The 71,899-nt window shown below is 45.0% G+C and overlaps 11 non-coding genes and 4 pseudogenes across 11 annotated transcripts; all 15 read right to left on the bottom strand.

Moving 5' to 3' along the window:
* Positions 1-40,849: 40,849 nt before the first annotated feature.
* Positions 40,850-41,013, bottom strand: LOC135043742 (U1 spliceosomal RNA). Its single transcript, XR_010236556.1, has one exon. It is a non-coding gene; the product is annotated as a U1 spliceosomal RNA (small nuclear RNA).
* A 643-nt stretch (positions 41,014-41,656) lies between these two features.
* LOC135043737 (U1 spliceosomal RNA) lies at positions 41,657-41,819 on the bottom strand. Its single transcript, XR_010236554.1, has one exon. It is a non-coding gene; the product is annotated as a U1 spliceosomal RNA (small nuclear RNA).
* Positions 41,820-41,971: 152 nt separating this feature from the next.
* Positions 41,972-42,135, bottom strand: LOC135043730 (U1 spliceosomal RNA). The gene has a single exon (XR_010236548.1). It is a non-coding gene; the product is annotated as a U1 spliceosomal RNA (small nuclear RNA).
* Positions 42,136-42,827: 692 nt separating this feature from the next.
* On the bottom strand, positions 42,828-42,969 carry LOC135043740 (U1 spliceosomal RNA; annotated as a pseudogene).
* Positions 42,970-43,121: 152 nt separating this feature from the next.
* LOC135043731 (U1 spliceosomal RNA) lies at positions 43,122-43,285 on the bottom strand. Its single transcript, XR_010236549.1, has one exon. It is a non-coding gene; the product is annotated as a U1 spliceosomal RNA (small nuclear RNA).
* A 671-nt stretch (positions 43,286-43,956) lies between these two features.
* LOC135043736 (U1 spliceosomal RNA) lies at positions 43,957-44,113 on the bottom strand. The gene has a single exon (XR_010236553.1). It is a non-coding gene; the product is annotated as a U1 spliceosomal RNA (small nuclear RNA).
* A 12,588-nt stretch (positions 44,114-56,701) lies between these two features.
* On the bottom strand, positions 56,702-56,865 carry LOC135043732 (U1 spliceosomal RNA). Its single transcript, XR_010236550.1, has one exon. It is a non-coding gene; the product is annotated as a U1 spliceosomal RNA (small nuclear RNA).
* Positions 56,866-57,536: 671 nt separating this feature from the next.
* LOC135043734 (U1 spliceosomal RNA) lies at positions 57,537-57,699 on the bottom strand. Its single transcript, XR_010236552.1, has one exon. It is a non-coding gene; the product is annotated as a U1 spliceosomal RNA (small nuclear RNA).
* A 152-nt stretch (positions 57,700-57,851) lies between these two features.
* On the bottom strand, positions 57,852-58,015 carry LOC135043729 (U1 spliceosomal RNA). The gene has a single exon (XR_010236547.1). It is a non-coding gene; the product is annotated as a U1 spliceosomal RNA (small nuclear RNA).
* A 655-nt stretch (positions 58,016-58,670) lies between these two features.
* Positions 58,671-58,824, bottom strand: LOC135043738 (U1 spliceosomal RNA; annotated as a pseudogene).
* Positions 58,825-58,976: 152 nt separating this feature from the next.
* Positions 58,977-59,140, bottom strand: LOC135043741 (U1 spliceosomal RNA). Its single transcript, XR_010236555.1, has one exon. It is a non-coding gene; the product is annotated as a U1 spliceosomal RNA (small nuclear RNA).
* Positions 59,141-59,838: 698 nt separating this feature from the next.
* On the bottom strand, positions 59,839-59,974 carry LOC135043735 (U1 spliceosomal RNA; annotated as a pseudogene).
* A 152-nt stretch (positions 59,975-60,126) lies between these two features.
* On the bottom strand, positions 60,127-60,290 carry LOC135043728 (U1 spliceosomal RNA). The gene has a single exon (XR_010236546.1). It is a non-coding gene; the product is annotated as a U1 spliceosomal RNA (small nuclear RNA).
* A 692-nt stretch (positions 60,291-60,982) lies between these two features.
* LOC135043739 (U1 spliceosomal RNA) lies at positions 60,983-61,124 on the bottom strand (annotated as a pseudogene).
* Positions 61,125-61,276: 152 nt separating this feature from the next.
* On the bottom strand, positions 61,277-61,439 carry LOC135043733 (U1 spliceosomal RNA). The gene has a single exon (XR_010236551.1). It is a non-coding gene; the product is annotated as a U1 spliceosomal RNA (small nuclear RNA).
* Positions 61,440-71,899: the final 10,460 nt, after the last annotated feature.

Genomic DNA, 71,899 nt, shown 5'->3' with positions numbered 1-71,899 from the left:
TACTCCTTACGTTGGATCATATCAAGGACACTGCAGCATACTTACGACTGCAAGGGATATAGGACTCTTGAGTTCACGGGCCAATTTCATGGCAGTCTCGGATAGGAGGGCATTGTGGATTCACCAAGGGAATGCTGATGCTGACTCCAAGAAGAAAGGGAGTCTCTTCCCTATGAAGGTGAAGCCTTGTTTGGCAACGGCCTAGTTAATTTGATCTCGGCAGCTCCCGCAGGTAAATCAACCTTCTTGCCCTATGTTCCCTCTCAACGGATGAAGACGCATCATTGTCTAACGCAGTCATTTTGTCCCAATAGATATGCAAGAAGTTAAGATTCCCCTTTCTTTGCAGGTAGAGGAAGGAGAAGAGGGAAGAGGTCTGTAGCCTCTTCAAGATCGCATTAGCAGAGATCGTCCTCTGCTTCTGCCAAATCCACTGCATGACGCTGGGGCTCTCTTGCAGGAGCCCACACCAGTGGGGGCACGTCTAAAACACTTCAGTCAGTCCTGGATTAATTTGGACCTGGACTCGTGGGTTTTACAAATAGTGTCACAAGGGTACAAACTGGGGTTTCAAGACGTTCCCCCTCACCGATTGTTCAAATCGGCCTTAGTCAGCAGGGAGAAGGTTTTTATTCAAGCCTCTTCGTGCTCCCGAAGCCGGACGGCTCAGTCAGACCAATCTTAAATCTGAAATCCCTCAATTTCTACCTAAAGAAATTCAATTTCAAGATGGAATCTCTCAGGGTAGGGATCTCCAGTCCGGAGGAAGGAGATTTCATGGTTTTGGTAGACATAAGGATGCCTAATTACATGTTCCCGTTTAGCCACTGCATCAAGCTACCTGAGGTTTGCAATTCAGGATTGTCATTACCAATTTCAGACGTTGCCGTTTGGTCTGTCCACGGCTCCGAGGATTTTCACCAGGGTGATGGTGGAAATGATGGTTCTCCTTTGCAAGCAAGGAGTCACAATTATGCCGTACTTGGATGATCTCCTGATAAAGGCGAGATCCAGGGACCAGTTGGTGCAAAACATCTACTCTCCCTGACAGTTCTTCAACAACATGGTTGGCTCCTAAACTTGCCAAAATTGCAGTTGGTCCCAATGACGCGGTTGTTGTTTCTGGGAGTCATACTGGACACAGAAGAGGCTTTCTTCCAGTGGAAAGGCTATGGAGTTCCAGAGTCTGGTCAAACAAATTCTGAAACCAGCAAGAGTGTTAATCCATCAATGCATTCTGTTGCTGGGGAAGATGGTTGCGGCCTACGAGGCCATTCAGTTTGGCAGGTTCCATGCCAGAGTGTTCCAGTGGGACCTGTTGGACAAGTGGTCCGGATCCCACCTACACATGCACCGGAGGATAATCCTGTCTTCCAAGACCAGAATCTTACTCCATTGGTGGCTGCACAGTTCTCACCTCCTAGAGGGGCGATGGTTCGGGATCCAGGACTGGATCCTAGGGACCATGGATGCAACCCTCCGAGGCTGGGGAGCAGTCACACAGGGGGAAAACATCCAAGGAAGATGGTCAAGTCAGGAAAGTTTTCTCCACATAAATGTTCTGGAGTTAAGGGCCATTTAATAACTGCAGACACAGTACACACTGGGACGGGTGCCCAGCATCCTCTACGGACTAAGAGAAAAGGATTTACCGGTAGGTATTAAAATCCTATTTTCTCTAACGTCCTAGAGGATGCTGGGGACTCCGTAAGGACCATGGGGATAGATAGGCTCCGCAGGAGACATGGGTACTTTAAGAAAGACTTTAGTTCTGGGTGTGCACTGGCTCCTCCCTCTATGCCCCTCCTCCAGACCTCAGTTTGATACTGTGCCCAGTGGAGACTGGGTGCTTTTCAGGAGCTCTCCTGAGCTTTCTGACAGAAAGTATTTTGTTAGGTTTTTAATTTTCAGGGAGCACTGCTGGCAACAGACTCCCTCATCGAGGGACTGAGGGGAGAGAAGCAGCCCTACTCTCTGAGTTGCAAGGTCCAGCTTCTTAGGCTACTGGACACCATTAGCTCCAGAGGGATTGGTACGCAGGATCTCACCCTCGCCGTCCGTCCCAGAGCCGCGCCTCCGTCCCCCTTGCAGAGCCGGAAGATAGAAGCCGGGTGAGTATGAGAAGAAAAGAAGACTTCAGAGGCGGCAGAAGACTTCATGATCTTCACTGAAGTAACGCACAGCACTGCAGCTGTGCGCCATTGCTCCCATACACCTCTCACACTCCGGTCACTGTAAGGGTGCAGGGCGCAGGGGGGGCACCCTGGGCAGCAATATAAACCTCTTTTTGGCAAAAATATAACACATATACAGCGGGGCACTGTATATATGTATGAGCCCCCGCCAATTTTACAGTTTAAGCGGGACAGAAGCCTGCCGCCGAGGGTGCGGGGCTTCTCCCTCAGCACTCACCAGCGCCATTTTTTCTTCACAGCACCGCTGAGAGGAAGCTCCCCGGACTCTCCCCTGCTTATACCACGGTAGACAAGAGAGTTGAAAAGAGGGGGGGGGGCACATAATTTGGCGCAAATTACATACAGCAGTACTACTGGGCAAACATTAAGTTACTGTGTATTCCTGGGTTATATAGCGCTGGGGTGTGTGCTGGCATACTCTCTCTCTGTCTCTCCAAAGGGCCTTGTGGGGAAACTGTCTTCAGAAAAAGCATTCCCTGTGTGTGTGGTGTGTCGGTACACGTGTGTCGACATGTCTGAGGAAGAAGGCTATATTAGAGAGGAGCAGGAGCAAATGAATGTGGTGTCTCCGCCGACAGCTGATTGGATGGATATGTGGAATGTTTTAAATGCTAGTGTAAACTCATTGCACAAAAGATTAGACAAGGCTGAAGCTTTGGGACAGTCAGGGTCTCAACCCATGCCTGATCCTATGTTGCAGGGACTGTCAGGGTCTCCTAAGCGCCCACTATCCCAGATTGTTGACACAGTTACAGACACGGATTCTGACTCCAGTGTCGATTACGATGATGCAAAGTTACAGCCAAAATTGGCAAAATCCATTCGATATATGATTATGGCAATAAAAGATGTTTTGCACATCAGAGAGGAACCCCCTGTCCCTGACAAGAGGGTACATATGTACAAGGTGAAAAAGCCTGAGGTAACCTTTGAGGGGGTCACACGAGCTGAACGAGTTATGTGAAAAAGCTTGGGAATCTCCAGATAAAAGACTGCAGATTTCCAAAAGGATTCTTATGGCGTATCCTTTCCCATCAATGGATAGGTTACGATGGGAATCCTCCCCTAGGGTGGACAAAGCATTAACACGCTTATCCAAGAAGGTAGCCCTCCCGTCCCAGTATACGGCTACCCTCAAAGAGTCTGCTGACCGCAAACAGGAGATTACCCTGAAGTCCATTTATACACATTCAGGTACCTTACTCAGACCGGCAATTGCGTCGGCCTGGGTGTGTAGTGCTGTAGAAGCATGGACGGATACCTTATCTGAGGGGATGGATACCCTAGATAAGGATACTATTTTATTGACCCTGGGGCATATAAGAGATGCTGTCCTATATATGTGTGTATGCAAACTACAGGTGGTGCTGCAGGGCTCACACCCTTTTACTTGTCTTGTAGAGCAACTCTGGAGCTGTTTCTGGGTCCAGCTGCTGCAAGAAATCAGCTTGAATGCTTCAGGGGCTGGGGCATGGCCAACATGAGCCCACACTGATGGGGGGTGGGGGTGTATAAAGCGATTTAGGGGTCATCCAAGCGCAACCCCACAAAGGCCGCCATGCCCTGCGTGACCCTTTTCTCTTTTCATATGCAGACGAGGGTTGCAGCCAACTATGCCCACTGCTTGGATGACATCACTATATGCAAATCCATCTGCTGCAGGCCTTCCCCCAGGAATGCTTGCAGTAGTTGTTGCATTTGGTTTGTTGTTTGGGGGTGCTTCAGTATTAGGCAGCCTTCTGCCCTCCCACATTCGTCTGAAAATGTGTTCTCCCTGCAGTTGTTGTTCCCAGATGAGAGTTCCCTTGTGCTTCCTCAGTTGAATCTCCTTAACTTGACAGGGGTGTGCCCGAGCAGCCGCCCTCCACAGCCCTATCCCAACACATACTTATCTTGCATATGAGATCTCTTGATCATGAAGATAGTTCTCACAGGGTGAGGTTCATCCATTACATTTTAAAGTAGGAAGGTACAAATTACATATTCAAATTACATATATGTGCTGGATTCAAATGTTTTCCCCCCTTCCTTTCTCAATTGTGCCCATCAGCAGCTATTCTAATGTTGCTGCCAATGGGTGTGACGCATTCATTTCTTCTGTGGGGTACACTGGACTCCACAAGGATTCACATTGTATATGTACACCAGAGTAGGATCTTGATCTGAGGCACCAACAGGCTCAAAGCTTTTGACTGTTCCCAAGATGCTCAGCGCCCCCTCCTCTATAACCTCGCTTCCATGAACAGGGAGCTCTGTTTGTAGTTGGTGCCTTCAGTAGCAGGCCACTTAACAGGGGGCTGCCTCAGGCAGCCTATTCTTAGCTATTAATTTTGGCAAGAAAAGAAGAACTTTTTTTATAAGAATCTACAAGGGCTGCAGCAGGCTAGGTCTAATAGACCTCTTTACTGCAGCTCCATCACTCCCAGTGGCGCAGTATACTCCCGTGCCCCGGTTGCTGGGTCACTGCAGCGGAGGCTCCGGTTTCTTCCTAAGGTCAGTCACACACACACCGCCCTCCGGGATCACGAGGCCGCTGATGGGGGCGGGCCGTGTGCGCACTGGCGTGGACACTGATTACTGGGCAGCCGCTCCACTAGCCACCAGGGACAGTTAAGGAGCACAGCTCTGGGGGGTTTTCTCCTATATTAACCCCATTTTGTACTACCCGCAGTGCATTGTGATAGGTAATGGGGCCTGATTCAGGTTGGATCGCAATCCAACTGCAAAAACTGCTAAGAGCATACGCCTGCATTTTCTGCGGCACCCCGCAGATAATGCGATCACCTCTTCCTGTGAATCGGTGAAGGGGGGGGGGGGGAGGGGGGTCAACAACACTCCATTTCCAAGTCGGAGATGGAGCGGTGCGGGGGCACGGTTTCAAAATGGGGTCGGCAACGGAGAAACAGGAGGCGTGGTCAGAGCAGCTGCATGACATCACAACATGGGCCGGACTCTGCAAGTGGAGCCCCAGCGTCATGAGGTAGATTTTGTAGAGGCCGGGGAGGACTTCTGTTCCTGGGAACTAGCTGTGTTGTGCAGCTTTATTCCTCTGCCCCTACCTCTGGCAAGAAAGTACGCACCTCGCACTTTCTTGTTTCTTTGTGACCGAAAGGACTGCATTTGATAATGCGGAGCTTTCTTATGCTGTGAGGGAACATAAGGTAAAAAATTTGATTTTCCAACTGTAGCTGTGCGTGTTAATGCTTTGTCCATCCTACGGGAGGATTTCCATCGTAACCTATCCGTTGATGGAAAAGGATACGCCATAAGAATCCTTTTGGAAATCTGCAGTCTTTTATCTGGAGATTCCCAAGCTTTTTCACATAACTCGTTCAGCTCGTGTGACCCCCTCAAAGGTTACCTCAGGCTTCTTTCCCTTGTACATATGTACCCTCTTGTCAGGGACAGGGGGTTCCTCTGTGATGTGCAAAACATCTTTTATTGCCATAATCATATATCGAATGGATTTTGCCAATTTTGGCTGTAACTTTGCATCATCGTAATCGACACTGGAGTCAGAATCCGTGTCGGTATCTGTGTCAACAATCTGGGATAGTGGGCGCTTATGAGACCCTGACAGTCCCTGCAACATAGGATCAGGCATGGGTTGAGTACCTGACTGTCCCAAAGCTTCAGCCTTGTCTAATCTTTTGTACAATGAGTTTACACTAGCATTTAAAACATTCCACATATCCATCCAATCAGGTGTCAGCGGAGACACCACATTCATTTGCTCCCGCTCCTCTCTAATATAGCCTTCTTCCTCAGACATGTCGACACACGTGTACCGACACACCACACACACAGGGAATACTTTTTCTGAAGACAGTTTCCCCACAAGGCCCTTTGGAGAGACAGAGAGAGAGTATGCCAGCACACTCCCCAGCGCTATATAACCCAGGAATAACACAGTAACTTAATGTTTGTCCAGTAGCGCTGCTGTATGTAATTTGCGCCGAATTATGTGTCCCCCCTCTCTTTTCAACCCTCTTCTCTACCGTGGTATAAGCAGGGGAGAGTCCGGGGAGCTTCCTCTCAGCGGTGCTGTGGAGAAAAAATGGCGCTGGTGAGTGCTGAGGGAGAAGCCCCGCCCCCTCGGCGGCGGGCTTCTGTCCCGCTTAAACTGTAAAATTGGTGGGGGCTCATACATATATACAGTGCCCAGCTGTATATATGTTATATTTTTGCCAAAAAGAGGTTTATATTGCTGCCCAGGGCGCCTCCCCTGCGCCCTGCACCCTTACAGTGACCGGAGTATGTGAGGTGTATGGGAGCAATGGCGCAGAGCTGCAGTGCTGTACGCTACCTCAGTGAAGATCATGAACTCTGTGGAGCCCGTCTATCCCCATGGTCCTTACGGAGTCCCCAGCATCCTCTAGGACGTTAGAGAAACTAGGATTTTAATACCTACCGGTAAATCCTTTTCTCTTAGTCTGTTGAGGATGCTGGGCACCCGTCCCAGTGTGTACTGTGTCTGCAGTTATTAAATGGCCCTTAACTCCAGAACATTTATGTGGAGACAACTTTCCTGACTTGACCATCTTCCTTGGACGTTTTTTTACCCCTGTGTGACTGCTCCTCAGCCTCGGAGGGTTGCATCTGTGGTCCCTAGGATCCAGTCCTGGATCCCGAACCATCGCCCCTCTAGGAGGTGAGAACTGTGCAGCCACCAATGGAGTGAGATTCTGGTCTTGGAAGACAGGATTATCCTCCGGTGCATGTGTAGGTGGGATCCGGACCAATTGTCCAACAGGTTCCACTGGAACACTCTGGCATGGAACCTGCCAAACTGAATGGCCTCGTAGGCCACAACCATCTTCCCCAGCAACTGAATGCATTGATGGATTAACACTCTTGCTGGTTTCAGAATTTGTTTGACCAGACTCTGGATCTCCATAGCCTTTCCACTGGAAGAAAACCTCTTCTGTGTCCAGTATGTGTTATGATTCCAGCACTCTGGTCAGAGAAGATCTTATGGCAAGGACCGGAGCACTGGAACGGAATGCTGGGGAAGGGAGCAGGACAGGAAAATAGCCCCTGGCGCCCTAACTCTGTTGTCTCACCCGTGTTGTCAGAAATCCCCTGCGAGACTATGGTTTCTTGAGCCCTTGGCAGCCGCGTCTGAAGGGCGGATTATGTCTGCCCAACTTCGATGCCCCCCGGTCTTAATGAGAGACAAAGGGAAACCCGAGACAGGGTGATAACAAGAGGCCCTCTAACTAAACAACCAGGCCAGGGGATAAGCAAACTCAAAACTATAATATGTGCGGAGAAACCGCCAGGAAAAAGGACAACCAAAATATCCACTTGTCCAATTCTCCTACCCGGCACCGCCGAGTACCAGAGAGGACTTGTGGAAGCGGAACCCTCCGCAAATGCTCCAAACACAAAATATAAAAGGTAAAGCGGCTGAGCCGCAACACACGGCAGAGCCGCAACTCACGAACACCACTGGATATAAAACGGTGATCAGTCAGGACTCCAGGGAACCAAACGACCTCTTGGGATGAGATGACAACTCCCGAATACCGGACTTCTGCGGACTGGAATGACCGGATACAGCAGGACTGGAAACAGACTCTCAGCAAACAAAGGCAGCATGCAGGAAGCTATTACCGGCATCTGTGAGAAGCCCTGGGAGTGTATTTAACAAGGAGTCCTCCAATCAGCTGCTAATGGCTGATTAGAATAAATGCCGTGCAGCTGCCTTGCTGCACGGCCAGAGAGCAGGTGAATATCTTAATTTCCTAAAGCCTAGCAACGGGGAACGCGGTCCGCCAGTGGCGTCCCCGTTGCTAGGGTCCGTGCGGCTCAGCGCGCCCGGCGTCTAGCGTTGCTAGGGAGCCGGCGGCTGTACGTGCACGGCATCTCTAGTTGCTAGGCGCCGGGCCGCGCAGACCATCAAGCGGACCCTGGCGCCTAACAGTACCCCCCCCTTGAGGAGGGGTCAAGGAACCCCTAAAGCCAGGTTTCTGAGGAAATTCCCGAAAAAATGCCCTCTTGAGCCTCGGGGCATGAAGATCCTTATCCAGGACCCAAGACCTTTCCTCCGGACCATAGCCTTTCCAGTGAACCAGAAAATACAGCCGATCCCAGGACAATTTGGAATCGAGAACCTTCTCTACCAAGAACTCCTGTTGTCCCTGTACATCCACTGGAGATCTACCCTGAGAGATCTTCCGAGGAAATCTACTGGAAGAAACGTATTGTTTCAACAGGGAACAATGAAACGTATTTCCAATCCTGAGAGATCTTGGTAAACGTAACCGAAAGGCAACTGGGTTGACTCTTTTAATAATAAGAAATGGCCCAATAAATTTGGGTCCCAGTCTAGCTGAGGATTGTCGAAGTCTGATGTTGCGAGTCGACAACCACACCCTATCTCCCGCCTTAAAAGTGCAAGGACGTCGGAGCCTGTCAGAAAATTTCTTCTCTCGAAAGGCCGCTTTTCTGAGAGCAAGGTGCACCTTTTTCCAAATGGCTCTGAGATGGGAGGTTAAGGTAAGCGAGGAGACTGAGGAATGATGAAAAAAAGAATTAGCTCTGGGGTGAAAACCAAAAACTGAAAAGAATGGAGACTCTTTAGTGGAGGAATGACAAGAATTATTGTAAGCAAATTCAGCCAACGGAAGAAACTCGGACCAATCATTCTGGAGTTTGGCTGAATACAAGCGCAAATATTGTTTCAATGATTGATTAACTCGTTCGGTTTGCCTGTTGGATTGTGGGTGGTAACCGGATGTTAACGACAATTTCATCTTCAATGAGGCACAAAAACATTTCCAGAATTGTGCGATGAATTGTGGACCCCGATCAGAAACAATATCAGTAGGCAACCCATGAAGCCTGAATACATGGCGGAGAAACAAAACTGCCAACCCTTGGGCAGAAGGCAATCGGGGAAGAGCAATAAAATGAGCCATTTTACTAAAACGGTCCACTACCACCCATATGACTCGGAATCCGGCTGAAAGGGGAAGGTCAACCACAAAATCCATGGAAATATGAGACCACGGCCTGAGAGGAACATTTAAGGGCATAAGTTGCCCGATGAACCTTATGCTGTGCACAAACCTGACATTAATAAACAAATTCCTTGACGTCTTTAGAAAGACCAGGCCACCATACTGAGCGAGAGACTAACTCCAATGTCTTAGAGACTCCTGGATGCCCTGAAACTTTGTTATCATGGAATTCCGTTAAAACAGTAACTCTCAAAAACTCAGGGACGTAAAGACGACCAGCAGGAGTAATTCTAGGAGCTTGGTGTTGAAGCTGTTTTAACTGGGTAAATAAATCTTGTGTGAGGCCCGCCCAGATGACCGAAGATGGAAGTATGGGGGTAACAGGATTGTTATTGTGAACCGGAAGAAAGCTATGTGACAGGGCATCAGCCTTAGTATTCTTGGAACCAGGCCTGAAAGTGATTATAAATTTGAAACGCGTAAAAAATAATGCCCAACGTGCCTGCCGGGCATTAAGCCGCTTAGCCGATTCAATGTATTGCAGGTTCTTATGGTCAGTCAATACCGAAATAGTATGTTTTGCTCCCTCCAGCCAATGCCTCCACTCCTCGAAAGCCCATTTTACCGCCAGTAACTCCCGATTACCAACGTCATAGTTGGATTCAGCGGAGGAGAATTTCCTGGACATAAAGGCACAAGGATGTAACTCCAGAGACTCCGGATCCTTTTGAGAAAGGATAGCCCCCACTCCAACCTCCGAGGCATCAACCTCCACCACAAAGGGCAATTCCGGATTAGGATGTCTGAGGACTGGAGCCGAGACAAAGGCTTGTTTCAAGGCCCGGAAGGACAACTCAGCTTCACGCGACCAGTTGGTAGGATCCGCTCCTTTCTTTGTCAGAGCTACAATGGGAGCAACCAGGTCAGAAAAAGAATGAATGAACCTCCTATAATAATTCGCAAACCCTAAAAAACGCTTAATTGCTTTTAATTGGTGGGTTGCGCCCAACTAAGGATGGCCTGGAGTTTCTTTGGTTCCATGGAAAATCCCTGAGGGGAAATTATGTACCCTAAAAAAGATACTTCCGTGACATGAAACTCACACTTCTCCAGCTTGGCATATAAATGATTCACACATAACTTTTGAAGAACCAGACGCACCTGGGTAACATGTTGTTCCATTGATTTAGAAAAAATCAGGATGTCGTCTAAGTAAACGACCACGAATTTCCCTAGGAAGTCACGGAGCACATCGTTAATGAGGTCTTGAAAAACTGCCGGAGCATTGGACAGGCCGAACGGCATCACCAGGTATTCGTAGTGACCCGACTGAGTACTGAAGGCCGTTTTCCACTCATCTCCAGATTTAATTCGGATGAGGTTGTACGCTCCTCTAAGGTCAATTTTAGAAAAAATCACAGCAGAACGTAACTGATCAAAGAGTACAGAAATCAACGGCAAAGGATAGGTGTTTTTAACTGAGATCTTATTCAGGGCTCTAAAATCAATGCAAGGTCTAAGCGAGCCATCCTTTTTCTCCACAAAGAAGAAGCCTGCACTTAAAGGAGATTTTGATGGTCTAATAAATCCTTTCTCAAGGCTCTCCTTTACATAATCATTCATAGCCGCAGTTTCTGGCCCGGATAATGCATATAATCTTCCCTTTGGCAATGCGGCACCAGGAATTAACTCAATAGCACAATCATAAGGCCGATGGGGAGGCAGAATGTCCGCATTGCCTTTGGAGAAAACATCAGCAAACTCCTGGTATTCCACCGGAATGAGTTCTGGAATGATAGCTGCTGCTCTGACTGGAAACGTGATACATTCCTTATCACAAAAAGTACCCCAATGTGAACACTCCCCCGACCGCCAATCAATGGTGGGATTATGAAAGGCCAGCCAAGGGTGACCCAGAACAACTGGAACTGCTGGGCAATGTGTAAGAAAGAACTCGATTTTCTCGGAATGTAGAGCTCCTACTGTAAGTAGTACAGGGGGTGTACGGAGAGAAATAATCCCATTAGACAGCGGACTCCCATCTAAGCCATGCATGGTGACACACCTACCCAAAGGTAACTGAGGAATGCCTAAGGCCTTAGCCCAAGTTAAATCCATAAAGTTTCCTGCAGCTCCACTGTCAACAAAAGCCGACACCGAAGAACTGAGGCTGCCAAAGGAAACTTTAACTGGGACTAAAAGGGAGTTATTCGAGGAGATAAGCTGCAGACCTAGGTGAACCCCCTCACAATTCACCTGGTCAAAGCGTTTCCCGACTTGTTCGGACAATTACGAGCAAAATGTCCCTTACCCCCACAGTACAGACAAAGACCAGAATTTTGCCTTCTGGCTCTTTCTTCAGGAGACAGCCGGGAGAGACCCATCTGCATGGTCTCCTCTACGTCTTCAGGAATGGAATATACACACGGACTTGACCTTACAGGTGCTCCTTTTTCAGCCCTCCGCTCTCTGAGACGACGATCAATCTTAATAGAAAGCTCCATGAGTTTATCGAGAGTCTCAGGAGCGGGGTACTGAAGGAGACTGTCTTTTATAGACTCTGATAAGCCGAGGCGAAACTGACTGCGCAGGGCTGGGTCATTCCAGCCACAGTCGTTCGACCAACGGCGAAACTCCGTACAATAAACCTCTGCAGGATTTCTACCCTGTCTGAGAGCGCGCAACTGACTTTCAGCGGACGCCTCTCTATCAGGGTCATCATACAAGAGCCCTAAAGACTCAAAAAAAGCGTCAACTGACAACAATGCCGGATCCTCTGCTCTTAAACCAAATGCCCAGGTCTGAGGATCCCCCTGGAGCAAAGAAATAATAAACCCTACCCGCTGAGATTCAGTACCCGAGGAAGTCGGTCTTAAATGAAAATAAAGTTTACAGGATTCTTTAAAATTAAAAAACTCTTTTCTATCACCAGAAAAACGGTCAGGCAAATGCATCTTTGGTTCAGGGACTACCCTTGGGGAAGCTCGCAAAAGATCTTCCTGCGACTTCACCCGAAGAGAAAGATCCTGAACCATCTGAGTAAGTTCTTGAATCTGGCTGACTAAGAGCTGACCAGGATTTGGCCCTAAACCTGTTGGATTCATGAGGCCGATAAACTCTCACAAAACTGAATGAGAAAAAATTAAACCCCGTTTAATTTTAAGTTTTGGTATGGCCGGTAATAATGTTATGATTCCAGCACTCTGGTCAGAGAAGATCTTATGGCAAGGACTGGAGCACTGGAACTGAATGCTGGGGAAGGGAGCAGGACAGGAAAATAGCCCCTGGCACCCTTACTCTTTTGTCTCACCCGTGTTGTCAGAAATCCCCTGCGAGACTATGGTTTCTTGAGCCCTTGGCAGCCGCTTTTGAAGGGCGGATTATGTCTGCCCAACTTCGATGCCCCCCGGTCTTAATGAGAGACAAAGGGAAACCCGAGACAGGGTGATAACAAGAGGCCCTCTAACTAAACAACCAGGCCAGGGGCTAAGCAAACTCAAAACTATAATATGTGCGGAGAAACCGCCAGGAAAAAGGACAACCAAAATATCCACTTGTCCAATTCTCCTACCCGGCACCGCCAAGTACCAGAGAGGACTTGTGGAAGCGGAACCCTCCGCAAATGCTCCAAACACAAAATATAAAAGGTAAAGCGGCTGAGCCGCAACACACGGCAGAGCCGCAACTCACGAACACCACTGGATATAAAACGGTGATCAGTCAGGACTCCAGGGAACCAAACGACCTCTTGGGATGAGATGACAACTCCCGAATACCGGACTTCTGCGGACTGGAATGACCGGATACAGCAGGACTGGAAACAGACTCTCGGCAAACAAAGGCAGCATGCAGGAAGCTATTACCGGCGTCTGTGAGAAGCCCTGGGAGTGTATTTAACAAGGAGTCCTCCAATCAGCTGCTAATGGCTGATTAGAATAAATGCCGTGCAGCTGCCTTGCTGCACGGCCAGAGAGCAGGTGAATATCTTAATTTCCTAAAGCCTAGCAACGGGGAACGCGGTCCGCCAGTGGCGTCCCCGTTGCTAGGGTCCGTGCGGCTCAGCGCGCCCGGCGTCTAGCGTTGCTAGGGAGCCGGCGGCTGTACGTGCACGGCATCTCTAGTTGCTAGGCGCCGGGCCGCGCAGACCATCAAGCGGACCCTGGCGCCTAACAGTACCCCCCCCTTGAGGAGGGGTCAAGGAACCCCTAAAGCCAGGTTTCTGAGGAAATTCCCGAAAAAATGCCCTCTTGAGCCTCGGGGCATGAAGATCCTTATCCAGGACCCAAGACCTTTCCTCCGGACCATAGCCTTTCCAGTGAACCAGAAAATACAGCCGATCCCAGGACAATTTGGAATCGAGAACCTTCTCTACCAAGAACTCCTGTTGTCCCTGTACATCCACTGGAGATCTACCCTGAGAGATCTTCCGAGGAAATCTACTGGAAGAAACGTATTGTTTCAACAGGGAACAATGAAACGTATTTCCAATCCTGAGAGATCTTGGTAAACGTAACCGAAAGGCAACTGGGTTGACTCTTTTAATAATAAGAAATGGCCCAATAAATTTGGGTCCCAGTCTAGCTGAGGATTGTCGAAGTCTGATGTTGCGAGTCGACAACCACACCCTATCTCCCGCCTTAAAAGTGCAAGGACGTCGGAGCCTGTCAGAAAATTTCTTCTCTCGAAAGGCCGCTTTTCTGAGAGCAAGGTGCACCTTTTTCCAAATGGCTCTGAGATGGGAGGTTAAGGTAAGCGAGGAGACTGAGGAATGATGAAAAAAAGAATTAGCTCTGGGGTGAAAACCAAAAACTGAAAAGAATGGAGACTCTTTAGTGGAGGAATGACAAGAATTATTGTAAGCAAATTCAGCCAACGGAAGAAACTCGGACCAATCATTCTGGAGTTTGGCTGAATACAAGCGCAAATATTGTTTCAATGATTGATTAACTCGTTCGGTTTGCCCGTTGGATTGTGGGTGGTAACCGGATGTTAACGACAATTTCATCTTCAATGAGGCACAAAAACATTTCCAGAATTGTGCGATGAATTGTGGACCCCGATCAGAAACAATATCAGTAGGCAACCCATGAAGCCTGAATACATGGCGGAGAAACAAAACTGCCAACCCTTGGGCAGAAGGCAATCGGGGAAGAGCAATAAAATGAGCCATTTTACTAAAACGGTCCACTACCACCCATATGACTCGGAATCCGGCTGAAAGGGGAAGGTCAACCACAAAATCCATGGAAATATGAGACCACGGCCTGAGAGGAACATTTAAGGGCATAAGTTGCCCGATGAACCTTATGCTGTGCACAAACCTGACATTAATAAACAAATTCCTTGACGTCTTTAGAAAGACCAGGCCACCATACTGAGCGAGAGACTAACTCCAATGTCTTAGAGACTCCTGGATGCCCTGAAACTTTGTTATCATGGAATTCCGTTAAAACAGTAACTCTCAAAAACTCAGGGACGTAAAGACGACCAGCAGGAGTAATTCTAGGAGCTTGGTGTTGAAGCTGTTTTAACTGGGTAAATAAATCTTGTGTGAGGCCCGCCCAGATGACCGAAGATGGAAGTATGGGGGTAACAGGATTGTTATTGTGAACCGGAAGAAAGCTATGTGACAGGGCATCAGCCTTAGTATTCTTGGAACCAGGCCTGAAAGTGATTATAAATTTGAAACGCGTAAAAAATAATGCCCAACGTGCCTGCCGGGCATTAAGCCGCTTAGCCGATTCAATGTATTGCAGGTTCTTATGGTCAGTCAATACCGAAATAGTATGTTTTGCTCCCTCCAGCCAATGCCTCCACTCCTCGAAAGCCCATTTTACCGCCAGTAACTCCCGATTACCAACGTCATAGTTGGATTCAGCGGAGGAGAATTTCCTGGACATAAAGGCACAAGGATGTAACTCCAGAGACTCCGGATCCTTTTGAGAAAGGATAGCCCCCACTCCAACCTCCGAGGCATCAACCTCCACCACAAAGGGCAATTCCGGATTAGGATGTCTGAGGACTGGAGCCGAGACAAAGGCTTGTTTCAAGGCCCGGAAGGACAACTCAGCTTCACGCGACCAGTTGGTAGGATCCGCTCCTTTCTTTGTCAGAGCTACAATGGGAGCAACCAGGTCAGAAAAAGAATGAATGAACCTCCTATAATAATTCGCAAACCCTAAAAAACGCTTAATTGCTTTTAATTGGTGGGTTGCGCCCAACTAAGGATGGCCTGGAGTTTCTTTGGTTCCATGGAAAATCCCTGAGGGGAAATTATGTACCCTAAAAAAGATACTTCCGTGACATGAAACTCACACTTCTCCAGCTTGGCATATAAATGATTCACACATAACTTTTGAAGAACCAGACGCACCTGGGTAACATGTTGTTCCATTGATTTAGAAAAAATCAGGATGTCGTCTAAGTAAACGACCACGAATTTCCCTAGGAAGTCACGGAGCACATCGTTAATGAGGTCTTGAAAAACTGCCGGAGCATTGGACAGGCCGAACGGCATCACCAGGTATTCGTAGTGACCCGACTGAGTACTGAAGGCCGTTTTCCACTCATCTCCAGATTTAATTCGGATGAGGTTGTACGCTCCTCTAAGGTCAATTTTAGAAAAAATCACAGCAGAACGTAACTGATCAAAGAGTACAGAAATCAACGGCAAAGGATAGGTGTTTTTAACTGAGATCTTATTCAGGGCTCTAAAATCAATGCAAGGTCTAAGCGAGCCATCCTTTTTCTCCACAAAGAAGAAGCCTGCACTTAAAGGAGATTTTGATGGTCTAATAAATCCTTTCTCAAGGCTCTCCTTTACATAATCATTCATAGCCGCAGTTTCTGGCCCGGATAATGCATATAATCTTCCCTTTGGCAATGCGGCACCAGGAATTAACTCAATAGCACAATCATAAGGCCGATGGGGAGGCAGAATGTCCGCATTGCCTTTGGAGAAAACATCAGCAAACTCCTGGTATTCCACCGGAATGAGTTCTGGAATGATAGCTGCTGCTCTGACTGGAAACGTGATACATTCCTTATCACAAAAAGTACCCCAATGTGAACACTCCCCCGACCGCCAATCAATGGTGGGATTATGAAAGGCCAGCCAAGGGTGACCCAGAACAACTGGAACTGCTGGGCAATGTGTAAGAAAGAACTCGATTTTCTCGGAATGTAGAGCTCCTACTGTAAGTAGTACAGGGGGTGTACGGAGAGAAATAATCCCATTAGACAGCGGACTCCCATCTAAGCCATGCATGGTGACACACCTACCCAAAGGTAACTGAGGAATGCCTAAGGCCTTAGCCCAAGTTAAATCCATAAAGTTTCCTGCAGCTCCACTGTCAACAAAAGCCGACACCGAAGAACTGAGGCTGCCAAAGGAAACTTTAACTGGGACTAAAAGGGAGTTATTCGAGGAGATAAGCTGCAGACCTAGGTGAACCCCCTCACAATTCACCTGGTCAAAGCGTTTCCCGACTTGTTCGGACAATTACGAGCAAAATGTCCCTTACCCCCACAGTACAGACAAAGACCAGAATTTTGCCTTCTGGCTCTTTCTTCAGGAGACAGCCGGGAGAGACCCATCTGCATGGTCTCCTCTACGTCTTCAGGAATGGAATATACACACGGACTTGACCTTACAGGTGCTCCTTTTTCAGCCCTCCGCTCTCTGAGACGACGATCAATCTTAATAGAAAGCTCCATGAGTTTATCGAGAGTCTCAGGAGCGGGGTACTGAAGGAGACTGTCTTTTATAGACTCTGATAAGCCGAGGCGAAACTGACTGCGCAGGGCTGGGTCATTCCAGCCACAGTCGTTCGACCAACGGCGAAACTCCGTACAATAAACCTCTGCAGGATTTCTACCCTGTCTGAGAGCGCGCAACTGACTTTCAGCGGACGCCTCTCTATCAGGGTCATCATACAAGAGCCCTAAAGACTCAAAAAAAGCGTCAACTGACAACAATGCCGGATCCTCTGCTCTTAAACCAAATGCCCAGGTCTGAGGATCCCCCTGGAGCAAAGAAATAATAAACCCTACCCGCTGAGATTCAGTACCCGAGGAAGTCGGTCTTAAATGAAAATAAAGTTTACAGGATTCTTTAAAATTAAAAAACTCTTTTCTATCACCAGAAAAACGGTCAGGCAAATGCATCTTTGGTTCAGGGACTACCCTTGGGGAAGCTCGCAAAAGATCTTCCTGCGACTTCACCCGAAGAGAAAGATCCTGAACCATCTGAGTAAGTTCTTGAATCTGGCTGACTAAGAGCTGACCAGGATTTGGCCCTAAACCTGTTGGATTCATGAGGCCGATAAACTCTCACAAAACTGAATGAGAAAAAATTAAACCCCGTTTAATTTTAAGTTTTGGTATGGCCGGTAATAATGTTATGATTCCAGCACTCTGGTCAGAGAAGATCTTATGGCAAGGACTGGAGCACTGGAACTGAATGCTGGGGAAGGGAGCAGGACAGGAAAATAGCCCCTGGCACCCTTACTCTTTTGTCTCACCCGTGTTGTCAGAAATCCCCTGCGAGACTATGGTTTCTTGAGCCCTTGGCAGCCGCTTTTGAAGGGCGGATTATGTCTGCCCAACTTCGATGCCCCCCGGTCTTAATGAGAGACAAAGGGAAACCCGAGACAGGGTGATAACAAGAGGCCCTCTAACTAAACAACCAGGCCAGGGGCTAAGCAAACTCAAAACTATAATATGTGCGGAGAAACCGCCAGGAAAAAGGACAACCAAAATATCCACTTGTCCAATTCTCCTACCCGGCACCGCCAAGTACCAGAGAGGACTTGTGGAAGCGGAACCCTCCGCAAATGCTCCAAACACAAAATATAAAAGGTAAAGCGGCTGAGCCGCAACACACGGCAGAGCCGCAACTCACGAACACCACTGGATATAAAACGGTGATCAGTCAGGACTCCAGGGAACCAAACGACCTCTTGGGATGAGATGACAACTCCCGAATACCGGACTTCTGCGGACTGGAATGACCGGATACAGCAGGACTGGAAACAGACTCTCGGCAAACAAAGGCAGCATGCAGGAAGCTATTACCGGCGTCTGTGAGAAGCCCTGGGAGTGTATTTAACAAGGAGTCCTCCAATCAGCTGCTAATGGCTGATTAGAATAAATGCCGTGCAGCTGCCTTGCTGCACGGCCAGAGAGCAGGTGAATATCTTAATTTCCTAAAGCCTAGCAACGGGGAACGCAGTCCGCCAGTGGCGTCCCCGTTGCTAGGGTCCGTGCGGCTCAGCGCGCCCGGCGTCTAGCGTTGCTAGGGAGCCGGCGGCTGTACGTGCACGGCGTCTCTAGTTGCTAGGCGCCGGGCCGCGCAGACCATCAAGCGGACCCCGGCGCCTAACAGTATGACTCCCAAAAACAACAACCGCGTCATTGGGACCAACTGCGATTTTGGCAAGTTTAGGAGCCAACCATGTTGTTGAAGAACTGTCAGGGAGAGTGCAATGTTTTGCACCAACTGGTCCCTGGATCTCGCCTTTATCAGGAGATCATCCAAGTACGGGATAATTGTGACTCCTTGCTTGCGAAGGAGAACCATAATTTCCGCCATCACCCTGGTGAAAATCCTCGGAGCCGTGGACAGACCAAACGGCAATGTCTGAAATTGGTAATGACAATCCTGAATTGCAAACCTTAGGTAGCTTGAGGCAGTGGCTAAATGGGAACATGTAAGCAGGCATCCTTTATGTCTACCAAAACCTAGAGATGAGCGCCTGAAATTTTTCGGGTTTTGTGTTTTGGTTTTGGGTTCGGTTCCGCGGCCGTGTTTTGGGTTCGAACGCGTTTTGGCAAAACCTCACCGAATTATTTTTGTCGGATTCGGGTGTGTTTTGGATTCGGGTGTTTTTTTCCAAAAACCCTAAAAAACAGCTTAAATCATAGAATTTGGGGGTCATTTTGATCCCAAAGTATTATTAACCTCAAAAACCATAATTTACACTCATTTTCAGTCTATTCTGAATACCTCACACCTCACAATATTATTTTTAGTCCTAAAATTTGCACCGAGGTCGCTGTGTGAGTAAGATAAGCGACCCTAGTGGCCGACACAAACACCGGGCCCATCTAGGAGTGGCACTGCAGTGTCACGCAGGATGTCCCTTCCAAAAAACCCTCCCCAAACAGCACATGACGCAAAGAAAAAAAGAGGCGCAATGAGGTAGCTGTGTGAGTAAGATTAGCGACCCTAGTGGCCGACACAAACACCGGGCCCATCTAGGAGTGGCACTGCAGTGTCACGCAGGATGGCCCTTCCAAAAAACCCTCCCCAAACAGCACATGACGCAAAGAAAAAAAGAGGCGCAATGAGGTAGCTGACTGTGTGAGTAAGATTAGCGACCCTAGTGGCCGACACAAACACCGGGCACATCTAGGAGTGGCACTGCAGTGTCACGCAGGATGTCCCTTCCAAAAAACCCTCCCCAAACAGCACATGACGCAAAGAAAAAAAGAGGCGCAATGAGGTAGCTGTGTGAGTAAGATTAGCGACCCTAGTGGCCGACACAAACACCGGGCACATCTAGGAGTGGCACTGCAGTGTCACGCAGGATGTCCCTTCCAAAAAACCCTCCCCAAACAGCACATGACGCAAAGAAAAAAAGAGGCGCAATGAGGTAGCTGTGTGAGTAAGATTAGCGACCCTAGTGGCCGACACAAACACCGGGCCCATCTAGGAGTGGCACTGCAGTGTCACGCAGGATGTCCCTTCCAAAAAACCCTCCCCAATCAGCACATGATGCAAAGAAAAAGAAAAGAAAAAAGAGGTGCAAGATGGAATTATCCTTGGGCCCTCCCACCCACCCTTATGTTGTATAAACAAAACAGGACATGCACACTTTAACCAACCCATCATTTCAGTGACAGGGTCTGCCACACGACTGTGACTGATATGACGGGTTGGTTTGGACCCCCCCCAAAAAAGAAGCAATTAATCTCTCCTTGCACAAACTGGCTCTACAGAGGCAAGATGTCCACCTCATCTTCACCCTCCGATATATCACCGTGTACATCCCCCTCCTCACAGATTATCAATTCGTCCCCACTGGAATCCACCATCTCAGCTCCCTGTGTACTTTGTGGAGGCAATTGCTGCTGGTCAATGTCTCCGCGGAGGAATTGATTATAATTCATTTTAATGAACATCATCTTCTCCACATTTTCTGGATGTAACCTCGTACGCCGATTGCTGACAAGGTGAGCGGCGGCACTAAACACTCTTTCGGAGTACACACTTGTGGGAGGGCAACTTAGGTAGAATAAAGCCAGTTTGTGCAAGGGCCTCCAAATTGCCTCTTTTTCCTGCCAGTATAAGTACGGACTGTGTGACGTGCCTACTTGGATGCGGTCACTCATATAATCCTCCACCATTCTATCAATGTTGAGAGAATCATATGCAGTGACAGTAGACGACATGTCCGTAATCGTTGTCAGGTCCTTCAGTCCGGACCAGATGTCAGCATCAGCAGTCGCTCCAGACTGCCCTGCATCACCGCCAGCGGGTGGGCTTGGAATTCTGAGCCTTTTCCTCGCACCCCTAGTTGCGGGAGAATGTGAAGGAGGAGATGTTGACAGGTCGCGTTCCGCTTGACTTGACAATTTTGTCACCAGCAGGTCTTTCAACCCCAGCAGACCTGTGTCTGCCGGAAAGAGAGATCCAAGGTAGGCTTTAAATCTAGGATCGAGCACGGTGGCCAAAATGTAGTGCTCTGATTTCAACAGATTGACCACCCGTGAATCCTTGTTAAGCGAATTAAGGGCTGCATCCACAAGTCCCACATGCCTAGCGGAATCGCTCCGTGTTAGCTCCTTCGTCAATGCCTCCAGCTTCTTCTGCAAAAGCCTGATGAGGGGAATGACCTGACTCAGGCTGGCAGTGTCTGAACTGACTTCACGTGTGGCAAGTTCAAAGGGCATCAGAACCTTGCACAACGTTGAAATCATTCTCCACTGCACTTGAGACAGGTGCATTCCATCTCCTATATCGTGCTCAATTGTATAGGCTTGAATGGCCTTTTGCTGCTCCTCCAACCTCTGAAGCATATAGAGGGTTGAATTCCACCTCGTTACCACTTCTTGCTTCAGATGATGGCAGGGCAGGTTCAGTAGTTTTTGGTGGTGCTCCAGTCTTCTGTACGTGGTGCCTGTACGCCGAAAGTGTCCCGCAATTTTTCTGGCCACCGACAGCATCTCTTGCACGCCCCTGTCGTTTTTTAAAAAATTCTGCACCACCAAATTCAAGGTATGTGCAAAACATGGGACGTGCTGGAATTTGCCCATATTTAATGCACACACAATATTGCTGGCGTTGTCCGATGCCACAAATCCACAGGAGAGTCCAATTGGGGTAAGCCATTCCGCGATGATCTTCCTCAGTTGCCGTAAGAGGTTTTCAGCTGTGTGCGTATTCTGGAAAGCGGTGATACAAAGCGTAGCCTGCCTAGGAAAGAGTTGGCGTTTGCGAGATGCTGCTACTGGTGCCGCCGCTGCTGTTCTTGCGGCGGGAGTCCATACATCTACCCAGTGGGCTGTCACAGTCATATAGTCCTGACCCTGCCCTGCTCCACTTGTCCACATGTCCGTGGTTAAGTGGACATTGGGTACAACTGCATTTTTTAGGACACTGGTGAGTCTTTTTCTGACGTCCGTGTACATTCTCGGTATCGCCTGCCTAGAGAAGTGGAACCTAGATGGTATTTGGTAACGGGGGCACACTGCCTCAATAAATTGTCTAGTTCCCTGTGAACTAACGGCGGATACCGGACGCACGTCTAACACCAACATAGTTGTCAAGGACTCAGTTATCCGCTTTGCAGTAGGATGACTGCTGTGATATTTCATCTTCCTCGCAAAGGACTGTTGAACAGTCAATTGCTTACTGGAAGTAGTACAAGTGGGCTTACGACTTCCCCTCTGGGATGACCATCGACTCCCAGCGGCAACAACAGCAGCGCCAGCAGCAGTAGGCGTTACACGCAAGGATGCATCGGAGGAATCCCAGGCAGGAGAGGACTCGTCAGACTTGCCAGTGACATGGCCTGCAGGACTATTGGCATTCCTGGGGAAGGAGGAAATTGACACTGAGGGAGTTGGTGGGGTGGTTTGCGTGAGCTTGGTTACAAGAGGAAGGGATTTACTGGTCAGTGGACTGCTTCCGCTGTCACCCAAAGTTTTTGAACTTGTCACTGACTTATTATGAATGCGCTGCAGGTGACGTATAAGGGAGGATGTTCCGAGGTGGTTAACGTCCTTACCCCTACTTATTACAGCTTGACAAAGGGAACACACGGCTTGACACCTGTTGTCCGCATTTCTGGTGAAATACCTCCACACCGAAGAGCTGATTTTTTTGGTATTTTCACCTGGCATGTCAACGGCCATATTCCTCCCACGGACAACAGGTGTCTCCCCGGGTGCCTGACTTAAACAAACCACCTCATCATCAGAATCCTCCTGGTCAATTTCCTCCCCAGCGCCAGCAACACCCATATCCTCCTCATCCTGGTGTACTTCAACACTGACATCTTCAATCTGACTATCAGGAACTGGACTGCGGGTGCTCCTTCCAGCACTTGCAGGGGGCGTGCAAATGGTGGAAGGCGCATGCTCTTCACGTCCAGTGTTGGGAAGGTCAGGCATCGCAACCGACACAATTGGACTCTCCTTGTGGATTTGGGATTTCAAAGAACGCACAGTTCTTTGCGGTGCTTTTGCCAGCTTGAGTCTTTTCAGTTTTCTAGCGAGAGGCTGAGTGCTTCCATCCTCATGTGAAGCTGAACCACTAGCCATGAACATAGGCCAGGGCCTCAGCCGTTCCTTGCCACTCCGTGTGGTAAATGGCATATTGGCAAGTTTACGCTTCTCCTCCGACAATTTTATTTTAGGTTTTGGAGTCCTTTTTTTTCTGATATTTGGTGTTTTGGATTTGACATGCTCTGTACTATGACATTGGGCATCGGCCTTGGCAGACGACGTTGCTGGCATTTCATCGTCTCGGCCATGACTAGTGGCAGCAGCTTCAGCACGAGGTGGAAGTGGATCTTGATCTTTCCCTAATTTTGGAACCTCAACTTTTTTGTTCTCCATATTTTATAGGCAGAACTAAAAGGCACCTCAGGTAAACAATGGAGATGGATGGATTGGATACTAGTATACAATTATGGACGGACTGCCACGGTTAGGTGGTATAAAAAAACCACGGTTAGGTGGTATATAATACAATTATGGATGGACGGACTGCCTGCCGAGTGCCGACACAGAGGTAGCCACAGCCGTGAACTACCGCACTGTACACTGGTTGATAAAGAGATAGTAGTATACTCGTAACAACTAGTATGACGACGGTATAAAGAATGAAAAAAAAACCACGGTTAGGTGGTATATATTATAATACAATTATGGTTGGACGGACTGCCTGCCGAGTGCCGACACAGAGGTAGCCACAGCCGTGAACTACCGCACTGTACACTGGTTGATAAAGAGATAGTAGTATACTCGTAACAACTAGTATGACGACGGTATAAAGAATGAAAAAAAAACCACGGTTAGGTGGTATATATTATAATACAATTATGGTTGGACGGACTGCCTGCCGAGTGCCGACACAGAGGTAGCCACAGCCGTGAACTACCGCACTGTACACTGGTTGATAAAGAGATAGTAGTATACTCGTAACAACTAGTATGACGACGGTATAAAGAATGAAAAAAAACCACGGTTAGGTGGTATATATTATAATACAATTATGGATGGACGGACTGCCTGCCGAGTGCCGACACAGAGGTAGCCACAGCCGTGAACTACCGCACTGTACACTGGTTGATAAAGAGATAGTAGTATACTCGTAACAACTAGTATGACGACGGTATAAAGAATGAAAAAAAAACCACGGTTAGGTGGTATATATTATAATACAATTATGGTTGGACGGACTGCCTGCCGAGTGCCGACACAGAGGTAGCCACAGCCGTGAACTACCGCACTGTACACTGGTTGATAAAGAGATAGTAGTATACTCGTAACAACTAGTATGACGACGGTATAAAGAATGAAAAAAAAACCACGGTTAGGTGGTATATAATACAATTATGGTTGGACGGACTGCCTGCCGAGTGCCGACACAGAGGTAGCCACAGCCGTGAACTACTGCACTGTACACTGGTTGATAAAGAGATAGTAGTATACTCGTAACAACTAGTATGACGACGGTATAAAGAATGAAAAAAAAACCACGGTTAGGTGGTATATATTATAATACAATTATGGTTGGACGGACTGCCTGCCGAGTGCCGACACAGAGGTAGCCACAGCCGTGAACTACCGCACTGTACACTGGTTGATAAAGAGATAGTAGTATACTCGTAACAACTAGTATGACGACGGTATAAAGAATGAAAAAAAAACCACGGTTAGGTGGTATATATTATAATACAATTATGGATGGACGGACTGCCTGCCGAGTGCCGACACAGAGGTAGCCACAGCCGTGAACTACCGCACTGTACACTGGTTGATAAAGAGATAGTAGTATACTCGTAACAACTAGTATGACGACGGTATAAAGAATGAAAAAAAAACCACGGTTAGGTGGTATATATTATAATACAATTATGGTTGGACGGACTGCCTGCCGAGTGCCGACACAGAGGTAGCCACAGCCGTGAACTACCGCACTGTACACTGGTTGATAAAGAGATAGTATACTCGTAACAACTAGTATGACGACGGTATAAAGAATGAAAAAAAAAACACGGTTAGGTGGTATATATTATAATACAATTATGGATGGACGGACTGCCTGCCGAGTGCCGACACAGCCGTGAACTACCGCACTGTACTGTGTCTGCTGCTAATATAGACTGGTTGATAAAGAGATAGTATACAATACTACTAATATACTGGTGGTCAGGCACTGGTCACCACTAGTCACACTGGCAGTGGCACTCCTGCAGCAAAAGTGTGCACTGTTTAATTTTAATATAATATTATTTATCATGTACTCCTGGCTCCTGCTATAACAACCTGCAGTGCTCCCCAGTCTCCCCCACAATTATAAGCTTTATATACAATACATTGATGTGCAGCACACTGGGCTGAGCAGTGCACACAGACTGAGTCACTGTGTGACTGTGTATCGTTTTTTTCAGGCAGAGAACGGATATATTAAATAAAACAAACAACTGCACTGTCTCTGGTGGTCACTGGTCACTGTGGTCGTCAGTCACTAAACTCTGTCTGCACTCTCTTCTAATCTACAGTATCACAGCAATCTCTCTCTCTCTCTCTCTTCTAAATCTAATCTAAATGGAGAGGACGCCAGCCACGTCCTCTCCCTATCAATCTCAATGCACGTGTGAAAATAGCGGCGACGCGCGGCTCCTTATATAGAATCCGAGTCTCGCGATAGAATCCGAGCCTCGCGAGAATCCGACAGCGTCATGATGACGTTCGGGCGCGCTCGGGTTAACCGAGCAAGGCGGGAAGATCCGAGTCGCTCGGACCCGTGAAAAAAAAAGTGAAGTTCGTGCGGGTTCGGATTCAAAGAAACCGAACCCGCTCATCTCTACCAAAACCATGAAATCTCCGTCCTCCGGACTGGAGATCACTGCCCTGAGAAATTCCATCTTGAAATTGAATTTCTTTAGGAAGAAATTGAGGGATTTCAGATTTAAGATTGGTCTGACTGAGCCGTCCGGCTTCGGGACCACGAAGAGGCTTGAATAAAAACCTTCTGTCACGATCCGGGTATCTGGACACCATTTCTTACCCATCAGATGCCTCCTAAGGCTGGCTCAGCGCTCCAGGACCGGATCCCATCTGTTATCCTAATGTTCACATTCCTGCATCCTCTCCTGTCTCTCTGAGACGCTGTCACAGTAACGCCTTATTACATCTGGCATGGCGTCTCCCGCGGCCTCCGCCGCCGTCCCTGAGCTTCTGCATGCAGAGTGTCAGAGTGGCGATTACGTCAGCCGCGGTCTCCGCTGTGTCCGCGTGGTTGGATGTGCACTTGTCAGCCGGGCGTCTCCTGTCTCCAGTGGCCGGCGCCGCCATTACTGTTTTCATTACCACATGGATTACAAACCAAACTTCCCTCCAAGTGTCTGCATGGGCGCAGCCATCTTGGACTCTGTCAGCTGATCATTTCCTCCAATCTGTTGTCAGTATTGTTAATCTGCATAATTGCCTAGCCAATCCCTTCCTTGCTGCAGGTATAAATACACTGTGCCTGAGCAAGGAAGGCGTCAGTGCTTTGGTTGTCAAACCTAGTTCCTGTTTGTCTCTCTCCTGTGATTGTCTTCCAGGTTCCAGCTCCTGTCTCAAGACTTCCACCATAGAGACCCGCACCAGCATTCCACCTGCGGTGTAGCCTGACTCTCTGATCCATTGTGGATTCATCTGTTTCCAGCTTCAACATTACCTGCTTCCAGCTCAGCTTCCAGCAGAGTACAGCTTCTCTTAAAGGGCCGGTGTCCTTTCTACACTTTACCACTCTCCACCGGTATTATTATTTCTCCGCTCTCAAACTCTACATTTTACTCATATTGCATCGCTCTCAAGCTTCATTTATTATTTAACTGGTTCCAGCCAGTATCCACTCCGTGTTAACAACAGTCTGGTTCCAGCCAGTATCCACAGCAGCTGTTTTATCTTCAGCAACCCAGCTTTTCCTGGAACACCAGCTGGTACTATCCTGGGTTATCTCCATTGCTACAGTCGGGCCTGGTAAGGACTTTCCATCTAGAAGATTATAAGAACTATCTCACACTACCAGTGCCCTGTGGCTCCTGCCACCCTGTAGTACCCAGGAACTGTATTTATTCTTTGCTGACTTTTATGTTTTCTTTTACTGCTGCTGTGTTGCGGAGTTGTCATAATAAACATCATTGACTTTTATCCAAGTTGTCGTGGTCACGCCTTCGGGCAGTTATTATTCATATTACTTACATGTCCAGGGGTCTGATACAACCTCCCGGGTTCCGGTACATCTCAGCCCCTACAACTGAGGCTGCCTCCCGTCAGCTCAGGCCCTCAGTTGTGACACCTTCTCCCTGCTGACTAAGGCCAATTTGAACAATCGGTGAGGGGGAACGTCTTGAAACCCCAGTTTGTACCCTTGGGACACTATTTGTAAAACCCACGAGTCCAGGTCCGAATGAATCCAGAACTGACTGAAGAGTTTTAGACGTGCCCCCACTGGTGTGGGCTCCTGCAAGAAAGCCCCAGTGTCATGCAGTGGATTTGGCAGAAGCAGAGGACAATCTCTGGTCCTGCGATCTTGAAGAGGCTACAGACCTCTTCCTTTTCCTTCCTCTACCTGCAAAGAAAGGGGAATCTTAACTTCTTGCATATCTATTGGGCCAAAATGACTGCGGTAGATAATGATGCGTCTTCATCCGTTGAGAGGGAACATAGGGCAAGAAGGTTGACTTACCATTGAAATGAGGATGCATCTTGCTGCCTTTCCAATGAAGCAAGTTTAATTTAGTAATAGGTGAAAAACCATCCCTACAAAGGTGTTAATCAGAGACTTGGCTTTGTGGACACTTTTCAGAGAACAAATTTGTTAGCATAAAAATAAAGCCAGAAAATGAAGAGCTGTTTAATCACGCAATTTGATTTTTTTGCCAGCATATTTCTTTTTCTCTGCAACCCACTGCTAAATTGTGCTTCCTAGATGTTTTTATAAAATCACTGAATCAAATCTAACTCTGATTACATCAGAGAAGGCCAGGTACCCTACACCATAACAGGGGGTATGAAATTTGACTTGTCTACTTAAAGATCACCAAAATCTGATAACAAGGTCACCCTGGGTGGGATTGAACCACCAACCTTTTGGTTAATAGCCGTACACACTAATTGATTGAGACACTTTGCAAAAGTCCATACTGACAAAGGCTAATAAGCATTCATCTAAAACGTTTCCTAGAAAAACTTAAAAAAGTCAATAATCTGGAGAGTTTTTGTAAGATGTTTCTTCTATCAACCAACGAAGAAACACATTGGTACTTTCCCATGATGATTGAGTGCTTCAGGATCTCTTGCACATACATGTGCAGCAGAGTACAGCAATGGAAGCATGCTGGGCCCATAACCCAGAGGTAGGCAGATTAAAACTATCCTCTGCTATATGCATTTTTTTGTTTGTTAATTAAAGTAATCCAAAACAGTGGCGCACCCAGGGGGGGTTTTAGCTGCATGAGTATTATTAATGACTGTCTAGCGTCCTCTGCAGCCTGCTGTCTTCCTGGTGGCACTTGCAAGTGCAATAAAAGTTTACTTTTTTTTAATTATAGTACATATATATCCATGTGCCTACATATATACACATGTATATACATACGTACGTACGTACGTACGTACGTACGTACGTACATACATACATATAAACACACACACACACACACACACACACACACACATATGATATATATATATATACATGTGTATATATATGTGTACTGTATGTGTGTGTATATATATATATATATATATATATATGTATGCATGTTTAATATGCTATGTATATGTGTATATGGATTCACTATGATCTCCCAGCGGCCGGCCTCCCGGCGACAGCATACCGGTGCCGGGAGGCCGGCTTACCAACAGTGTGGCGAGCGCAAATGAGACCCTTGCGGGCTCGCTGCGCTCGCCATGCTACGTGCGCCACACTATTCTATTCTCCCTCCAGGGGGGTCGTGGACCCCCACGAGGTAGAATAAGTGTCGGTATGCCGGCGGTCAGGCTCCCGGCGCCGGTATGCTGGTCGCCGGGAGCCCGACCGCCGGCATACTGAAGACCACCCGTGTATATGTATATGTATGTGTGTGTGTATGTGTGTGTATATATATATATATATATATATATGTGTGTGTGTAGATATATGTGTATATATATATATATATATGTGTACATATATATATATATATATATATATATATATACACACACACAGACACACTAGTTTTACGGACCCAGCATATACTGGGTCACCTCAGTCCCCACCCCCGTGATTGGCTCCGCCCAGTTCTGGAAACCCCCCCATGCAAATCCTGCGTTTGCCACTGCAAAACTGGGATTGATATTTTGGCTCTTTTATTTTTACTTAAAGTACAATAACTTTTACCATTTTAATTTGTTTTTATAGTATATTGACAGTATTGTTTTCTTTCAAAAATCCACTTAATTTTCTTTACCCTATTATTAAAATGGTAATTGACAAAAACAAACTACATTGTCACCAGAAGAGCAATACAAAATGTACAAGTGATATATTAAAATCATCTTTCCAGCTTGAATTTCAATGATGCATTGGGGCAACGATTTTGTGAGAAACATCTTCACCCTTAAATAAAGATTTTCTTAATTCCTTACCTGTGTGCTAATTAGATATCACCTTGTTTTCACATTAAACAGACTTCCACATGAGAAAGCAGCAAGGATGCAGTGGCGTTAATGTTTCCTGGTGTCAACCTGTATTATTTCAGTAGACATTGAAATGAGGATGCATCTTGCTGCCTTTCCAATGAAGCAAGTTTAATTTAGTAATAGGTGAAAAACCATCCTTACAAAGGTGTTAATCAGAGACTTGGCTTTGTGGACACTTTTCAGAGAACAAATTTGTTAGCATAAAAATAAAGCCAGAAAATAAAGAGCTGTTTAATCACTCAATTGGATTTTTCTGCCAGCATATTTTTTTTCTCTGCAACCCACTGCTAAATTGTGCTTCCTAGCTGTTTTTATAAAATCACTGAATCAAATCTAACTCTGATTACATCAGAGAAGACCAGGTACCCTACACCATAACAGGGGGTTTGAAATTTTGACTTGTCTACTTAAAGATCACCAAAATCTGATAACAAGGTCAATTACGTACCTGGGTGGGATTGATCCACCAACCTTTTGGTTAATAGCCGTACACACTAACTGATTGCGCCACAGAGACACATTGCAAAAGTATATACTGACAAGGTCTAATAAGCATTCATCTAAAACGTTTCCTAGAAAAACTTTAAAAAGTCAATAATCTGGAGAGTTTTTGTAAGATGTTTCTTCCATCAACCAACGAATAAACACATTGGTACTTTCCCATGATGAGTGAGTGTTTCAGGATCTCTTGCACTTACATGTGCAGCAGAGTACAGCAATGGAAGCATGCTGGGCCCATAACCCAGAGGTAGGCAGATTGAAACTATCCTCTGCTATATGCTTTTTTTTTGTTAATTAAAGTAATCCAAAACTGGGATTGATATTTTGGCTCTTTTATTTTTACTTAAAGTACAATAACTTTTACCATTTTAATTTGTTTTAATAGTATATTGACAGTATTGATTTCTTTCAAAAATCCACTTAATTTTCTTTACCCTATTATTAAAATGGTAATTGACAAAAACAAACTACATTGTCACCAGAAGAGCAATACAAAATGTACAAGTGATATATTAAAATCATCTTTCCAGCTTGAATTTCAATGATGCATTGGGGCAATGATTTTGTGAGAAACATCTTCACCCTTAAATAAAGATTTTCTTAATTCCTTACCTGTGTGATAATTAGATATCACCTTGTTTTCGCATTAAACATACTTCCACATGAGAAAGCAGCAAGGATGCAGTGGCGTTAATGTTTCCTGGTGTCAACTTGTATTATTTCACGAGACATTGAAATGAGGATGCATCTTGCTGCCTTTCCAATGAAGCAAGTTTAATTTAGTAATAGGTGAAAAACCATCCCTACAAAGGTGTTAATCAGAGACTTGGCTTTGTGGACACTTTTCAGAGAACAAATTTGTTAGCATAAAAATAAAGCCAGAAAATGAAGAGCTGTTTAATCACTCAATTGGATTTTTCTGCCAGCATATTTTTTTTCTCTGCAAACCACTGCTAAATTGTGCTTCCTAGCTGTTTTTATAAAATCAATGAATCAAATCTAACTCTGATTAAATCAGAGAAGGCCAGGTACCCTACACCATAACAGGGGGTTTGAAATTTTGACTTGTCTACTTAAAGATCACCAAAATCTGATAACAAGGTCAATTACATCCCTGGGTGGGATTGAACCACCAACCTTTTAGTTAATAGCCGTACACACTAACTGATTGCGCCACAGAGACACTTTGCGAAAGTGCATACTGACAAACGCTAATAAGCATTCATCTAAAACGTTTCCTAGAAAAACTTTAAAAAGTCAATAATCTGGAGAGTTTTTGTAAGATGTTTCTTCCATCAACCAATGAAGAAACACATTGGTACTTTCCCATGATGAGTGAGTGCTTCAGGATCTCTTGCACTTACATGTGCAGCAGAGTACAGCAATGGAAGCATGCTGGGCTCATAACCCAGAGGTAGGCAGATTGAAACTATCCTCTGCTGTATGCTTTTTTTTTTAATTAAAGTAATCCAAAACTGGGATTGATATTTTGGCTCTTTTATTTTTACTTAAAGTACAATCACTTTTACCATTTTAATTTGTTTTAATAGTATATTGACAGTATTGTTTTCTTTCAAAAATCCACTTAATTTTCTTTACCCTATTATTAAAATGGTAATTGACAAAAACAAACTACATTGTCACCAGAAGAGCAATACAAAATGTACAAGTGATATATTAAAATCATCTTTCCAGCTTGAATTTCAATGATGCATTGGGGCAACGATTTTGTGAGAAACATCTTCACCCTTAAATAAAGATTTTCTTAATTCCTTACCTGTGTGCTAATTATATATCACCTTGTTTTCACATTAAACAGACTTCCACATGAGAAAGCAGCAAGGATGCAGTGGCGTTAATGTTTCCTGGTGTCAACCTGTATTATTTCAGTAGACATTGAAATGAGGATGCATCTTGCTGCCTTTCCAATGAAGCAAGTTTAATTTAGTAATAGGTGAAAAACCATCCTTACAAAGGTGTTAATCAGAGACTTGGCTTTGTGGACACTTTTCAGAGAACAAATTTGTTAGCATAAAAATAAAGCCAGAAAATAAAGAGCTGTTTAATCACTCAATTGGATTTTCCTGCCAGCATATTTTTTTTCTCTGCAACCCACTGCTAAATTGTGCTTCCTAGCTGTTTTTATAAAATCACTGAATCAAATCTAACTCTGATTACATCATAGAAGGCCAGGTACCCTACACAATAAGAGGGGGTTTGAAATTTTGACTTGTCTACTTAAATATCACCAAAATCTGATCACAAGGTCAATTAAGTCCCTGGGTGGGATTGAACCACCAACCTTTTGGTTAATAGCCGAACACACTAACCGATTGCGCCACAGAGACACTTTGCAAAAAGTACATACTGACAAAGGCTAATAAGCATACATCTAGAACGTTTCCTAGAAAAACATTAAAAAATCAATAATCTGGAGAGTTTTTGTAAGATGTTTCTTCCATCAACCAACGAATAAACACATTGGTACTTTCCCATGATGAGTGAGTGCTTCAGGATCTCTTGCACTTACATGTGCAGCAGAGTACAGCAATGGAAGCATGCTGGGCCCATAACCAAGAGGTAGGCAGATTGAAACTATCCTCTGCTATATGCTTTTTTTTTGTTAATTAAAGTAATCCAAAACTGGGATTGATATTTTGGCTCTTTTATTTTTACTTAAAGTACAATAACTTTTACCATTTTAATTTGTTTTAATAGTATATTGACAGTATTGATTTCTTTCAAAAATCCACTTAATTTTCTTTACCCTATTATTAAAATGGTAATTGACAAAAACAAACTACATTGTCACCAGAAGAGCAATACAAAATGTACAAGTGATATATTAAAATCATCTTTCCAGCTTGAATTTCAATGATGCATTGGGGCAATGATTTTGTGAGAAACATCTTCACCCTTAAATAAAGATTTTCTTAATTCCTTACCTGTGTGATAATTAGATATCACCTTGTTTTCGCATTAAACAGACTTCCACATGAGAAAGCAGCAAGGATGCAGTGGCGTTAATGTTTCCTGGTGTCAACTTGTATTATTTCACGAGACATTGAAATGAGGATGCATCTTGCTACCTTTCCAATGAAGCAAGTTTAATTTAGTAATAGGTGAAAAACCATCCTTACAAAGGTGTTAATCAGAGACTTGGCTTTGTGGACACTTTTCAGAGAACAAATTTGTTAGCATAAAAATAAAGCCAGAAAATGAAGAGCTGTTTAATCACTCAATTGGATTTTTCTGCCAGCATATTTTTTTCTCTGCAAACCACTGCTAAATTGTGCTTCCTAGCTGTTTTTATAAAATCAATGAATCAAATCTAACTCTGATTACATCAGAGAAGGCCAGGTACCCTACACCATAAGAGGGGGTTTGAAATTTTGACTTGCCTACTTAAAGATCACCAAAATCTGATAACAAGGTCAATTACATCCCTGGGTGGGATTGAACCATCAACCTTTTAGTTAATAGCCGTACACACTAACTGATTGCGCCACAGAGACACTTTGCGAAAGTGCATACTGACAAAGGCTAATAAGCATTCATCTAAAACGTTTCCTAGAAAAACTTTAAAAAGTCAATAATCTGGAGAGTTTTTGTAAGATGTTTCTTCCATCAACCAACGAAGAAACACATTGGTACTTTCCCATGATGAGTGAGTGCTTCAGGATCTCTTGCACTTACATGTGCAGCAGAGTACAGCAATGGAAGCATGCTGGGCTCATAACCCAGAGGTAGGCAGATTGAAACTATCCTCTGCTGTATGCTTTTTTTTTTTATTAAAGTAATCCAAAACTGGGATTGATATTTTGGCTCTTTTATTTTTACTTAAAGTACAATAACTTTTACCATTTTAATTTGTTTTAATAGTATATTGACAGTATTGTTTTCTTTCAAAAATCAACTTAAATTTCTTTACCCTATTATTAAAATGGTAATTGACAAAAACAAACTACATTGTCACCAGAAGAGCAATACAAAATGTACAAGTGATATATTAAAATCATCTTTCCAGCTTGAATTTCAATGATGCATTGGGGCAACGATTTTGTGAGAAACATCTTCACCCTTAAATAAAGATTTTCTTAATTCCTTACCTGTGTGCTAATTAGATATCACCTTGTTTTCACATTAAACAGACTTCCACATGAGAAAGCAGCAAGGATGCAGTGGCGTTAATGTTTCCTGGTGTCAACTTGTATTATTTCAGTAGACATTGAAATGAGGATGCATCTTGCTGCCTTTCCAATGAAGCAAGTTTAATTTAGTAATAGGTGAAAAACCATCCCTACAAAGGTGTTAATCAGAGACTTGGCTTTGTGGACACTTTTCAGAGAACAAATTTGTTAGCATAAAAATAAAGCCAGAAAATGAAGAGCTGTTTAATCACTCAATTGGATTTTTTTTGCCAGCATATTTTTTTTCTCTGCAACCCACTGCTAAATTGTGCTTCCTAGCTGTTTTTTATAAAATCACTGAATCAAATCTAACTCTGATTACATCAGAGAAGGCCAGGTACCCTACACAATAAGAGGGGGTTTGAAATTTTGACTTGTCTACTTAAATATCACCAAAATCTGATCACAAGGTCAATTACGTTCCTGGGTGGGTGTGAACCACCAACCTTTTGGTTAATAGCCTTACACACTAACCAATTGCACCACAGAGACACTTTGCAAAAAGTACATACTGACAAAGGCTAATAAGCATTCATCAAGAACGTTTCCTAGAAAAACTTTAAAAAGTCAATAATCTGGAGAGTTTTTGTAAGATGTTTCTTCCATCAACCAATGAAGAAACACATTGGTACTTTCCCATGATGAGTGAGTGCTTCAGGATCTCTTGCACTTACATGTGCAGCAGAGTACTGCAATGGAAGCATGCTGGGCCCATAACCCAGAGATAGGCAGATTGAAACTATCCTTTGCTATATGCATTTTTTTTGTTAATTAAAGTAATCCAAAACTGGGATTGATATTTTTGCTCTTTTATTTTTACTTAAAGTACAATAACTTTTACCATTTTAATTTGTTTTAATAGTATATTGACAGTATTGTTTTCTTTCAAAAATCCACTTAATTTTCTTTACCCTATTATTAAAATGGTAATTGACAAAAACAAACTACATTGTCACCAGAAGAGCAATACAAAATGTACAAGTGATATATTAAAATCATCTTTCCAGCTTGAATTTCAATGATGCATTGGGGCAACGATTTTGTGAGAAACATCTTCACCCTTAAATAAAGATTTTCTTAATTCCTTACCTGTGTGCTAATTAGATATCACCTTGTTTTCACATTAAACAGACTTCCACATGAGAAAGCAGCAAGGGTGCAGTGGCGTTAATGTTTCCTGGTGTCAACTTGTATTATTTCAGTAGACATTGAAATGAGGATGCATCTTGCTGCCTTTCCAATGAAGCAAGTTTAATTTAGTAATAGGTGAAAAACCATCCCTACAAAGGTGTTAATCAGAGACTTGGCTTTGAGGACACTTTTCAGAGAACAAATTTGTTAGCATAAAAATAAAGCCAGAAAATGAAGAGCTGTTTAATCACTCAATTGGATTTTTTTGCCAGCATATTTCTTTTTCTCTGCAACCCACTGCTAAATTGTGCTTCCTAGCTGTTTTTTTATAAAATCACTGAATCAAATCTAACTCTGATTACATCAGAGAAGGCCAGGTACCCTACACAATAAGAGGGGGTTTGAAATTTTGACTTGTCTACTTAAAGATCACCAAAATCTGATCACAAGGTCAATTACGTCCCTGGGTGTGATTGAACCACCAACCTTTTGGTTAGTAGCTGTACACACTAACTGATTGCGCCACAGAGACACTTTGCAGAAGTAAATACTGACAAAGGCTAATAAGCATTCATCTAAAACGTTTCCTAGAAAAACTTTAAAAAGTCAATAATCTGGAGAGTTTTTGTAAGATGTTTCTTCCATCAACCAACAAATAAACACATTGGTACTTTCCCATGATGAGTGAGTGCTTCAGGATCTCTTGCACTTACATGTGCAGCAGAGTACTGCAATGGAAGCATGCTGGGCCCATAACCCAGAGGTAGGCAGATTGAAACTATCCTTTGCTATATGCATTTTTTTTTTGTTAATTAAAGTAATCCAAAACTGGGATTGATATTTTTGCTCTTTTATTTTTACTTAAAGTACAATAACTTTTACCATTTTAATTTGTTTTATTAGTATATTGACAGTATTGTTTTCTTTCAAAAATCCACTTAATTTTCTTTACCCTATTATTAAAATGGTAATTGACAAAAACAAACTACATTGTCACCAGAAGAGCAATACAAAATGTACAAGTGATATATTAAAATCATCTTTCCAGCTTGAATTTCAATGATGCATTGGGGCAACGATTTTGTGAGAAACATCTTCACCCTTAAATAAAGATTTTCTTAATTCCTTACCTGTGTGCTAATTAGATATCACCTTGTTTTCACATTAAACAGACTTCCACATGAGAAAGCAGCAAGGATGCAGTGGCGTTAATGTTTCCTGGTGTCAACCTGTATTATTTCAGTAGACATTGAAATGAGGATGCATCTTGCTACCTTTCCAATGAAGCAAGTTTAATTTAGTAATAGGTGAAAAACCATCAATACAAAGGTGTTAATCAGAGACTTGGCTTTGTGGACACTTTTCAGAGAACAAATTTGTTAGCATAAAAATAAAGCCAGAAAATGAAGAGCTGTTTAATCACTCAATTGGATTTTTTTGCCAGCATATTTCTTTTTCTCTGCAACCCACTGCTAAATTGTGCTTCCTAGCTGTTTTTATAAAATCACTGAATCAAATCTAACTCTGATTACATCAGAGAAGGCCAGGTACCCTACACCATAACAGGGGGTTTGAAATTTTGACTTGTCTACTTAAAGATCACCAAAATCTGATCATAAAGTCAATTACGTCCCTGGGTGTGATTGAACCACCAACCTTTTGGTTAGTAGCCGTACACACTAACTGATTGCGCCACAGAGACACTTTGCAGAAGTAAATACTGACAAAGGCTAATAAGCATTCATCTAAAACGTTTCCTAGAAAAACTTTAAAAAGTCAATAATCTGGAGAGTTTTTGTAAGATGTTTCTTCCATCAACCAACGAAGAAACACATTGGTACTTTCCCATGATGAGTGAGTGCTTCAGGATCTCTTGCACTTACATGTGCAGCAGAGTACAGCAATGGAAGCATGCTGGGCCCATAACCCAGAGGTAGGCAGATTGAAACTATCCTCTGCTATATGCATTTTTTTTTTTGTTAATTAAAGTAATCCAAAACTGGGATTGATATTTTGCCTCTTTTATTTTTACTTAAAGTACAATTTCTTTTACCATTTTAATTTGTTTTAATAGTATATTGACAGTATTGTTTTCTTTCAAAAATCCACTTAATTTTCTTTACCCTATTATTAAAATGGTAATTGACAAAAACAAACTACATTGTCACCAGAAGAGCAATACAAAATGTACAAGTGATATATTAAAATCATCTTTCCAGCTTGAATTTCAATGATGCATTGGGGCAACGATTTTGTGAGAAACATCTTCACCCTTAAATAAAGATTTTCTTAATTCCTTACCTGTGTGCTAATTAGATATCACCTTGTTTTCACATTAAACAGACTTCCACATGAGAAAGCAGCAAGGGTGCAGTGGCGTTAATGTTTCCTGGTGTCAACTTGTATTATTTCAGTAGACATTGAAATGAGGATGCATCTTGCTGCCTTTCCAATGAAGCAAGTTTAATTTAGTAATAGGTGAAAAACCATCCCTACAAAGGTGTTAATCAGAGACTTGGCTTTGAGGACACTTTTCAGTGAACAAATTTGTTAGCATAAAAATAAAGCCAGAAAATGAAGAGCTGTTTAATCACTCAATTGGATTTTTTTGCCAGCATATTTCTTTTTCTCTGCAACCCACTGCTAAATTGTGCTTCCTAGCTGTTTTTTATAAAATCACTGAATCAAATCTAACTCTGATTACATCAGAGAAGGCCAGGTACCCTACACAATAAGAGGGGGTTTGAAATTTTGACTTGTCTACTTAAAGATCACCAAAATCTGATCACAAGGTCAATTACGTCCCTGGGTGTGATTGAACCACCAACCTTTTGGTTAGTAGCTGTACACACTAACTGATTGCGCCACAGAGACACTTTGCAGAAGTAAATACTGACAAAGGCTAATAAGCATTCATCTAAAACGTTTCCTAGAAAAACTTTAAAAAGTCAATAATCTGGAGAGTTTTTGTAAGATGTTTCTTCCATCAACCAACAAATAAACACATTGGTACTTTCCCATGATGAGTGAGTGCTTCAGGATCTCTTGCACTTACATGTGCAGCAGAGTACTGCAATGGAAGCATGCTGGGCCCATAACCCAGAGGTAGGCAGATTGAAACTATCCTTTGCTATATGCATTTTTTTTTTGTTAATTAAAGTAATCCAAAACTGGGATTGATATTTTTGCTCTTTTATTTTTACTTAAAGTACAATAACTTTTACCATTTTAATTTGTTTTATTAGTATATTGACAGTATTGTTTTCTTTCAAAAATCCACTTAATTTTCTTTACCCTATTATTAAAATGGTAATTGACAAAAACAAACTACATTGTCACCAGAAGAGCAATACAAAATGTACAAGTGATATATTAAAATCATCTTTCCAGCTTGAATTTCAATGATGCATTGGGGCAACGATTTTGTGAGAAACATCTTCACCCTTAAATAAAGATTTTCTTAATTCCTTACCTGTGTGCTAATTAGATATCACCTTGTTTTCACATTAAACAGACTTCCACATGAGAAAGCAGCAAGGATGCAGTGGCGTTAATGTTTCCTGGTGTCAACCTGTATTATTTCAGTAGACATTGAAATGAGGATGCATCTTGCTACCTTTCCAATGAAGCAAGTTTAATTTAGTAATAGGTGAAAAACCATCAATACAAAGGTGTTAATCAGAGACTTGGCTTTGTGGACACTTTTCAGAGAACAAATTTGTTAGCATAAAAATAAAGCCAGAAAATGAAGAGCTGTTTAATCACTCAATTGGATTTTTTTGCCAGCATATTTCTTTTTCTCTGCAACCCACTGCTAAATTGTGCTTCCTAGCTGTTTTTATAAAATCACTGAATCAAATCTAACTCTGATTACATCAGAGAAGGCCAGGTACCCTACACCATAACAGGGGGTTTGAAATTTTGACTTGTCTACTTAAAGATCACCAAAATCTGATCACAAAGTCAATTACGTCCCTGGGTGTGATTGAACCACCAACCTTTTGGTTAGTAGCCGTACACACTAACTGATTGCGCCACAGAGACACTTTGCAGAAGTAAATACTGACAAAGGCTAATAAGCATTCATCTAAAACGTTTCCTAGAAAAACTTTAAAAAGTCAATAATCTGGAGAGTTTTTGTAAAATGTTTCTTCCATCAACCAACGAAGAAACACATTGGTACTTTCCCATGATGAGTGAGTGCTTCAGGATCTCTTGCACTTACATGTGCAGCAGAGTACAGCAATGGAAGCATGCTGGGCCCATAACCCAGAGGTAGGCAGATTGAAACTATCCTCTGCTATATGCATTTTTTTTTTTGTTAATTAAAGTAATCCAAAACTGGGATTGATATTTTGCCTCTTTTATTTTTACTTAAAGTACAATTTCTTTTACCATTTTAATTTGTTTTAATAGTATATTGACAGTATTGTTTTCTTTCAAAAATCCACTTAATTTTCTTTACCCTATTATTAAAATGGTAATTGACAAAAACAAACTACATTGTCACCAGAAGAGCAATACAAAATGTACAAGTGATATATTAAAGTCATCTTTCCAGCTTGAATTTCAATGATGCATTGGGGCAACGATTTTGTGAGAAACATCTTCACCCTTAAATAAAGATTTTCTTAATTCCTTACTTGTGTGCTAATTAGATATCACCTTGTTTTCACATTAAACAGACTTCCACATGAGAAAGCAGCAAGGATGCAGTGGCGTTAATGTTTCCTGGTGTCAACTTGTATTATTTCAGTAGACATTGAAATGAGGATGCATCTTGCTGCCTTTACAATGAAGCAAGTTTAATTTAGTAATATGTGAAAAACCATCCCTACAAAGGTGTTAATCAGAGACTTGGCTTTGTGGACACTTTTCAGAGAACAAATTTGTTAGCATAAAAATAAAGCCAGAAATGAAGAGCTGTTTAATCACTCAATTGGATTTTTTTGCCAGCATATTTCTTTTTCTCTGCAACCCACTGCTAAATTGTGCTTCCTAGCTGTTTTTATAAAATCACTGAATCAAATCTAACTCTGATTACATCAGAGAAGGCTAGGTACCCTACACAATAAGAGGGGGTTTGAAATTTTGACTTGTCTACTTAAATATCACCAAAATCTGATCACAAGGTCAATTACGTCCCTGGGTAGGATTTAACCACCAACCTTTTGGTTAATAGCCGTACACACTAACCAATTGCGCCACAGAGACACTTTGCAAAAAGTACATACTGACAAAGGCTAATAAGCATTCATCTAGAACGTTTCCTAGAAAAACTTTAAAAAGTCAAGTGAAGGAGATCCAACTGAGGCAGCACAAGGGAACTCTCGAAAGAGGAACAAGGCAAGAGGAAGATCTGAGACAAAGAAATCTGACTTTTACCAGAGCTGACCAGAGGAAAGCACAAACACAGTCCCCCTCTACCACAAATAATGCAGTCGAGTTTCCCACATTTGGGGAAATCACAGGGGTCAGCATACCCAGAATGCAATGAATGAACCTCACCCTGGGAGAACAATCTTCATGACCATGGTATCTCCTATGCAAAATAAGTATGATTTGGGATAGGGCTGGGGAGGGCCGCTGCTCAGGCACATCTCTGTCAAGTAAAGGAGATTCAACTGAGGCAGCACAAGGGAACTCTCATCTGGGGACAACAACTGCAGGGAGAACACATATTTTCAGATGAACATGGGAGGGCAGAAGGCTGCCTAATACTGAAGCACCCCCAAACAACAAACCAAATGCAACAACTAGTGCAAGCATTCCTGGGGGAAGGCCTGCAGCAGATGGATTTGCATATGATGTCATCCAAGCAGTGGGTCAAAGTTGGCTTCAACCCTCGTCTGCATATGAAAAGAAAAAAGGGATGTGCAGGGCATGGCGTCCTTTTGTGGCGCTTGGATGAACCCTCCTTCGGTGTGGGGCTCATGTTGGCTATGCCCCAGCCCCTGAAGCATTCAAGATGATTTCTTGCAGCAGCTGGGCACTGTAACAGCTCCAGAGTTGCTCTGTAAAGCATGTAAAAGGGTGTGGGCCCTGCAGCACTACCTGTAGTATGCATTGTGCGTTGGAAGGCACAAAGTAAGCAGACGGGAGAGGTCAGGATAGTGCGCAAGGGCATAGAAGGGAGCGGCTCAAGAAAAGAGAAGTGGAAACAGACAGCAAACTAGGCTGGAGAAAGACCTGAGACAAAGAGATCTGAATTATATGAGAGCCGACCAGAGGAAACACAAATTATGCAGTCAAGTGTCCCACATTTGGGGAAATCGCAGGAGCAGCACACCCAGAGTGCAATGGGTGAGCCTTGCCCTGGGAGAAGCACCTTCCTGATCATAGTATCTCACCTGGCAGGTAAATAGGAGTTGGGCTAGAGCTGGGGAGGGTCGCTGCTCGTGCACCCCCCTGTCAAGTGAAGGAGATCCAACTGAGGCAGCACAAGGGAACTCTCGAAAGAAGAACAAGGCTAGAGGAAGATCTGAGACAAAGAAATCTGACTTTTACCAGAGCTGACCAGAGGAAAGCACAAACACAGTCCCCCACTACCACAAATAATGCAGTCGAGTTTCCCACATTTGGGGAAATCACAGGGGTCAGCATACCCAGAATGCAATGAATGAAACTCACCCTGGGAGAACAATCTTCATGACCATGGTATCTCCTATGCAAAATAAGTATGATTTGGGATAGGGCTGGGGAGGGCCGCTGCTCAGGCACATCTCTGTCAAGTAAAGGAGATTCAACTGAGGCAGCACAAGGGAACTCTCATCTGGGGACAACAACTGCAGGGAGAACACATATTTTCAGATGAACATGGGAGGGCAGAAGGCTGCCTAATACTGAAGCACCCCCAAACAACAAACCAAATGCAACAACTAGTGCAAGCATTCCTGGGGGAAGGCCTGCAGCAGATTGATTTGCATATGGTAATGCCATCCAAGCAGTGGGTCAAAGTTGGCTTCAACCCTCGTCTGCATATGAAAAGAGAAAAGGGGCGTGCAGGGCATGGTGGCCTTTTGCGGCGCTTGGATGACCCCTAGTTCGCATTAAACACCTCCACCCTCCTTCGGTGTGGGGCTCATGTTGGCTATGCCCCAGCCCCTGAAGCATTCAAGCTGATTTCTTGCAGCAGCTGGGCACTGTAACAGCTCCAGAGCTGCTCTGTAAGGCAAGTAAAAGGGTGTGGGCCCTGCAGCACTACCTGTAGTTCGCATTGTGCGTTGGAAGGCACAAAGTAAGCAGATGGGAGAAGTCAGGATAGTGCGCAAGGGCATAGAAGGGAGCGGCTCAAGAAAAGAGAAGTGGAAACAGACAGCAAACTAGGCTGAAGAGAGACCTGAGACAAAGAGATCTGAATTATATGAGAGCCGACCAGGGGAAACACAAATTATGCAGTCAAGTTTCCCACATTTGGGGAAATCAAAGGGGCAGCACACCCAGAGTGCAATGGGTGAGGCTTGCCCTGGGAGAAGCACCTACATGATCATCGTATCTCACCTGGCAGGTAAGTAGGAGTTGGGCTAGAGCTGGGGAGGGTCGCTGCTCGGGCACCCCCCTGTCAAGTGAAGGAGATCCAACTGAGGCAGCACAAGGGAACTCTCGAAAGAAGAACAAGGCTAGAGGAAGATCTGAGACAAAGAAATCTGACTTTTACCAGAGCTGACCAGAGGAAAGCACAAACACAGTCCCCCACTACCACAAATAATGCAGTCGAGTTTCCCACATTTGGGGAAATCACAGGGGTCATCATACCCAGAATGCAATGAATGAACCTCACCCTGGGAGAACAATCTTCATGACCATGATATCTCCTATGCAAAATAAGTATGATTTGGGATAGGGCTGGGGAGGGCCGCTGCTCAGGCACATCTCTGTCAAGTAAAGGAGATTCAACTGAGGCAGCACAAGGGAACTCTCATCTGGGGACAACAACTGCAGGGAGAACACATATTTTCAGATGAACATGGGAGGGCAGAAGGCTGCCTAATACTGAAGCACCCCCAAACAACAAACCAAATGCAACAACTAGTACAAGCATTCCTGGGGGAAGGCCTGCAGCAGATGGATTTGCATATGGTGATGTCATCCAAGCAGTGGGTCAAAGTTGGCTTCAACCCTCGTCTGCATATGAAAAGAGAAAAGGGGCGTGCAGGGCATGGCGGCCTTTTGCGGCGCTTGGATGACCCCTAGTTCGCATTAAACACCTCCACCCTACTTCGGTGTGGGGCTCATGTTGGCTATGCCCCAGCCCCTGAAGCATTCAAGCTGATTACTTGCAGCAGCTGGGCACTGTAATAGCTCCAGAGCTGCTCTGTAAGGCAAGTAAAAGGGTGTGGGCCCTGCAGCACTACCTGTAGTTCGCATTGTGCGTTGGAAGGCACAAAGTAAGCAGATGGGAGAAGTCAAGATAGTGCGCAAGGGCATAGAAGGGAGCGGCTCAAGAAAAGAGAAGTTGAAACAGACAGCAAACTAGGCTGGAGAGAGACCTGAGACAAAGAGATCTGACGAGAGCTGACCAGGGGAAACACAAATTATGCAGTCAAGTTTCCCACATTTGGGGAAATCACAGGGGCAGCACACCCAGAGTGCAATGGGTGAGCCTTGCCCTGGGAGAAGCACCTACATGATCATAGTATCTCACCTGGCAGGTAAGTAGGAGTTGGGCTAGAGCTGCGAAGGGTCTGTCAAAGTCAGAAAAATATCTCTATGCACACTACCATATTTGCACCTCACCCAGGTCCGTGCTGCGCATGCGTACGCTCTCCCGTACGTGCGCATACTCACAGTCGCGGGCACCCGCAGGCGCATGGTATGCGTATTTACGGTAGAGTTTATGTGGTTGTAGCGTGCGACTCAATCGTAACATATTTTCACTAATAATGTATTTTGTAGATCATGGTCCCTTTGATAGATTCTGAAAGTTTGGTTAATATAGAATGTTTATGAACAGAGGAATCCCTCTTTGTTTGATACGAAGGGTCAGACAGGAGTAATACAGTGGTGTTTAGTATCCATCGGAAGAATATTTAATTAGAAATATTCCGGTGTTGGTTTGAAGCAGATCAATCGCTCGTGCGAATAGTTATGGACATAAGAAGTTTATGAACATTTACTTTATTTGCACTTTATTACCCATGCGGCGGGAAACCCAGTTTCCCTCCCACCTGAGCAGTTGGAAATAGTCACAGCCCACCTGTATGAATCAACCTATGACCTTTTGTTATAATGCGAAGCCGAATTCCTGTGTCCAATGAACAATGAGATTGTAGGGACCATTGAATTGTATTGTGTGTGGGGCATAAATAGGCAGGCCGACCGTATCCAGTTCTCTCTCTCTTCAACGGTTCTCATTGCTGATAATCGGGAGCTGGATATCGAGGCGCATGCGATCGTTCCCCTAGTGCGTAAGTTTTCTCCGTAATCATATTGTCTTACTGTGAGCCATCTCTCTCTCTCTCTATCTCTCTCTCTCTCTACTCTTTCTCTCGTATTTTCCTTTAATTGTATTGTATTGTATTTCCTGTGTAGTTTATCTGGTTAGTTGGTTTATGTTATATTGTAGTGTATGCTTTGTACTGTGATTCTTTTTGCAAGTATAATAGTCATAATACATATAATAGGTTTCGGACCCTAAGCCCAGGTATCTGTGTATTCTTTATAGTGTTAAGTATTCTCTGAGCGCCGGTGACGCTCAAGCAGCTTTGTAGTTAATCAGGTTACACCAGGTTGCACTTACACTCTGTCTCTACACTAAGGTATACTGTGTATCTCATCGTTAAAGGTATAGAGATAAAGGTTTAAACGTTGTAAGCGTCTGCACCGCTGGTGATCTCCTCGTGGTCCCGAGCGTACGCTACGCTATAGCGAATCATTACGTTAGTCGGCAGCCAATAGCGTGCCTGCCTGTGATCACTGGACCGTAAGCGAACGTGACGCTTGAGCGTCTCGACTACGGTTGAGCGATCGCTACACAACTTGCGTACCCTTACGGTACTTCTTACGTAGATAGCGTATAGTGTTCTTAGACCTCTTAAAGTGTTTTATATACGATAAATATTCAGCTTTATCAATTGGCGGCTCGCCCGTCCTTCACATATCTGCACTAGGTAGATCAGCAGACATTATCCCTCAGCAAAGGGCGGGAGGTAGTATCCCTCGTAGTGCTGACAGGATAAGCGTCTGCTTCACTTAGGTAAAGAGTGCTGAAGGAATCCGGGAACCGGAGGTAAGAACAAAACGCTAGTGTCTTTTAAAACTGTTTATTTTTCTGTCTTGCGTACACACGCACGCACACATATATATATCTGCATTTCTTTTTCTTTTTCATTTTCGTATATCACTCTCCTGTCTGCCAGTTTTTATAGTTGATAGAAGTGCTAAAAAGAGAGTTGCCGTTATTTCATAGTTTAAGAGTAAAGGTAATATAGTTAAAAGATAGACAAACACACAGTTTCGCCTGGGAGATAAGGCGAAGTCAGTGTGTTTGTGTGGTAGATGATCAAGGATCATCTACATTGATAAAAGTATAAATTGTGTTACGGTGGATCTTTGCTTTGCGCATACGTGTCTCTAACAAAGACTTGCGTATGCAATCCAAAGGCCGACGCACGCAGCGTACGTTACGCAACGGAGCGTCCGGTTACGCCCACGTAGCTCAAGTCACGATAAGTTGATTTTTAACGCAAAGCGATAAATAACGCGAGGCGAGAAATAACGCAAGTCTATTTTTGGGTGTCCGAAATTTAGTTAACAGATCCTGCTCCTAATTGGTAACACACCTGATCTGAAGAAAAATTTCTGCGCAGAAATAGAAATAGAAACAAAAGTGTACATGTGATGAGTGAGTGTTTTTACAATTTTTAAAGGTTGAACCACAAGAAAAGTCGAGTACTCGTGAGGTACATGCGTGTAAGTGACGTGCACGGTGGCTAGGGAGGCATCTCTGGTTAAATATACAATTTTGAGCATTAGAGTATAGCAGACCAGGAGGTCATACTGTAACAAGACCAGGAGGTCATAACAGACCAGGAGGTCCAGGTACAGCCGACAAGGAAGTCTGCTATACAGTTCACAGGCACAACACCGAAAAGGGTTGGTGCAACACCCATATAGGCCATATAAGCTCTGGCTGAAGGAATTCGCAGTCGTAAGTTTCGATTCCATTGGTCTTTCCGTACATAAGCTTAGTTGTTTGTGTACTGAACGACTGGACCGCACGTAAGTGTGTGCAGTAGTTAGTAATCTGACCTAATACCATTAGAGTAAAGGGGTCACAAACGCTATCTGTACACTCTAACGTGATTTGTGTAATTTTTTTATTTTAAGGGAAGTTCGCTGCTCACTCAGGAACTATCCAGCAACCAATAGTTACTGGAAAGAGTAAGTGTTCTTCGGATAACCCTCGCAGGTTCCAGTAAATAGAGGTTCAGGTCGCAGGGGCCCTAGGTCGAGTACGCCAGCACCATATCGGTGTGATCAGGTCGTATTGGTCGGCGTGGGCGAGTGAGTGGGGTACTCGGTAAACCGCCACCGTCAGCCTATTGTTGGCATTTGGTTTTGCGTAAAGGGTTGGCTAAATAAAGCAACACTTTCGAACTATGGGGGCCACTTGTTCAGGTAGGGGGCGATCAACCTCGGTTCGGGTTGATTCAGTGGTCCGGCCAATTGGGTCGGCCAGGTATATAATGTGTGAGAAATATGGAAGTCACACAGAAACTTTATGTGATGAATGGGAGAGAATGACTGTACATGACGGGGAGAAATTCCCAAGAGTAGGGAGCTTCAGCTCAGAAGTGTTACAAAATTTAAGGAGGAGGATATGTCTCATAAAATCAACAAAGAGACGAATCCAGCATTATGATTATTTACAGTTGTGGCAACAGGAAGGTGAGATACAGAGAGGTTTGGCTCAGGCGGCGGGATCTGGCTCTAACAGAAAACTGATTGTCACGGCCCCGCCGCCACCATACATATCAGGAGAGAAGTTGATTGCGGAGAAAGACGCACTAAGGTGTAACACAAAATCACTTAGTAACTGTGTAAATGTTAATGATAATGTTAACCCATTAACCCATGCAAGTATTAACCCGTGCAAGTTGTACCCTGTTTTGAACTTTCCTCAGGAGTGTGATCAAGAGGACGAATCGGCAATGATTTCAGCGCTCTCTCTAGCAGCCACCATAGCAGAGACCACAGTAGGCACAGCTCCACCCACGAGATTAGTAAAGGCCCCTAGCGGAGGGATAGGTGAGGTCGTATCAACTGGTAAGTACGGCACCATGCATTATGCTGAAACTATTTCACCACAGCCTGTAGAATCTACACAGAATGAGGTTGTTAGAATTACACCTGTTAGAGTAATAGCAGTGCCAAATGGGAAAACAGACGCATCAGGAGCCACTCCCATTAGGAACATTGCCATGTACACTCCATTTTCCCGAATGGAATTAAGGACCATAGTGTCTGAATTTCCTGACCCTAGAAAAGACTTAGTTGCCAGTCAAAAATACATCAGAGACTTAGGTAACACTGTAGAGCCCAACAATAAAGACTGGCAGATATTGCTGAGAGCATGTTTACCCTCAAATGTCGACGCAACTCAATTTTTAGCTGATTGCGGACTAGGTCATGATGTACCTCTTACAGATGTGTACAACCAAGATAATGTGAAAAGAATAAACTTGCAGTTAAAAGAGTATTTCCCAGCAGTAGCTAAATGGAATAAGATATTCTCCATTAAACAGAAGGAGTCAGAGACAGCTGCAGAGTATTTTCACAGAGCATTATTAGAAATGCCAAATACACAGGCATAGAGGACATTAAAACAGACACAAACCATCGGGAAGTAGCAGTATCGGTACTGATGGATGGTTTAAAAGAGTCATTGAAGACTAGGGTACAGACCACGCAACCATGTTGGCGAGGTCTGTCTGTGGCTACTTTGAGAGAGGCTGCTATTGATCACGACAGAAACATCACCAGACACAGGGAACAACAAGGTGACAAATTAATGTCAGTAAGTATACAGGCTCTGACCACAAGGCAGCCTTTGTTTGTATCACCAAATCCTGTGGGTAAGTCAAGTATGGTTACTTGTTATTCTTGTCACAAACAGGGACACATGGCACGAGATTGTAGAGTAAAGAATCCACGAAACTCATACCAAACCCCTAGACAACGACACGACACACGACATTGGGAGCAAGGTCCGCAGAAACGGAGTTATGAGCCACATACAGGGGAAACAAAAAGATATCCCCCAAACAGAGACTGGCATGCCTCTGGTAGTTCCCAACTATCTCCCTCACAAGTAGTTGCTGCCAGCGGGATTCAGGGAGGTCACCATACCCAATAGGGGTGTGGCCATACCTGTAATCTGCAGCCAGTAAAATTAATTGCCAATCTTGGAAGTGAACCCGAGATCGCAATTAATGTAGCTGGTAAAACTTTAAACTTTCTTGTAGACACAGGTCAGTGATAAATTCGACAGTGGGCATGAGAACCACTGGTAGGACAATTCCAGCCATGGGAGTAACAGGAGTAGTCCAGCACTACCCTGTTAGCAAACCAGCCGAGATTACAATAGGGCCTTTGCATACCAAGCATTCCTTTTTGCTGGCTGCATCGGCACCAACCAATCTCCTGGGAAGAGACTTACTGTGTAAAATGGGGTGCGTCATTTATTGTACTCCTGAAGGTGTATTCTTGGACATACCTGAGAAACACGCTCAGGAAGTGCGAGACATGTTAGACTCCCCATCAAAATTAATGTCACATACCATTATGACAAATAGGAATCCATCCCAAATAGAAGAGATGACATCTCAGATACCAGAGTCACTTTGGACAAAAGACGGACAAGACACTGGATTAATGGCAAACGTAGCTCCAGTAGTTGTACAAGTAAAAGATGGTAGGATAGCTCCAAAAATCCCACAGTACCCTCTGAAGCCAGAGGTGGAGTTAGGAGTTTACCCAGTAATAGAGCGCTTGCTACAACAGGGCATTCTGGTAAGAACGTCCAGCACTGCTAATAGTCCCATCTTCCCTGTGAAAAAGAGTGGGGGGAGGGGTTACAGACTAGTGCAGGATCTAAGGGGGATTAACAAAATAGTTGAGAGTCAGTTCCCCGTAGTGCCAAATCCAGCTGTCATCCTAATGCAAATCCCTCCCACTGCCAAATTTTTCACTGTTATTGACCTCTGCTCCGCTTTCTTTTCGGTACCTCTGCACCCTGACAGCCAATATTTGTTTGCATTCACATACAGAGGAGTCCAATACACGTGGACTCGATTACCCCAAGGTTTCATAGATAGTCCAAGTATATTTTCTCAGGCTTTGCATGATTGTTTACAGTCTTTGCAACCAGACAGTGGATCAGTATTGATACAGTATGTGGACGATTTATTACTGTGTTCAGATTCACTGGAAGCATCTCTGAAGGATACGAAACAGCTCCTGTTTCATCTTTCAGACACCGGACACAAGGTGTCCAAAGACAAGTTACAATTATGCCGAACTAAGGTAAAATATTTGGGACACTGTCTAACACAAGGACTGAGACACCTGACCGCTGATAGAATCCAAGCAATTAGAGACATGACTCTGCCACAAACCCAGCAACAGATCAGAACGTTTTTAGGAATGTGTGGGTATTGCCGTAATTGGATCCCAGGGTTTTCCATTTTGGCGTTACCTTTGCAGGAAATGGTCTCCTCAAACAAACCTGATAGGATTTCGCATACAGACGAGTCCGAAACAGCATTTGAGAGACTCAAACAGTGCCTAACGCAGGCACCAGCACTAGGTATGCCAGACTATGGGAAACCCTTTGAACTATATGGAACAGAAAGTGCTGGTTGCGCGGCAGGTGTACTAACCCAAAAACACGGTGATGCCAGTAGGCCAGTTGCATACTACAGCGCTCAGCTAGACACGGTAGCGCGATCCCTCCCCACATGCTTGCGAAGCGTTGCTGCAATAGCATTGCTAGTGACAAAAAGCGAAGACGTCGTGCTAGGCCACAACCTCACAATCCATACGCCACATGCAGTATCAGCCTTATTGAATTCTGCCCAAACCAGACACGTCTCATCAGCGAGATTTACAAGATGGGAATTGGCACTAATGGCCCCCGTAAACATCACCATAAGGAGATGCAGTGCATTAAATCCTGCAACGTATCTCCCAGGTGTGCCTGGTCAGGCACAAAGGGTGGAAGGTGAGAGTGATGGGGAAGGAGGATTTAATACAAAGGAAGATACACATGATTGTATGGAATATTTGACCCAAAATTTTACCGCAAGGCCTGACATCAGTGACAACCCACTGGAAGATGCAGAACTCACGTTCTACACGGACGGTAGTTGTCATAGACAGTCAGACTCGGGAGACTTGTGTACTGGATACGCAGTCGTAGATGACCAAGACACCATAGAAGCGGAACCGCTAGGCCCACCTCACTCAGCCCAGGTTGCTGAACTGGTCGCCCTAACCAGAGCATGTGAATTGGCTAAGGGTAAGTCAGCCAATATCTACACCGATTCTAGATACGCATTCGGGGTAGTCCATGATTTCGGAGCCCTATGGCGCCTCAGAAATTTCATGACGGCCGCTGGTACACGGGTAGCGCATGCAGCTCACATAAAAAGGCTTCTAACAGCGATACAGGAACCCGACAGAGTGGCTGTTATCAAATGTAAAGCACACACATATATCCAAGACCCGGTATCACTTGGTAACAGCCGAGCAGACGAAGCTGCTAAGTTAGCAGCTGCTACCCCCATACAGACAGACACCACACAATTAATGGTATTTAATACCATTAACACACAGAAGTTGTGTGAAATGCAAAATTTGTGTTCCACACAGGAAAGGGCAGTCTGGAAGGCAAAGGGATGTGGCCAGGAGTCCTCAGGACTCTGGACGGATGGACATGGTAAACCAGTGGCCCCCAGAGCATATCTTCCATGTCTGGCTGAAGCAGCTCACGGGCTGACTCATCTAGGCAAGGAAGGAATGTGCAAATTGGTAAGAGCATACTGGTGCGCCCCAGGATTCTCCTCTCATGCGAGTAAAAGAGCAATGTCATGCCTTACCTGTTTGAGAAAGAATATTGGAAAGGCAATACCTACAGAACCATCCCATATCCCACCTGCCGGCGGCCCTTTCCAGGTAATACAAATTGACTTTATACAATTACCCCCTTGTCGGAATTTGAAATATGTACTTGTTTGTATAGATGTTTTCTCAAATTGGGTCGAAGCATTTCCAGCGACAACAAATACCGCTATGTTTACTGCTAAGAAAATTGTGCAGGAATTTGTATGTAGATATGGTATCCCTAGAATAATCGAAAGTGATAGGGGTACCCATTTTACAGGTGATGTCTTTCAAGGAATGTGTAAGTTGATGGGAATTGATAGCAAGCTGCACACTCCGTACCGTCCACAGGCGAGTGCGAAGGTCGAAAGAGTGAACAGCACTATTAAAAATAAATTGAGTAAAGTGATGGCAGAGACAGGATTGACATGGCCAGAAGCTTTACCCATTGTATTGTACAGTATCAGAACCACTCCCAGGTCCCCTCTTAATCTGTCTCCCTTTGAAATCTTGTTTGGTCGACAACCGCATGCCATGATTAACCCTCAGGATGATTTGAAATGTAACAATGAAGTAACTGTAAAGTACTTGATTAACATGAGTAAACAGTTGAGGAATCAAAATGATAATCTGAAGTTAGTGATTCCTGATTTACCAGATAGTAATTGTCATGACATTGAACCTGGGGATTATGTAATGATACGGAATTTTCTACGCTCAGGTTGCCTTATTGACAGATGGGAAGGACCATACCAGGTCTTATTGACTAGCACTACGGCATTGAAGGTTGCTGAGAGAGAGACTTGGGTCCATTCATCCCACTGCAAGAAGGTTGCTGATCCAGAGAAGTCCCGTGATAAGAAACAGACGGTAGAGGTTGTATCACTGGAGTGTCTGTTCCAGGAGGACTGAGGCGGCACCTGAGCCTTGAAGACCGAGAGCTGTTGTCGACTCCCCACTCCCTTTTATTATTTTCCTCCACTTCCCATCCCCTCTCCCTCAAATTTCTTTTTCCTCCTTCTCATTCTTCTCCATTTCCTCCTATAAGATGGACTTGCCCCAAGAGACTGTGATCCGGATTTTCCTGTTGACCATGATGTTGACCAGAGCAGTCTGTTCCGGCGAGAGTACCATGGAGGTCGATAGAGGTTCTGGAATGGGTTCTGATGATAAAGATGGAGGCGTAGTTTTCCAGGATCAACCTAACCAACAAGCAAAGGCGAGTATCAGAAAACGATCCGATAGCATTGACCATAGAAGAAATTGTGACGGATTGTTAGCTGAAGAAAACTGTATCTGTAGGCTCTGTAACAATGTCATTGAAGATGGGTGCATTAAGAAATGCCAATCCAGTTTTAATATCCATATGGACCGGCATCCATTGAGTGACTATCACTCCTTAGTGGGTAATGTGTTAAACAAAACAGATTGTTGGGTATGCTCTCAAGTACCTCAAGGTCATAGCAAATCAGGGCTAGTACCATTTCCTTTAACGATAGGGGAGGTACTTGAGTTAAATGGTGGGAGACCGGTGGACAGGAGGTTTAATATCTCCAGCCCTCCTAGTTTGAAGCTCCACCAATACCATGTGGATAGGTCCCTATTATGTTTCAACATCTCCAATCCCAGAAAGCCGGGAAATTGGGAAGTGTCATGGAGTAACCACACCATGACCTTTTCGCATAGAGCAGATAGAATGCCTACAGATACAGAGCTTGTACGCCACATAGCCAGTAGAGGGAAATCTTTCCGGTATAGGTACACCTTAGGAAATAGGATTACGAGAGTTGGAGAAGTATCACCAGGATACTGTGCACATATCGTACAACCTGATACGTGTATTAAGCAGATGGAAGAATTAGGGTTAGGAGATTTCACCTGGAAGGTGTGTAATATGGTTATGTCCTTCTCCGTCCCATATGTTCTCCCCGATGATGCATATTTCATATGCGGGAGAAAGGCGTACAAGTGGCTTGCCCCAAACTCTGAAGGATTGTGTTATATTGGAAAAGTATTGCCTGAAGTAATGACTGTAACACATGACAAAATGAAGGACATACATCGTGGTGCCCAAGCTCCTTATACTCACACCCACTACGAGCACGTTGTTAAAAGACACCTGATAGAGAAGACAGAGCATCCGGCCTCTGATCTGATAAGTGAATCCACCGGGATTCAATTCTTAATCGCGTTAGATTTCACCCGCACCGCTAGAGGAGTGCTAAATTATAAATACATATCGGCGCTCGCAAATTTGTTAGACAATATCACTGAAATGTATGATGACACATTAGATATACGGGAAGGGAACTTCAAGCTTATAAAACAGAACTGGTGCAGCATAGAATGGTTCTTAATTACCTCACAGCAGTGACAGGCGGATATTGTGTTACATTGGCAACACAGTACGGCGTGAAGTGTTGCACGTATATCACGAATAGCACCGAGGATCCGGTCGAGGTCATAGACCAAAAGATGGACGATATTCTCCAATTGAAGTGGGAATTTCGCCGAAAACACAATCTCACTCTTGCTGCTGTAGGTAATGAGCTGACTGGTTGGGTGTCATGGTTGAACCCGCGAAATTGGTTCTCCGGTTTGGGAGACTGGGCTCAAGGAGTCATAATGGATGTTGGGAAGTTTCTCCTATGTATCTTAGGTGTTATCATAACCATTGGCTTGATATTTAGATGCGGTCAGGCTTTAATGAGGTGCAATCGTCGTACTAAGGTAATGAGTTTGAGGAGTGAGGAAACTGTAATTAACCTGGATTTGATTTATGACCCAATGATAGAAACAATGATGTGATGAAAATGCGATTTCTACGGTCCGTTTCTTTCACCTGTTTTTCTGGTTTTTCTCCAAGATAAAAAGACCCACTTGGACGAGGAAGTTGACGAGACGCTATACAGACAACGGATAGACCAAAGAAGAAGTTTTGACCACTTGAGATATGGACATTTGATGAACTTTGCCATGGATCCCCAGTTTCCCTAGAATTCTTAAACTTACGCTAGCCCAACATTTTTTGTAAATCTAATGGCATTGACAAAGCTTTTTGCTCACCCCTAATGGGCAACACAGCGCAAAGAAGACGACTTTCAACTGATACCGAACAAAACTTCAACCGACAGATATACATTAACCTGACATAGAATACCACCGCATTTACCGTAATTATGTCTTTTCTTCATTTCTACAACCCTCAGGTAATGACACACATAGTATAGGGAATACAGGCACAGATATCAGCAATCACATATTCCCCCATTCATGTATCATCAACTAAAATGTGCTCCCCATTTTGTTCAAAATCCGAAAAGAGCTCGGTAAAGTTTGACAGCCCATCCACAGACCCGTACCACGGGATAAGAAGGAATTCAAATGTATACTTCGCAATACCTCGAAGCTTGATTTACAACACGTACGGCACGATGATACATGACCCCCCAAACACGGATTCATACACACATGCTTCTGCTATCTCACTAGGTCATACCCTCTTCACACCTACTCCTCTCTCCTCCCTTACCCAACCATGGAAATGAATTAACCCCTAACATATATTTTTCTCCTTTTGAAATGTTTTCAGGAAGTGGCAGTTATTATTGACTGCCAAAGGGTGGACTGTCAAAGTCAGAAAAATATCTCTATGCACACTACCATATTTGCACCTCACCCAGGTCCGTGCTGCGCATGCGTACGCTCTCCCGTACGTGCGCATACTCACAGTCGCGGGCACCCGCAGGCGCATGGTATGCGTATTTACGGTAGAGTTTATGTGGTTGTAGCGTGCGACTCAATCGTAACATATTTTCACTAATAATGTATTTTGTAGATCATGGTCCCTTTGATAGATTCTGAAAGTTTGGTTAATATAGAATGTTTATGAACAGAGGAATCCCTCTTTGTTTGATACGAAGGGTCAGACAGGAGTAATACAGTGGTGTTTAGTATCCATCGGAAGAATATTTAATTAGAAATATTCCGGTGTTGGTTTGAAGCAGATCAATCGCTCGTGCGAATAGTTATGGACATAAGAAGTTTATGAACATTTACTTTATTTGCACTTTATTACCCATGCGGCGGGATACCCAGTTTCCCTCCCACCTGAGCAGTTGGAAATAGTCACAGCCCACCTGTATGAATCAACCTATGACCTTTTGTTATAATGCGAAGCCGAATTCCTGTGTCCAATGAACAATGAGATTGTAGGGACCATTGAATTGTATTGTGTGTGGGGCATAAATAGGCAGGCCGACCGTATCCAGTTCTCTCTCTCTTCAACGGTTCTCATTGCTGATAATCGGGAGCTGGATATCGAGGCGCATGCGATCGTTCCCCTTGTGCGTAAGTTTTCTCCGTAATCATATTGTCTTACTGTGAGCCATCTCTCTCTCTCTCTATCTCTCTCTCTCTTCTCTTTCTCTCGTATTTTCCTTTAATTGTATTGTATTGTATTTCCTGTGTAGTTTATCTGGTTAGTTGGTTTATGTTATATTGTAGTGTATGCTTTGTACTGTGATTCTTTTTGCAAGTATAATAGTCATAATACATATAATAGGTTTCGGACCCTAAGCCCAGGTATCTGTGTATTCTTTATAGTGTTAAGTATTCTCTGAGCGCCGGTGACGCTCAAGCAGCTTTGTAGTTAATCAGGTTACACCAGGTTGCACTTACACTCTGTCTCTACACTAAGGTATACTGTGTATCTCATCGTTAAAGGTATAGAGATAAAGGTTTAAACGTTGTAAGCGTCTGCACCGCTGGTGATCTCCTCGTGGTCCCGAGCGTACGCTACGCTATAGCGAATCATTACGTTAGTCGGCAGCCAATAGCGTGCCTGCCTGTGATCACTGGGCCGTAAGCGAACGTGACGCTTGAGCGTCTCGACTACGGTTGAGCGATCGCTACACAACTTGCGTACCCTTACGGTACTTCTTACGTAGATAGCGTATAGTGTTCTTAGACCTCTTAAAGTGTTTTATATACGATAAATATTTAGCTTTATCAGGTCGCTGCTCGGGTACCCCCCTGTCAAGTGAAGGAGATCCAACTGAGGCAGCACAAGGGAACTCTCGAAAGAGGAACAAGGCTAGAGGAAGATCTGAGACAAAGAAATCTGATTTTTACCAGAGTTGACCAGAAGAAAGCACAAACACAGTTCCCCACTACCACAAAAAATGCAGTTGAGTTTCCCACATTTGGGGAAATCACAGGGGTCAGCATACCCAGAATGCAATGAATGAACCTCACCCTGGGAGAACAATCTTCATGACCATGGTATCTCCTATGCAAAATAAGTATGATTTGGGATAGGGCTGGGGAGGGCCGCTGCTCAGGCACATCTCTGTCAAGTAAAGGAGATTCAACTGAGGCAGCACAAGGGAACTCTCATCTGGGGACAACAACTGCAGGGAGAACACATATTTTCAGATGAACATGGGAGGGCAGAAGGCTGCCTAATACTGAAGCACCCCCAAACAACAAACCAAATGCAATAACTAGTGCAAGCATTCCTGGGGGAAGGCCTGCAGCAGATGGATTTGCATATGGTGATGTCATCCAAGCAGTGGGTCAAAGTTGGCTTCAACCCTCGTCTGCATATGAAAAGAAAAAAGGGATGTGCAGGGCATGGCGGCCTTTTGCGGCGCTTGCATGACCCCTAATTCGCATTAAACACCTCCACCCTCCTTAGGTGTGGGGCTCATGTTGGCTATGCCCCAGCACCTGAAGCATTCAAGCTGATTTCTTGCAGCAGCTGGGCACTGTAACAGCTCCAGAGCTGCTCTGTAAGGCAAGTAAAAGGGTGTGGGCCCTGCGGCACTACCTGTAGTTCGCATTGTGCGTTGGAAGGCACAAAGTAAGCAGACGGGAGAAGTCAGGATAGTGCGCAAGGGCATAGAAGGGAGCGGCTGAAGAAAAGAGAAGTGGAAACAGACAGCAAACTAGGCTGGAGAGAGACCTGAGACAAAGAGATCTGAATTATACGAGAGCCGACCAGAGGAAACACAAATTATGCAGTCAAGTGTCCCACATTTGGGGAAATCGCAGGAGCAGCACACCCAGAGTGCAATGGGTGAGCTTTGCCCTGGGAGAAGCACCTTCCTGATCATAGTATCTCACCTGGCAGGTAAGTAGGAGTTGGGCTAGAGCTGGGGAGGGTCGCTGCTCGGGCACCCCCCTGTCAAGTGAAGGAGATCCAACTGAGGCAGCACAAGGGAACTCTCGAAAGAAGAACAAGGCTAGAGGAAGATCTGAGACAAAGAAATCTGACTTTTACCAGAGTTGACCAGAAGAAAGCACAAACACAGTCCCCCACTACCACAAATAATGCAGTCGAGTTTCCCACATTTGGGGAAATCACAGGGGTCAGCATACCCAGAATGCAATGAATGAACCTCACCCTGGGAGAACAATCTTCATGACCATGGTATCTCCTATGCAAAATAAGTATGATTTGGGATAGGGCTGGGGAGGGCCGCTGCTCAGGCACATCTCTGTCAAGTAAAGGAGATTCAACTGAGGCAGCACAAGGGAACTCTCATCTGGGGACAACAACTGCAGGGAGAACACATATTTTCAGATGAACATGGGAGGGCAGAAGGCTGCCTAATACTGAAGCACCCCCAAACAACAAACCAAATGCAACAACTAGTGCAAGCATTCCTGGGGGAAGGCCTGCAGCAGATGGATTTGCATATGGTGATGTCATCCAAGCAGTGGGTCAAAGTTGGCTTCAACCCTCGTCTGCATATGAAAAGAAAAAAGGGATGTGCAGGGCATGGCGTCCTTTTGTGGCGCTTGGATGAACCCTCCTTCGGTGTGGGGCTCATGTTGGCTATGCCCCAGCCCCTGAAGCATTCAAGATGATTTCTTGCAGCAGCTGGGCACTGTAACAGCTCCAGAGTTGCTCTGTAAAGCATGTAAAAGGGTGTGGGCCCTGCAGCACTACCTGTAGTATGCATTGTGCGTTGGAAGGCACAAAGTAAGCAGACAGGAGAGGTCAGGATAGTGCGCAAGGGCATAGAAGGGAGCGGCTCAAGAAAAGAGAAGTGGAAACAGACAGCAAACTAGGCTGGAGAAAGACCTGAGACAAAGAGATCTAAATTATATGAGAGCCGACCAGAGGAAACACAAATTATGCAGTCAAGTGTCCCACATTTGGGGAAATCGCAGGAGCAGCACACCCAGAGTGCAATGGGTGAGCCTTGCCCTGGGAGAAGCACCTTCCTGATCATAGTATCTCACCTGGCAGGTAAATAGGAGTTGGGCTAGAGCTGGGGAGGGTCGCTGCTCGTGCACCCCCCTGTCAAGTGAAGGAGATCCAACTGAGGCAGCACAAGGGAACTCTCGAAAGAAGAACAAGGCTAGAGGAAGATCTGAGACAAAGAAATCTGACTTTTACCAGAGCTGACCAGAGGAAAGCACAAACACAGTCCCCCACTACCACAAATAATGCAGTCGAGTTTCCCACATTTGGGGAAATCACAGGGGTCAGCATACCCAGAATGCAATGAATGAACCTCACCCTGGGAGAACAATCTTCATGACCATGGTATCTCCTATGCAAAATAAGTATGATTTGGGATAGGGCTGGGGAGGGCCGCTGCTCAGGCACATCTCTGTCAAGTAAAGGAGATTCAACTGAGGCAGCACAAGGGAACTCTCATCTGGGGACAACAACTGCAGGGAGAACACATATTTTCAGATGAACATGGGAGGGCAGAAGGCTGCCTAATACTGAAGCACCCCCAAACAACAAACCAAATGCAACAACTAGTGCAAGCATTCCTGGGGGAAGGCCTGCAGCAGATTGATTTGCATATGGTAATGCCATCCAAGCAGTGGGTCAAAGTTGGCTTCAACCCTCTTCTGCATATGAAAAGAGAAAAGGGGCGTGCAGGGCATGGCGGCCTTTTGCGGCGCTTGGATGACCCCTAGTTCGCATTAAACACCTCCACCCTCCTTCGGTGTGGGGCTCATGTTGGCTATGCCCCAGCCCCTGAAGCATTCAAGCTGATTTCTTGCAGCAGCTGGGCACTGTAACAGCTCCAGAGCTGCTCTGTAAGGCAAGTAAAAGGGTGTGGGCCCTGCAGCACTACCTGTAGTTTGCATTGTGCATTGGAAGGCACAAAGTAAGCAGACGGGAGAAGTCAGGATAGTGCGCAAGGGCATAGAAGGGAGCGGCTCAAGAAAAGAGAAGTGGAAACAGACAGCAAACTAGGCTGGAGAGAGACCTGAGACAAAGAGATCTGAATTATACGAGAGCCGACAAGGGGAAACACAAATTATGCAGTCAAGTGTCCCACATTTGGGGAAATTGCAGGAGCAGCACACCCAGAGTGCAATGGGTGAGCCTTGCCCTGGGAGAAGCACCTTCATGATCATAGTATCTCACCTGGCAGGTAAGTAAGAGTTGGGCTAGAGCTGGGGAGGGTCGCTGCTCGGGCACCCCCCTGTCAAGTGAAGGAGATCCAACTGAGGCAGCACAAGGGAACTCTCGAAAGAGGAACAAGGCTAGAGGAAGATCTGAGACAAAGAAATCTGACTTTTACCAGAGCTGACCAGAGGAAAGCACAAACACAGTCCCCCTCTACCACAAATAATGCAGTAGAGTTTCCCACATTTGGGGAAATCACAGGGGTCAGCATACCCAGAATGCAATGAATGAACCTCACCCTGGGAGAACAATCTTCATGACCATGGTATCTCCTATGCAAAATAAGTATGATTTGGGATAGGGCTGGGGAGGGCCGCTGCTCAGGCACATCTCTGTCAAGTAAAGGAGATTCAACTGAGGCAGCACAAGGGAACTCTCATCTGGGGACAACAACTGCAGGGAGAACACATATTTTCAGATGAACATGGGAGGGCAGAAGGCTGCCTAATACTGAAGCACCCCCAAACAACAAACCAAATGCAACTACTAGTACAAGCATTCCTGGGGGAAGGCCTGCAGCAGATGGATTTGCATATGGTGATGTCATCCAAGCAGTGGGTCAAAGTTGGCTTCAACCCTCATCTGCATATGAAAAGAGAAAAGGGGCGTGCAGGGCATGGCGGCCTTTTGCGGCGCTTGGATGACCCCTAGTTCGCATTAAACACCTCTACCCTCCTTCGGTGTGGGGCTCATGTTGGCTATGCCCCAGCCCCTGAAGCATTCAAGCTGATTTCTTGCAGCAGCTGGGCACTGTAACAGCTCCAGAGCTGCTCTGTAAGGCAAGTAAAAGGGTGTGGGCCCTGCAGCACTACCTGTAGTTTGCATTGTGCGTTGGAAGGCACAAAGTAAGCAGATGGGAGAAGTCAGGATAGTGCGCAAGGGCATAGAAGGGAGCGGCTCAAGAAAAGAGAAGTGGAAACAGACAGCAAACTAGGCTGAAGAGAGACCTGAGACAAAGAGATCTGAATTATATGAGAGCCGACCAGGGGAAACACAAATTATGCAGTCAAGTTTCCCACATTTGGGGAAATCAAAGGGGCAGCACACCCAGAGTGCAATGGGTGAGGCTTGCCCTGGGAGAAGCACCTACATGATCATAGTATCTCACCTGGCAGGTAAGTAGGAGTTGGGCTAGAGCTGGGGAGGGTCGCTGCTCGGGCACCCCCCTGTCAAGTGAAGGAGATCCAACTGAGGCAGCACAAGGGAACTCTCGAAAGAAGAACAAGGCTAGAGGAAGATCTGAGACAAAGAAATCTGACTTTTACCAGAGCTGACCAGAGGAAAGCACAACACAGTCCCCCACTACCACAAATAATGCAGTCGAGTTTCCCACATTTGGGGAAATCACAGGGGTCATCATACCCAGAATGCAATGAATGAACCTCACCCTGGGAGAACAATCTTCATGACCATGATATCTCCTATGCAAAATAAGTATGATTTGGGATAGGGCTGGGGAGGGCCGCTGCTCAGGCACATCTCTGTCAAGTAAAGGCGATTCAACTGAGGCAGCACAAGGGAACTCTCATCTGGGGACAACAACTGCAGGGAGAACACATATTTTCAGATGAACATGGGAGGGCAGAAGGCTGCCTAATACTGAAGCACCCCCAAACAACAAACCAAATGCAACAACTAGTGCTAGCATTCCTGGGGGAAGGCCTGCAGCAGATGGATTTGCATATGGTGATGCCATCCAAGCAGTGGGTCAAAGTTGGCTTCAACCCTCGTCTGCATATGAAAAGAAAAAAGGGATGTGCAGGGCATGGCGGCCTTTTGCGGCCCTTGGATGACCCCTAATTCGCATTAAACACCTCCACCCTCCTTCGGTGTGGGGCTCATGTTGGCTATGCCCCAGCACCTGAAGCATTCCAGCTGATTTCTTGCAGCAGCTGGGCACTGTAACAGCTCCAGAGCTGCTCTGTAAGGCAACTAAAAGGGTGTGGGCCCTGCAGCACTACCTGTAGTTCGCATTGTGCGTTGGAAGGCACAAAGTAAGCAGACGGGAGAAGTCAGGATAGTGCGCAAGGGCATAGAAGGGAGCGGCTGAAGAAAAGAGAAGTGGAAACAGACAGCAAACTAGGCTGGAGAGAGACCTGAGACAAAGAGATCTGAATTATACGAGAGCCGACCAGAGGAAACACAAATTATGCAGTCAAGTGTCCCACATTTGGGGAAATCGCAGGAGCAGCACACCCAGAGTGCAATGGGTGAGCCTTGCCCTGGGAGAAGCGTGTACATTTTCGGTATCGCCTGCCTAGAGAAATGGAACCTAGATGGCATTTGGTACCGGGGACACAGTACCTCAATCAAGTCTCTAGTTGCCTCTGAATTAACGATGGATACCGGAACCACGTTTCTCACCACCCAGGCTGACAAGACCTGAGTTATCCGCTTTGCAGCAGGATGACTGCTGTGATATTTCATCTTCCTCGCAAAGGACTGCTGGACAGTCAATTGCCTACTGGAAGTAGTACAAGTGGTCTTCCGACTTCCCCTCTGGGATGACGATCGACTCCCAGCAGCAACAACAGCAGCGCCAGCAGCAGTAGGCGTTACACTCAAGGATGCATCGGAGGAATCCCAGGCAGGAGAGGACTCGTCAGACTTGCCAGTGACATGGCCTGCAGGACTATTGGCTCTCCTGTCTAAGGAGGAAATTGACACTGAGGGAGTTGGTGGTGTGGTTTGCAGGAGCTTGGTTACAAGAGGAAGGGATTTAGTGGTCAGTGGACTGCTTCCGCTGTCATCCAAAGTTTTTGAACTTGTCACTGACTTATGATTAATGCGCTGCAGGTGACGTATAAGGGAGGATGTTCTGAGGTGGTTAACGTCCTTACCCCTACTTATTACAGCTTGACAAAGGCAACACACGGCTTGACACCTGTTGTCCGCATTTGTGTACAGGATGCAAACCTTCATGTCCAAATTTATCCATCTCATCAGTCGTACCTCAGATTTGCGGTACAGGACTGTCATTGCCAATTTCAGACGTTGCTGTTTGGTCTCTCCACGGCCCAGAGAATTTTCACCAAGGTAATGGTGGAAATGATGGTTCTCCTGCGCAAGCAATGTGTCACAATTATCCCGTACTTGAGCGATCTCATAAAAGCGAGATCAAGAGAGCCGTTGCTGAACAGCGTATCACTTTCACTGAAAGTGTTACAGCAACACGGCTGGATTTTCAATATCCCAAAGTCACAGTTGGTTCCTACGACTCGTCTGTCTTTCTTGGGCATGATTCTGGACACAGACCAGAAGAGGGTTTATCTCCCGATAGAAAAGGCCCAGGAACTCATGACTCTTGTCAGGAACCTATTGAAACCAAAACTTGTGTCAGTGCATCACTGCACTCGAGTCCTGGGAAAGATGGTGGCATCATACAAAGCCATTCCATTCGGCAGGTTCCATGCGAGGACTTTCCAATGGGACCTACTGGACAAGTGGTCTGGGTCACATTTACAGATGCATTGGTTGATCACCCTGTCCCCCAGGGTCAGGGTATCACTCCTGTGGTGGCTGCAGAGTGCTCACCTTCTCGAGTGACGCAGATTCGGCATTCAGGACTGGATCCTGGTGACCACAGATGCAAGCCTCCAAGGTTGGGGAGCAGTCACACAGGGAAGAAATTTCCAAGGTCTTTGGTCAAGTCAAGAGACTTGTCTTCACATCAACATCCTGAAACTAGGGGCCATATACAATGCCCTACGTCAAGCGGAGACCTTACTTTGCGACCAACCGGTTCTGATCCAGTCAGACAACGTCACCGCAGTGGCTCATGTAAACCGCCAAGGTGGCACAAGGAGCAGAGTGGCGATGGCACAAGCTACCTTTGCATTTTTCTCCCAAACGAAGGACACTAGAATGAAAATTTTAAAGCCTCCTGTTAGTGCTTCATCTACACGGTATAGCCCTGAATTTTCCAATGCGTAGCTCTTTGCAAAAGAGAGATATTGGCAAGGAAAAGCTGTCTTGTACCTTTGCATTTTTCTCCCAAACGAAGGACACTAGAAAGAAAATTTTAAAGCCTCCTGTTAGGCCATCATCTACACGGCATAGCCCTGAATTTTCCAATGCGTAGCTCTTTGCAAAAGAGAGATATTGGCAAGGAAAAGCTGTCTTGTACCTTTGCATTTTTCTCCCAAACGAAGGACACTAGAAAGAAAATTTTAAAGCCTCCTGTTAGGCCATCATCTACACGGCATAGCCCTGAATTTTCCAATGTGCAGCTCTTTGCAAAAGAGAGATATTGGCAAGGAAAAGCTGTCTTGTACCTTTGCATTTTTCTCCCAAACGAAGGAAACTAGAATGAAAATTTTAAAGCCTCCGGTTAGTGCTTCATCTACACAGTATAGCCCTGAATTTTCCAATGCGTAGCTCTTTGCAAAAGAGAGATATTGGCAAGGAAAAGCTGTCTTTCAACTCTTCCACAACTGAAAAACAGATAGTCTTCCCAAGCCTTCCATCCTGTAATATCTTCAGTCTCTCGTCAATGAAGAAAACAATCCCTCCAGCAGACTCTTCAACCACGATACAAGATCACAGCCAAAAGGGCGAGAAGCAACTACACTTGCGTTTAACCAAAATGGCTAAAACTTAGTGGAGGAAAGTGCAGTGCACCAAAACATAAGCTGACACAATCATGGAGAATGCGCCAGCATATATGCTCTTCTATCTATATTTTGCAAACCTGCTCTTGTCCCCTCCAGCTGCTCCATGTAGATTTGACGCCTGGCAAGGTGCATAACCCACTGACAAGCAGGCACACTCCTGCATGAGTTTTCACTCTCACTAGCAGGATGATACACATTCATTTGCATGTGCTCCACCTCTGACACACCGCCCACCCAACCACCCAGTCACCAGAGCCACCCACAAGCCAACTGGCTCCGTGATTTAATTTGCACAGTGCAGTCATCCAGGCAGCATGTCCTTCTCAATGGAATAATCTCTGGTTCCATGGAATCTTCCGCATTGGAATGCTGCGGAACAAAAAGGATTTAAACATTCAGCTTGCTAGCATTCAATGTACCTGCGGCTTGGCTCTAGCACATGGGTCTTCATCCTGTGGCCCTCCAGCTGCTGTGAAACTACACATCCCAGCATGCCCTGCCACAGTTTTGCTATTAAGGTATGCTAAAACTGAGGCAGGGCATGCTGGTATATGTAGTTCCACAGCAGCTGGAGGGTCGCAGGTTGAAGACCCATATTCTAGCATGCCTGTTCTATGATGCATGTTCTGTGATGTCACAATCAGCTTGGAATGGGGTGTCTAGCATGCATTTGCTGACAGCCACTTGAGGGAGACACACATCGGGAGATGCAGCATATCGGAGGTCTTCGATGCCTTTCCAGCAAATGCACACCACCAGCTGCTGGTCTGGACACAAAACAATACCCACAATTGAAGGCTCAAAATGCCCAACTACAGGATTAATGTAAGTAGTGAATTTAGGAATGAATTTAGAAGTAGGAAATTAAGTTAGTTCACAAGTACATTCAAATTCCGATCTAAAGTCTAGGTAGGCCTCACGTCCTGGCAGCCCCCAGCATTTAAAAATGCCTTGATTAGAGGTAGGGAATTAAATGTAGATAAGAAGTAGACACAAAATAACACTCCACAGAGCAATTATCAGGTGTCTTTATCAATTGTTGCATTTAAAAAATCAAGCAATTAGGGAACACAATGTTGCGACAATGTAACCCTATTTGCAAAATAGTACTAAATAAGTTTGTCGATGTAAGACATTTGCAAAGGCGCAAACAAAACACGCTGGAAAATGCAACCGAATCTGTTTTTGGAGGTTAGAATAGATGCAGGATCAAGTAGCTCAATGGGTAGGGTGTTTGATTAGAATTCAACAGGTTATAGATTTGAATCCTGGGTATGATAGTTTGAGGTGTTATTTAATAAAGTATGTTTATATATTAGTCACACATGGCTTACTTGTACAAATGGCATGTCACCAGTTAGTGCTGACTGCTGATATGCCATTTGCACAAACACGCCATGTGTGACTGTATATGCATTTAAGGAGGGCACCCCGGCAATACCACAAACCATTGAGTGTCAAGTATACTAGATATATCTTCATATCTCATGTGCTTTCTCTGAGACCAATCTTGTTATGCCCCTTCCCCACAAGGCATGCGCCTTTTGTCCATATTGCAAAAATGGGGAGGGGAGGGGGGGGGGCATATAATTCTCTGTCACAGGGCACCAAAAAGTCTAGTTATGGCTCTGGTATGCATTATGTAATCTGGCAGACCATATCTCCAACACTGGCTGGTTGGAATAGAAATCCGGTTATCTATGTGAGCAAATGACCATCAACGATTTACTCTCAAACACTAGAAAATGGACAAACATGGTCCCCTAAACAAATTGGTTAAATTTTGGGTTTAACCAATTTGTGTAATGACCATTTTTGACCACTTTTCTAGTGTTTGGGAGCAAATGGTTAATTGACATTTGCTACTATACATTACCAGATTTTCATTCCATCCATCCAGACTGGATAGATAGCCTGACAGATAATTGTGTAGTGTACGCCCAGGATAACTGTCAGTTGTGCTTTCTTTTATGACGGCACATAAATGGGTGGGCAGATCCAGAGCAAGCACTGCCCACTCATGCATAGTTGTCAACTGATGTGAAGTTCCAGGGGGCAATCTCAGTTATAAAGAAAAGTATCTGGAAATTGTCCCTAGTTTAAAAAAAAAATAAAAAAAAAATTGATCAACTCCATTTATTTAGTATGATATCCCAGCAGTCAGAACAACATACTTTATTAAATAACACATCTCAAACTACCATACCCAGGATTCAAACCTATAACCTGTTGAATTCTAATCAAACACCCTACCTATTGAGCTATTTGATCCTGCATAAAAATTGTGAACATTATATGAAGCTATTGGTACTTTGCAAAAAAAAAGTATCAGCATTACAACGCAGCAGATCCATGCAGTTTGCAGCCACACACTACATGTATCTGCTCAGCCACAATGCTGATTATTTCTTCACAAAGTACAAGGTGAGCTCCAAACAGAATTCTCTAGCTTAGAATTATACCTTTCTATGCCAAACCTAGAAGTCGGGCCCCCCACCCTGGGATCCCCCAGAGGGAGGCCTGCACCGTCATGCGGCAGGCTTGTCCGTTTTGGAAGCAGGCTGATGGGCAGCCCAGGCTTGCTTCAGTCTGGGCTTGGCAGGTATGGAAGCATGAGCTTGCTTTGGGTATGCCTGACCTTGGGTACGCTTTACCTGAGGGATGAAAGGGCCAAGGGAAAGTACTTTTAGCCTTCTGCGTGGTAGGAGTCATACGAGGTAGGCAAGCTGTTTTAGCAGTAGCCAGATCAGCTACAATCTTATTGAGGTCTTCTCCAAAGAGAGTGTCTCCCTTGAAAGGAAGCACCTCCAGGGTTTTCTTGGAATCCATATCCACCGACCAGGATCTCAACCAGCTGTATAAAGTATTACCTTGGAACTGGCTCTCCACTCCCCATTATCTGGTTATCATGGCTTCCTCCGCCAGTGTCCAGACTCGCTTGCTGAAGCTCGGCCACTTCTTCCTAGCAGCAGGCTCCTGGATCACTGGGCAGCAGAGGTGCTTGGGAGCCGGAAGGGGGCGGAGCAATCAGGCAGGCAGTTGCAGTGCTGCCCAGCTATCTGTGGTGTGAGAAGAAGCAGGGGCACCCCACCGCTGGCAGTGCTGCAGCTAGCGGTGGTGGCAGCGGCGAGGCTGCTGGGCTGGGTCTTGAAAAAGGTGGAAAGAAGGGTGTTACGGCATGGAATGTACAAACTGCGAGACCCTGCTGGTAGCGCCTTTGTCTATTTAGTAGGAAGGGCACGTAACAGCCGGGGGGCAATGGAGGAAGCCCCTTTAGGGCTGGAGCCCCTTCAGGGCTGGAGCCCGGCGGCAACTGACTCCGTTGTCTCTGGCAGTTCTGCCCCTGGACTAGAGGAATGGTCAAGAACATGGCAACATTTAATGCCAAAAAATGCAAAATCATACACGTCTCAAAAATGCAAAGGCTAACTATAATATTAAGGGCATTATAATGGCAAGAGGAAAGCTATCTAAGTATTACTATTTCAGGTGAGCAATGTAACAAAGCAATAGGAAAGGCAAGTCAGATGCTTGTTTGCATAGGTTAAAGAACCAGTAGCAGAAAAAAGTAATACAGGTTGAGTATCCCATATCCAAATATTCCGAAATACGGAATATTCCGAAATACGGACTTTTTTGAGTGAGACTGAGATAGTGAAACCTTTGTTTTTTGATGGCTCAGTGTACACAAACTTTGTTTAATACTCAAAGTTATTAAAAATATTGTATTAAATGAACTTCAGACTGTGTGTATAAGGTGTATATGACACATGAATGAATTCTGTGAATGTACACACACTTTGTTTAATGCACAAAGTTATAAAAAATATTGGCTAAAATGACCTTCAGGCTGTGTGTATAAGGTGTATATGAAACATAAATACCTTCTGTGCTTAGATTTAGGTCCCATCACCATAATATCTCGTTATGGTATGCAATTATTCCAAAATACAGAAAAATCCGATATCCAAAATTCCTCTGGTCCCAAGCATTTTGGATAAGGGATACTCAACCTGTAATGCCACTGTATAGGTCCTTGGTACAGCCACATTTAGAATCCTGTGTTCAGTTCCAGAAGCCATATCTCCAGAAGGCTGTAAATACATTAGGGCAACTAAAATTGTGCATGGCCTACATCACAAAACTTACCTGGAAATACAAAAAAATGTTGATGTGTATAGTTTGGAGAAGGGAAGAGGGAACATACAGTAATAGAAACATTTAAATATATAGGGAGGAATGTAATAGGGTGTGAGAATCAGAAAGTGAGAGATTTTGTGTTTTTTCCTGTTTTTTTTTTTTTTTATTGTTTGTTTTTTAAAGTGGCAATCCTTTACATGGCAAAACCAGGTTGATATTTGCCATGTAAAGGATTGCCACCGTGGGCATGTGTAGAAGGGGCACTGCTACTGTTGGCATTATGTGTGTAAGCTGCACTGATATGGTGGTTATGTGTATAAAGGGCACTGCGACTGTGGGTATTATTATTATTATTATTATTATTATTACATGCGGTGTAATGACAATAAGATAGTGCTACTGTGTGGCGTATTTTGATTTGGGGTGCTATTGTGTGGCCATGCCCCTTCCTAGTGATACCACACCTTCTTTTTTTAAGGAGCGCACTGTCCCTTTATTAAGTATTGGAGAGAGGGCCCAAATTAATAGTTTGCAGGGAGGCGCCAAACACCCTAGCACTGGCCCTTTGGTAGGGGACAGGATTTGCTTCTGCTTGTGCACATATGTTATGATTGCCAGCCAACAGCACTGGTTTTGCCTATAACACTAACTATAAATATTTTGAATTGGTCCTGGACCACCAATCCAAGGCACCCCTGCAAGTGTCCTGAGGCACCCCAGGGTGCAGTTTGAGAACCACTGGTCTAGTGAGTACCCAGGATAATTATTGTAGCTGGTCTGCGGGTAACAGCTCTCAGATCCACTTCTAGAAAAAATGCAGCAATGTAATTTGAGTGACAAACTGCAGAGATGAACCCTTTCTGTGACTGCTGCACAGGGATCACACAAACTCTATTCATAGGGCTGACTTCACTTAGGGGAGATGTTCTCACCCCGCAAAGAAGTGCGAGTATATACCGCACTTACGGTACCATTGGATTTACAGATATTTTCTTGCAATACACTATGGGGGTCATTCTGAGTTGATTGCTCGCTAGCAGTTTTTAGCAGCCATGCAAACGCATTGTCGCTGCCCACTGGAGAGTGTATATTCACTTTGGAGAAGTGCGAACACTTGAGCAGCAGAGCGCCTGCAAAATCGTTTCAAAATAAGACCAGCACTGTAGTTACACTTCGTGTGCGTTGATTCTAACAACCGAGGGACGGCTTTTGATGTCACACACCCATCCAGCGAATGCCCAGCCACGTCTGCATTTCTTCTGCCACGCCTGCATTTTTCCAAGCACTCCCTGAAAACGGTCAGTTGACACCCAGAAACGCCCTCTTTCTGTCAATCTCCTTGTGGCCTGTTCTGTGATTGGAATAATCGCTAGAACTAGTGCAAAACCACAATGGACTTTGTACCCGTACGATGCGCATGCACATTACGGAGCATGCGCATGCACAGATTAGCCATTTTTTTTCAACTGATTGCTACGCAGCGAACAACGGCAGCAAGCGATCAACTCGGAATGACCCCCTATATACATAGAAACATGGATTTTTACTGCAGGAATTATGGTTAGTTTAGGGGTATCGGTTAGGGTCAACAGAGGTGTAGCTAGGGGTCCAAGCGCCCCTGGCAAAGTAAGGGACTGGCGCCCCCCCTTTCGATAAAGCATTGCAGTCCATTGGCGGTTACCATGTTGGAGCCACAGCAACTGACCCCCTCCCCCACACGCTGCCCTACATCATCGGCTGGGATTCACTGTTGGTGTGAAGCCACTGGGAACATTCTGGTAGCATTAGCAGCAGTCTGTGTCATAGATAGGGAAGGCAGAAGGTTAACTAGCTAATAGCAGTCTGTTGGCAGCAGAGGCTGGGCGGGGGGCTGAGAATGAGCCAACGCTGATCAGTGTCCAGTCTGCTCAGACAAAAATATTTTGTGATCAGGGCTGGTTCTAGACCAAAGGAGCCAATGGCAAAAATTTCCTTTGGCACCCCCCCCCCCACACACACACATACACACACACACACACACACACACACACACCAAAAAAGAACATATCCCAGTTTAACATAACGCTATGTGGTGCAAGGTGTGGAGCTGGTCACTTGTATCAGACCTCTGACATTTGCCTTTTCACCCATATTGCATACTTTTTCTTGCAGGTTGTGTCTTAATTCAAGAAGTGTTCTAAGTACTTCAGCTTAGTATCTTTACTGACCCCTCTTTACCCCACACTACATAACTGACCCCTCTATACCCTACACTACATCACTGACCTTTCTATAACCATCACTGCATTACTGACCCCTCTATACAGTACACTGACCTCTATATACCTGCTAGTACATCCCTGATGCCTATATTCCCTAAGCTAAATCCCTGACGCCTCTATTCCCTACGCTACATCCCTGATGCCTCTATTCCCTATGCTACATCCCTGACGCCTCTATACCCTACGCTACATCCCTGATGCCTCTATTCCCTACGCTACATTCCTGATGCCTCTATAACCTACGCTACAACCCTGACGCCTCTATACCCTACGCTACATCCCTGACGCCTCTATACAGTACAATGCATTACTGATCCCTCTAGACCATACATCCTCATTACATCAGAGAGATAGTGAAACACTGGAAAAAATAAGGATAAAGTGGACTACAGAAACTGATGCTCTAAACAAAGGAGAGAGAGAGAAAAGCACAAGGGAAAGTGGGCAATCGGAACACCATAGAGAGAGGAGAGATAGAAATGCCTGAAAAAGTAAAGGGGGTTGGGTATGGCATCCGGCGCTCGGGATTCCAGCAGTCACATGATACCTAATCCTAATCCTAACCCTCTGGGGGGGTGGCGGATAGGGCTAACCCTCAGGGGGTGGCAGCTAGGACTAACCCCCCCCCCCCTCCTAGTGCCTTCCCTAACACCCCCTCCCCCGGTCCTAACCCTCCCTCCAATACTCGCCTTCGGGATGTTGGCTGTCTGTGTGCCGGCACCAGTCTCCCAAGTGGTGTCAGGATTCCAACATCGGTCAAATGACCGCCGGTATACCGTCTGCCGGGATGGTAAATGTATCCTGAGGACAGGTAGTGAGTGTGGAGGGATAGGTGGTTCAGTAAAATGTAACAGCTCAAACTGCGATCATTCACTGATAAATTG

This window comes from Pseudophryne corroboree, unplaced genomic scaffold, assembly GCF_028390025.1.
Source record: "Pseudophryne corroboree isolate aPseCor3 unplaced genomic scaffold, aPseCor3.hap2 scaffold_879, whole genome shotgun sequence".
NCBI lineage: Eukaryota > Metazoa > Chordata > Amphibia > Anura > Myobatrachidae > Pseudophryne > Pseudophryne corroboree.
Note: the sequence above shows the minus strand (reverse complement) of the source record. Positions and strands in the feature narration are given on the sequence as shown.